This window comes from Callospermophilus lateralis, chromosome 3 (genome assembly GCF_048772815.1).
Source record: "Callospermophilus lateralis isolate mCalLat2 chromosome 3, mCalLat2.hap1, whole genome shotgun sequence".
Taxonomy (NCBI): Eukaryota; Metazoa; Chordata; class Mammalia; order Rodentia; family Sciuridae; genus Callospermophilus; species Callospermophilus lateralis.
Genome location: NC_135307.1, coordinates 79,048,689 through 79,120,777, shown reverse-complemented (window position 1 = coordinate 79,120,777; position 72,089 = coordinate 79,048,689). Strand labels below are relative to the sequence as shown.

The following is a 72,089-nucleotide window of genomic DNA, read 5'->3' as shown; positions in this document are numbered from 1 at the left end:
AACAGAGTGAAGAGACAACTAAAAGAATGTGAGAATCATCTTTGCCAGGGGATTAATACCCAAGATACATAAAACTCAAAAAACTGAACACAAGACAATAAAAATAAAATAAAACAAACAAATAACCTATTAATAAAAGGTAAAATGAACTAAATAGATAATTTACAAAAGAAGAGTGCAAACTGCCAACTATTAAATGAAACTATTTTCAACATCTTTGACTATCAGGGAAATAAATGCAGACCAAAACAAGGCTGAGATTCCATCTCACTCCAGTCAAAATAGCAATCATCAAAATCACAAACAAAATAAATGCTGGCCAAGATGTAGAGAAAAAGAAACAATATATACCATTGGTGGGAATGTAAATTAATACAAACATAAAGAAATCAGTATACAGTATCTTCCAAAGCTAAAAATAAAATTACCATATGATCCAATCATAAAGTTCTTTAGTATTTATCCAACATAATTAAAGTCAGCATGCTTTAGAGATACACACATACCCATGTTTATTGCTGTGTCATTCACAACAGTCAGGTTATAGAATCAATCTAAATGTCCATCAACCAATGAATGGAAAAAATAAAATGTGGCACATATACACAATGGAGTTTTATTCAGCCATAAAGAAAAATAAAATTGTGTCATTTGGGTGGAACAGGAGAGCATCATGTTAAGTGAAATAAGCTAGAGAAAATAGTATTTTGCATTTTCTTTCATATTTGGAAGCTAGAGATAAACAAAACAAAACAAAAAAGGGATGCCATAAAAGTAGAAGGAAGACCATTAGAGTAGAAGAAGGACATCAGGAGGAGGGAGGAGAGAAGGGAAGAAAGGTCTTGGAGAGTAAAGTTGACCAAATTGTTTTAATGCATATATGAACAAACCACAAGGAAATTCACCATTTTGTATAGTTAACATGAACCAATTAAAATACCCAGACAATACCTGTTCTGTAATCCTCAAATCTCATTATTAGTTGTTAAATTTTTACATAAAATATGAAATAAATGAATAATTAAGCTATATTCATATTTAGTCATTAATATGTAATCATATAAAAAAGAATTCTAAGCTTTGTAATTTTCAAGTTAAGATAGTTACAAAAGCAATAATAATATTTATTTTTCAGTTAAATATAATCCAACAGCCCAGTGGTGTGGTCCATGCCTATAATCCCAGCAGCTCTGAAGGTTGAGGCAGGAGGATCATGTGTTCAAAGCCAGCCTCAGCCATGGCGAGGCACTAAGCAACTAAGGGAGATCTTGTCTCTAAATAAAATATAAAAAAGGGCTGGGTTATGTGGTTCAGTGTTTGAGTGCCGGTTTGAAAAAAAAAACAAAAAATAGTCCAACAATATCAGTAAGATAAATATGCTAATAAGAGCATTAATATTCATTCTGTGTAAGGAAAAAAATAGCAGCATACCTAGTATATGGGAGGCTCTCTATGAACTTGCTATTTCTTTTTTTTTAATTAATTTTTATTGTTGGTTGTTCAAAACATTACATAGTTCTTGATATATCATATTTCACACTTTGATTCAAGTGGGATATGAACTCCCATTTTTACCCCGTATACAGATTGCAGAATCACATCAGTTGCACATTCATTGATTTACATATTGCCATACTAGTGTCTGTTGTATTCTGCTGCCTTTCCTATGCTATTTCTTTTTATTCACTAGACTATCAGCTTCTGATAGCCTAGGAACATGTTTTTATATTTGTATCCTTTATGATTAGCCTATGACTAAAATACAATAAATGATCAAATGTAGCTTTAAGAGATAAATGATTAGTTAGAAAAGATGTGATTGGAGCTAATGAATATTTGAAACATCATAGAAGTGTCATAACTTGCAGTTGCAATGTCATAATTAAACTTCAAATCCACACAAGCCTTTCCATTCTTTGTTTCTACCCTTTCTACCCTTCCACAGGACTGTCCATATATTGCATTCTCCTCACTATGATCCACCACAATCATTGCTTTTGTAGTACCTTGTGGCAAATGTGGAATATTAAGAGCCCACATAAGCTGCATCTCATTATTTCACAGTGGAGAATAAAAAAATAAATGGTCCCCAAAATGGTTTGGATTAACCAAAGATGAAAGTAAGACATCAGCTCTAAATCCCTCTCAATCTCCTGGGTGGGGCTAGGTTCATCTGCCATATATGAATTATCATTAATGCTAAAAGACCAGGCAATACTTGGCAGCCCTAAAGTTTTATTCCTTAAAAAAAAATGAATTCCCTTTAGAATCACCAATTAGAGTTCCCAGAGTTTTCTGGCTCTTAATGACCACTACATAACTCAGAAGAGAGACTTTATTAGGAGGTCCACGGGTTGGAGTTTACATGCTTTAAAGATGTATTTTCTTATGGAACTCTGAATTCAGAAGTTTCCTGCCCATGGAGCTATTTCCCCACCAGGATTCATTGTGCTTACTGCATCTGAACTGGTAAGAAGGCATTGTTAGCATATTAAAGCCAATACATTTGGCTGTTAGAACTCACACAAATAACTGCTGTTCACTAAACATGTTGTGAATACACATATAAAGGCAGAGTTTCAGGTTTCAGAAAAAGTTCCAGAGATTCTAAATTTTTTTCCAAAAGAAAACTAAACACAGAGTTACAAAAAGTAAGAGAGATGATTTACGTGAAGTTTCTAGTTTAGAGTTTGAAATACAGGAGAGTTTTAATAAATCATTGAATTTATTATTATTGAGGAAAGAATGAGGAGACTCCATTATATGTGAGGCACTGTGCTAGGTGCTAATATAACAATAATAACAAAAAATTAACAATCTTGGAATGAAAGAATAATGAAAATATATATATATATATATATATATATATCTTTTATATATACAAAATTACAACACAGGTTATAAGAACAGTGCTCCAGGGATATAGAAGAGAGAATCTTCAACTCTGACTATGTTAGGAAAAGTGCCACTGAGAATGTTATCCATTTAGACATTGAGAATAAGTAGCATGAGTTAGAAAAGCAAAGGATAGCTCATTGATTGGTATGTGTGCATTTCTTCTTATGAGGGACTTGCATTTCCTGAAATCTTTTTTTTTTTTTCTAGAGGCTTTATGGAAAGAGCTGGGCTGCTGCTAAATAAGTTCCTAAAATAGCCAACTCTCAAGGACTCTTGCTAATTTGAGATTCTGAGCATTGCTATGTCCTAGGCAGAGTTCTATTTGGAATTTTATTTTGTTATTATTGGTGTTGATTGGCTCCTAACCAGTCACAGGGAGAGAGATTTCTCCAATTAGTGTTGCTGATCGCTGACCTTAGAACTTTTGCTGAGAAGTTGGAAAGAATGAAGAGCTTAGAAAACACAAGTGTGCACTAAACAAGAAGTGCAGACCTGTCCTACATACCTCTTAGAGCCTGAGGAAGCACAGAAGTTAGATCACTAGAATTCAGCTTTACTTTGTGACCCCACCAATAATTCCTCTGATATTTTAACTAATTCATTGCAAAAATTTGCCTCAGAATAGCAGACAATTCAACTTAAATGGCAACATGATTTAAAAAAGAAAAACCCTACTCAGTATAAATGCAATAACAGTGTTATTTATTCAACTATTCAGTATTTTATTTTTTACTAGGAATTTATCTATTAATTCTAATTATCTTATTATAAAAAAATAGCTTTTAAAAACTTGCAGTGAAATGCAAGGCTAGGCTAAAGGTAGCCTCAACTCCAAAGTTATGGATGTTTAACTTTGATATCATGAAGTTCAGAGTTTGAATCCCTGCACTTTACCTTAATGAACTTCAGCAAGTAAACACTAAAAAGAGTGGCAACAGCTAACATTTGCTGTGTGCCATCTATGAGCTCAATTATGGGTTAAGAACTTTGTATACAGTCTTTTGATCTAAATATTCCACCCACCTCTGAGTCACATTCCTTATTGTTAATTTTGTGATGTAACATAGGTACTTAGAAATGCCTAATACGGAAAATACTGATGAGTATATTGTGATGTTACAGAAAACCTTATGCCTTCCCCTTCATTGTCTAACACTAAGTCCTCCACACAACTCAGCCTTCAGTGACAAGCCAGTCACGGAATTCCTGCGATTCCTTTATTCTTTGTTTCTTGACAAGTAACCCTTAAATAGCGATATCACTGAGGTCAGTTACAGATCATGTGAATTTGAATAGAAAAAAGAACATCTCATGAGTATTTTTCAAAGCTGGTAGATTATTTTTTCTCTATTTACAAAGAAATTACATCCCTGAATCTAAATCCTTAAGCCCATTGGCATACTGTATATGTTCATAAGTGCAAGGAAGCACTGTACAGGTGAGCGTTGAATCCTAAGATAAAAATTTGCAGCACATAGCTCTGCATATGTTTTTATGAGTGACTGTTAATTAAATGGCTATACCACAAGTGACACATTCTTTTTATAAATTTATCAAAGTCTTAGTAGTTTAAGATTTAAGGTGGGTTGAAATGTGTTCCACTGTTCAGGGATGGCATGGTAGAAAAAGAAGAATGCTGTCCTAATCTGTATGTAATGTGTAATTTTAAAATTTTTTCATAGATCCTGCTTTTGAAGTTTTGTCTAAAACTATTTGCCTAATCCAAATCCATGCATATTTTCTCTCTTTTATGTTCCTTAGAAAATGTAGGTTTCCATGTTACATTTAGGTTTATGATCCACATTTTAGGTAAATTTTATACACATCAAGAGGTTTAGATTGAGTTTCATTGTATTTTTTATTTTACATATTCACAGATCCAATTTTTCAATCTTGATTTGTTTCAAAGACTTTTTTTTTACACATGCAGAGTTCATTTTTTCATCTCTGGTTGTATACAAAGTATATGCACACCATTTATATCTTCATAAATGTACTTAGGATAATGATATCCATCTCATTCCACCATGTTTTTTACCCCCGTTTCAAAGATTTTGATGCTTTAAACTATGTTTTCTCCTTTCACCTATTTTACACAAATGTGTTATGGTATTTAAAAGTGCATCACCCTAAGGTCATTATTTTTAAAAAATATTTTTAGTGGAAGATGGACACAATATCTTTATTTATTTATTTTTATGCAGTGCTGAGAATCGAACCCAGTGCCTCACACATGCTAGGCAAGTGCTCTACCACTGAGCTACAATCCCAGTCCCCTAAAATCACTCTTAATTCTGTTCGTGCTCTGTCCACCATGTCACCTTTCTTTATGCTCTAAAACTTCTTAAACTCTGTGTCTCACTCAATGTCTGTTTCCTCATCTCACATTGAGTTCATTTCTCAAGTTTTCAATCAATGAAGTTATTTGCTGAAAAATAGAGTATGGATTGATGGTCAAGGCTAAAGGATCACACCATGTGATAACAGAAAGAGCTATTTCTACTGCTCTCTCAGATCCAAACTATACCTAAGAATTATCTTTAATTTTTAAAACAATCTTTAATTTATGAAACATCATGCCTCATTGTCAGTAACTTATATGTTTGAAAATAAAATATAATTGATTTCAGAGAGTAGTATAAGATTTTACAAACCTTTATACTTTTTCTTTCCATTTAAATTAATTTTATTTTTATTTAATAACATAAAATGTACACATTTCAGGGTATCATGTAATGTTTTAATTCATGCATACATAGTTAAATGTTTAAACAAGGACAAATATGTCTATCACCTTGAGCATTTATCATTTCTTTACAGTGAATACATTAAAAAATCTTTCTTATAATTTTTTGAAATATACATTATGTTATCCTGTAGTGTCACCCTCTTATGCGATAGCACATCAAAAATTCTTACTCCTATCTCACTCTAAATTAGTGATCAACCTCTACCAATCTTTCCTTCATTCTAAACTAGTGATCAACCTCTACCAATCTGTCCCTCATCCTCCTTCTCTCCACAAACAGTGGTAACTACAATTCTACTCACAAATTCTATAAAATTAACTTTTTATATTCTACAAATAAGTGAGATCATGTTTGTTCATCTGTGCCTGGCTTATTTTACTTAGTGTTCTTCACTTCTATCCATATTTTTGAAAATGACAGGGCTTTTTTTAGCTGAATGGTGGTAATTCATTGCATATATGTACTGCCTTTTCTTTGTACATTCATCAGTTTATAGATACTTAGATTTTTTTCCAATCTTAAACACTGTGAATAAGGATGTGAATATGAGAGCACAGATGTCTCTTTGACTTATTGATTTCATTTCCTTTGGATAGACACCCAGTACTGGAACAGCTGGATCATGGTATAGTTGTTAATAAATTTTTGAAAAACCTCCATATTGTTTATCATACTGGCTGTACTAACTTACATTCCCACCAACAATGGATGAAGGTTCACTTTTCCTAATATTGTTGAAAGAACATAACAACCTTTGTAGTATAAGTGATCTCTTTTTCTCTCTACAGGTCATCTGTGAACAAGCAATGAGATCAAAACCATGCAACTACTAAATCAGTCTCAAGTATCAGAATTTATTTTGGTGGGACTGACCAGCTTTAAGGATATAGAGTTTCTTCTCTTTGCCCTCTTCTCAATTATCTATTTGGTAACAGTTTTAGGGAACCTTCTCATTATACTTACTGTATTTTTAACCCCAAACCTGAACACCCCCATGTACTTCCTCCTTGGGAATCTCTCCTTTGTGGATATGTCCCTTGCTTCCTTTGCCACCCCTAAAATGATTGTGAATTTGATAAAACACAGGAAGACTATTTCTTTTCTTGGTTGCTTCACTCAGATATTTCTTCTCCACTTACTAGGTGCAACTGAAACTGTACTATTGGTTTCCATGGCCTTTGATAGATATGTGGCCATTTGTAAGCCTCTACACTACATGACCATCATGAACAAGAAACTGTGTATTTTGCTTGTAGTCATGTCATGGTGCTCAGGTCTCCTTCATGTAGGACTTCAATTACCCTTTGCCATAAACTTACCTTTCTGTGGTCCTAATGTGGTGGATAGCATTTTCTGTGATCTCCCTCTGGTTAGCAAACTTGCATGCACAGATACCTATTTTGTACAAGTAGTCATTGTTGCCAACAGTGGCATGATCTCCATGAGTTGTTTCCTCATTTTGCTTATTTCCTACACTTTGATCCTCACAACCATCAGAAGAAGCTCTTCTATTGGGCAGTCTAAAGCCCGTTCCACTCTGACAGCTCACATCACAGTGGTGATTATCTTCTTTGGCCCGTGCATCTTTATCTATGTCTGGCCCTTCAACAACCACTCTGTGGATAAGTTCCTTGCTGTATTCTATACCATTATCACCCCTATCTTGAATCCACTTATCTATACTCTACGAAACAAAGAAATGAAGACAGCCATGAGGAAACTCTGGAGAGCTCTTGTGCATTCTAACGAAGATTCTTAGGTTAGAAGCATGATTACAGAGAAATGGAGTATTGTTCAGACCTCTAAAACTTTCTTTTAAAATAAACTTATCCAAGTAATAGAGAGAGAGACAAATAAAATAGCAAGATTCTAGAAGATAGATATCTGATAATATTTTGAATGTTTAACCAATGTAAAATTAATAAATTTTTATTGATCCTTAAAATGATGTTCAGTGAGTTATAACAATTGTCAAAAATTTCCTTGTCTATCAGAGCAGTTTGATCGATATGTATTTTAACAAGGTACTCATAAGGCTTGCTATGAAAGGCAAATAAAGTCAATCTCCAGAATGTCTGTTATAATTTTCTGTACATAAAGATGGTTTTCTGTCTTCTCTATGATATTAGTGTCTGAGTCATAAATTACATGTGGTACCTTTACAAAGCCAGAAACCTAGTTGCACCATCTACCTTCCTGATCAAAGTCACTCATTTTTCCTTTTGCCACCAAAATGAGATTTTTATATACTCATCTTTATGTTAATAAAATGAAATCTTACTACCATCTTCATGACCTCAATATTTCAATTTCATAGAATTATTCACTGACTCCAAATAGAAGGTTATACATTTTAGAGAAATACTGTGGATTTTGGAAACGATATTATATATTGCTTCCAATATATATGTATGAGGGAAAGAACTCAGGGGCACTTAAACACTTAGCTACATCCTTAGCCCTTCTTAATATTTTATTTAGAAACAGAGTCTTATTGAGTTGCTTAGAGCCTCACTAAATTGCTGAGGCTGGCTTTAAACTCTCGATCTTTCTGCCTCAGCCTCCTGAGCCACTGAAATTATGGTGTGTGTCACTGCACCCGGCTTAAAAGAAATATATTTTTGTTTGTGTTCCATGGCCCAGACGTCTCAGCCAATATAGAAAGAGAATCCATGACTTGAATCCTGAACCACCATATGTAGTCTCTCTGACTCTTTGTTTCAAAAGCACCTGTGCCTCACATACCATTACCAATGGGCAATGGGAGTCCTTGGTTCCAGGTATCACTGTTATCACCTCCTGAGAATGCAGATCTACAGTAGTGCACACCAGCTTGTGCTTTGGCCTCCATTCCAAGGCTTCCTGAGAACACCACCCATCTGATACTTATATCACTATAAGTAGGCCTTGAATCTAGACTCTGTGCCATGAGGGTTTCTCTGTGTCATAACACCCTTAATAGCAGACAAAGAGTCTGGAAAGATGTTAGTAGCCATCACCACTAAAGACCCTGATCACCACCACAGAGTTCCATGGTGTCAATCAATGCTACCTTGCAATCTTCTGCAACATCAACTTCAGCTGAGAGAGAAATGTAGAATCAATACCACTGTACACCTATGGTTGTCACAACAGTTTCAGCCTACCCAACAGTGCCCTATCACCCCCACACAGAAAAGCATTTTTCCCATGGAAAGCAGCATGTGAGGTCTGGGAAAGGTAAGTGCTCTGGTAAATGCAAGGAGTGTACTTACAACAACAGTGTATGAGAAACCAAGAATCATGCCTTCACAAAAGAATTCAGTAATTTATCCAGTATCTGACTCCAAGGAAATGAAGACCTATGATCTACTCGGCCCATAATGCACAATAATTGCTTTAAGGGAACTCAGGAAGCTTCAGTATAAGTATAACTAATTTAACAAAACCATTAGAAAAACAATAATTATCCAAAAGAAATTTTACAGAGAGATTGAAATTAATTTAACCTCCCCCAAATTAGTTAAAAAATTAATAAGACATAAATTGTTTAAATTACAACATCAAAAATATAAAATGTGGGAAGAGGTGGAGTAAAATTGTAATTTTTAAAGAAAATTAAAGTAAAATATTTTTCCACTTAAAGTAGATTATAACTGTAGAGCCTATGCAAAAGGAAAACAAAGAGAGACTGTGGATATACTTCTATCAAAAAAAAAAACTGATTCAAAAACTGTACAAAGTAACTAGAAAGTCATTATATAATGATGAAAAGGTCAATTCAGCATGACAGTGTAACAATTGATACACCCCCAGAATTGAAGAAAAATTTTGAAGTGAGAGATGGAATGCAAGATAAACATAACTGGGGCCTTCAGTACTATAGTTTCAACAATAGACACATCATACAGACAAAAAAATAGGAAGCTTCAGAGTTAAGCTACACTAGAACAAATGGACCTAACAAATATACACAGATTATTCCCTTCAAAAGCAGAAGAATGCATGTTCTTCTGTTCATGTTCTGAACATGAACACATCATGTTCAGGTGTATAAATCACATTCTCCATGATAGATCATGTGTTTGGCCACAAACCAAATCCTATAAAATTTAAGGTATAAATTATATCAGGTATTTATTCTGACCACAGTAGTATACAACTAGAAATCAATAAGTTAAGGAATTTTAGATAACTTAAAAATGTATGGAATAACTGACATTATCCTAAACAAATAATGGGTCAAGGAATAAAAAGAAAGGGGCGGGGCGGGGGGTGATTGGAAATTTATTTATTTATTTGTTTGTTTGTTTGTTTGTTTGTTTATTTATTTAAGGTGTAGATGGACACAACACAATGCCTTTATTTTTCTGTGGTGCTGAGGATCGAACCCGGTTCCCGCCTGTGCTAATTGAGGGCTCTACTGCTGAGCCACAATCCAAGCCTTGGAAAGTAATTTAAAAATATCAAAATGGACATACATTGAACCAAAAAAAAATGAGAGGCAGCAACTGAAGTTATAAGAAGAAAGTTTATAGCTATGAAGGCCAACATCAAAAAAAAAAAAAGAAGATAGGTCTGACAGCCTAATGTGATATGTAAAAGGAACTAAAGCAATAACAATTAAGTTCAAAGACGGCAAAAAAATAATATTAAAGATCAAAGAGGAAATAAAGTACAAGCCTGAAAACAATAAAAAGGTCAACAACGTAAAAGCTGATTTTTTTTTTAAAGAGAAAGGTGAGAGAGAGAGAGAGACTGACAGAGAGAATTTTTAATATTTATTTTCCAGTTTTTGGAGGACACAACATCTTTGTTTGTATGTGGTGCTGAGGATCGAACCCCGGCCGCATGCATGCCAGGCGAGCGTGCTACCGCTTGAGCCACATCCCCAGCCCAAAAGCTGATTTTTTGAAAAGGAAAACAGAACAGAGAAACCTTGAACTACACTAAGAAAAAGTGAGATTCATAAATAAATAAAAAGCAGTCATTATAGTACAGAAATATAAAGGATGATGAAAAGCTATTATGCATAACTATTTAACAAAAAATGAATAACCTAGAAAAAACGGATAATTACTAGAAACCACATACAAAAACTAAATCATGAAGAAATAGAAAATCTGACCAGATCAATAGCAATTAAGGAGATTGAACTAGTAGTGAAATGTATTCCATCATAGAAAACCCTGGACCCACAGGGCTGGGGATGTGGCTCAAGAGGTAGCGCGCTTGCCTGGCATGCGTGCAGCCCAGGTTCGATCCTCAGCACCACATACAAACAAAGATGTTGTGTTCGCCGAAAACTAAAAAATAAATATTAAAAACTTCTCTCTCTCTCTCTCTCTTAAAAAAAAAAAAAAAGAAAAAAGAAAACCCTGGAGCTGTTGTCCACACTGTTGAATTCTTTAAATAGAAAAAATATTGGTATTTCGTAAATTTTATTTTCTCAAAAGAATTGTCAAGATGGAGTATTTTCAAACTAATTTTTATAGGAAAACATTATCCTTCTAGCAAAGCCAGACTAGAACATTGAAAGAAAAAGAAAATTAATGAGTAAATTCAAAACCCGCTATAAATATACATTAATCAAAAAAGCATAATACTGGCATAAAAATAGACCCATAGCTCTATGGGGCAGAATAGTGAACACAAAAGAAATTCCAAGCTGGGTGGGGTGGCACATGCCTATAATCCCACCTGCTCAGGAGGCTGATGCAGGAGAATCACCAGTTCAAAGCCAGCATCAGCAACTTAGAGAGGCCCTAACCAACTCAGTGAGACCCTGTCTCTAAATAAAATATAAAAATGGCTGAGGATGTGGCTTAGTGATTAAGCACCCCAGAGGTTTAATCTCTGGTATGCCACGCCCCGGAAAAATTAAAAGAATTTCAGACACTTTTGGTCAATTTATTTTCAAGGTAGCTATTAACAACACAAAATAGGGAAAGAACAGTCTCTTTTATAAAAAACAAAATTATTAATGAAAGTGTATAACTCCACATAATGCTAACACAAACCAGATAATAACATCTGTAGCTCTTTTAATAATATGAAAAGTATATATCAGAATATTACAAAGGAATATTACTAAAGGCAACAGAAGGTCATCAGGTCATCTCACCCAGAAATAGCACTCAATCAGGATGACCTAACAATTTTCCTAATTGTTATTGGGGACCATGTATGTCCCTAATCATAGAACTGAAATATGGGAATAAAACTGATAAAACTACTAGGAGGAGGAACAGAGAGAAAATTATAATAAAAACATCAAAATCCACACTGTCAATAATTGATTAAAGTTGATAAAAATTCATTGGAGTTGAACCACTTTTATATAATTGATATTTATAAAATACTTTGATAAATTTATTAAATTTCTCTTTTTTTCTGAAGTGGACATACATACATTTGCCAAGTTAGAGAATATTCTGAGACATAAAACAATCTTAGTTAATTTTAAAAGTGTTTAAGTTACCCAGATTTGTACATAGATGTATAAAACAGTTCTATTTGTAATATCCCAAAGTAGAAACAAGACAAATATCCTAATGCAGATGAATGGATGACAATATGCTGGTCTTTAAGTATGACTTAATAGTATTAAGCAACAGAAAAGAATGTTCCATTGATGCAAACACCAAAATGACAAATATCACAATATGTATGATGAAAGAAAGAAGTCAGATTTAATACAAGTTCAGACTACTTAAGTTCACAGACTAGTGGTTTTCTACAGAGGGAGGATTTGTGCATGGAAAGATTGGAAAGAGGTTATCCAGGGACAAGAAAGCTTTTGGAGTTGAGGTCCATATCACTGTTTAGATGATGATGGTCTTTTCATGGCCATATTCAAGAGTCCAAGTGTATTAAGTTGTACATTTTCCTTGGGCATGGTGGCACACACCTGTAATTCTAGCAGTTTTAGAGGCTGAGGCAGGAGGATTGAGAGTTCAAAGCAAGCCTCAGCAATGAGGCATTAAGTAACTCAGTGAGACCCTGAGAGTTCAAAGCAAGCCTCAGCAACCATGAGGTGCTAAGCAACTCAGTGAGATCCTGTCTCTAAATAAAATACAAAAAAAGGGCTGGGTATGTGGCTCAGTGGTAAAGCATCCCTGGGTTCAATCCCTGGTACAAAAAAAATGTACATTTTCAATATAAACAGTTTATTATGTGTGAATGTACTGTGTTCATCATCTCTAGCAATTAGAGAAATGCAAATTAAAACTACTCTAAAATTTCATCTCACTCCAGTCAGAATGGCAATTATCAAGAATACAAGCAACAGTAAATGTTGGCAAGGATGTGGAGAAAAGGTACAATCATACTTAGCTGGTAGGACTGCAAATTGATGCAACCACTATGGAAAGCAATATGGACAGTCCTCAGAAAACTGGGAATGGAACCACCAATTGACCCAGTTATCCCACTCCTTGGTTTGTAAACAAAGGACTTAAAGTCAGCATACTACAGTGATGCAGTCACATCAATGTTTATAGCAGCTCAATTCACAATAGCTAGACCATGGAACCAACCTATATGCCCTTCAAAAGATGAATGATAAAGAAAATGTGGTACATATACATAATGAAAGATTATACCACCTTAAAGAAGAATGAAATCATGGCATTTGCACTTAAGTGGATGGAGCTGGAGAATATCATACTAAATATCATACTAAGTGAAATAAGTCAAGCTCCTAAAACCAAAGCCTCAATGTTTTCTCTGATAGGTGGATCTGATTCATAATAGAGTGCGGGGAATAAAGGGACTTTGAATTATGCAGAGGGAAGTGAGGGAAGGGGAAAGGGTGTGGAGATAGGAAGGCAGTGGAATGAGATGGGCACTATTATCTATATACATGTATGATTACACTCTTGGTGTGACTCTGGACCATGCTCAGCCAGAGAAAAGAGAAATTGTGCTTCATTGTGTACAATGTGTCAAAATGCATTCTATTGTCATATATGACTAATTAGAGCAAATTAAAAATTTAAAAAGCTAAGAAATCAAAATAAAGGTATTTTAAACTCACTTTAATATTCTTTTTTAAAACAAATATATCTTAATAAATTTTACAACCATTTCACAAACTCAGTATCTCATGTAATCATTATTGACATCAGATCAATATTGGTGTCAGATTCACCATTTTAGATCGGGGTCCATTTTATCTAGAGGCTCCCGAGTTTTGATCCTGAGGCATTGCTGCTTAACTTCCTGTAAGAGCATGTGCCTGCTAAATGATTAACCCCACCCCAGCTTATGATGCAACTCCCAAGCAGCTGATGAAAAGCCTCTTGCAGGCTGTAAAGCTGCTCTGAGTGCCTATATGCTAATGCTTTCCTTGGAGGGACAGCCTGTTGGTTTGTCTGGTGTCACTAACAATAAATCTCTTGTGTGAGATTCAGGTGTGAGGTGTGGTCTTTGGACTTTGTGTGGAATCTGAGAGTGTCCACTGGTGCTGTGATTGGGATTAGGCTCTCCCTGCAACCTTGCTCTCCCTTTGGGGATCTGAGCTGCTTTGAGATCCTATACTTTGTCCTAAGCTGCCCTCACTGCAAATTCACCTTCCATTTCACTGAGCGCTTAACTTCTCATCCACCACCCACTGATTTGGGTAAGTTCCCCTGCCTTAAGTCCACTCAAAGGACCTGTGGATCCTGGGAAGTGACCTTGAACATCCAGCACTCCCAGGGTTCCCATTCGGTTAGGGGAACCCCCCATCCACGGCTTTCAGAGATACATTTGGTCCCTACCGTTGGCCGAGTCCATAAGCTCAGATCTCACCCCTGGCAAATGATCTTTCTCTGAATCTTGGCCTGAAAGCCCTGGTGCCAGGCACTGAGAATCCCCACAGGCCTTAGCCCAGCTACTGTCCTGAGGCGGTGAGGACTCCCAAAATGGTTAGCTCTTCCTCATTCGGTATAAGAGAACACAGAGGGACACCTCTGCTTCTCACTACCGACTCTCTTTCTCTCTTGCCATGGGGGTAGCCACCCCTGCCATCCCCTGGGACATCCCCTTGGGGGTTGCCTTTTAGCAAACTTAGACTCACTCTGCCTTACCCCTGACTTAATGGTGCAAAAACTAATTCGTCTCTGCAACCAAATTTGGTCTCTCTATTCCTTAGACATTGATTCTAAATAGCTGCTAACAGCATTCTAGAACCCAACATTTTGAGGGATCTTTTTAACTTCTGTGAGTGCTTGGGAAACATGGAAAGCAATCTCCCGTGTTCAGACCTTCTCTTTACTTAGTTCCAAAGATCCCTCTGCTCTTCCTGTTCTCAGGCCCAAGTTCTCCGGCTCTTAAAACCCTCTCTTCTCTACCTCAGGACCTTCCTGAAACCCTAGACTTCAACCCTGCTGATGAACCCTCTTCCTACTGTTCTCCACTTTCTGCTCCAAATCCTCCGGGACCTCCCTCACCTACTTTCAGTCAACCCATTACTTGCTTTAGCTCCAGCACAAACCCCTCTACCCAGCACACAGCTCTGCTTCCCCTTTGTGAAGTAGCAGAGTCAGAGGGAGTTGTTTGGCTACACATCCCTTTCTCCTTTAGTGACCTCTCCCGGATCAAAAGAAGGCTAGGGGCCTTCACCTCCAATCTTTCAGGGTACATTAAAGAATTTTCAATACCTAACCCAATCATATGATCTAACTCTCCATGACATCCATAAGATCCTATCCAACATCCTCCAACTTGAGGAACACAGGCGAGTTTGGGAGAGGCTAGAAACTATGTTGAGGAGGTCCACCAAACCTCCCCCACTCACCCAATTGGCACTGAGGCAGTCCCTGACCATGACCCCAACTGGAATTCCAGTTTGGTTGGAGGGATCACTAGTAGGAACCAGTTTATTTCCTGCCTCATGGCAGGACTAAGAAAATCGGCACGTAAGGAGGCTATTAACTATAAGAAACTCCAAGAAGAACTTCAGGATAAAAATGAAATCCCCTCAATGTTCTTGGACCACCTTACAAAGGCCCTTTTGCAGTACAGCAATGCAGACCCTGAAACCCCAGATGGGAGACAACTACTAATGACCTACTTATTCTCCCAGAGCTTCCCCAACATTTAGGCTAAACTCAAACACCTAGAGAAGGAATCCCAATCCTCAAGCAGAGGTTTGGCAGTGGCTTTTAAGGTGTATAATGGGAGAGATGAGAAGGCCCATAAACAAAAATACCAGATGCTGGCCAAAGCCTTTCTACCTGCCTCAACCACTGGCACTTGGGTATCCCTGCTCCCTAGGAAGGAGCCAGGGAACCCCAGGCCCCTGCTTCATATGTGGTCAAAGGAGTCATAAGCCACAGCATGCCCAAGTGCCCAGAAACCTCCTGGTGCATGTCCCAAATGCCATCAAGAAGGACACTGGGCCATCAACTGTCCTCACACACCAAGAGTTGCAAGGCCATCTAGCTCTGATACCTTTCAAACAGATCTTCTTGGTCTGGCAACAGATGACTGAGGGGGCCCAGGATCCCCTCACCAGACCACCACCATTACTTCTCCAGAGCCCAGAGTAATCATTGTGGTAGCAGGTGGGCCCATCTCTTTCCTCATGGACACTGGAGCCACATACTCTGTCCTAAAGGAGTTTTGGGGACCTACTTCTCTTTCTTGTTCATCTACTATCCCGTAGAAGGAACACCTTACCAGTCCCTACAAACCCCTTTGCTTCACTGCATATTCCAGGGCATTACCCTTTCCCATTCCTTTCTGGTGATTCCCCACTGCCCAGTTCCTCTCTTAGGCAGGGATCTCCTAGACAAAGTTGGAGCTTCCATTACCTTAGCTCCTGAGTCTCGCCTCAATCTCAGCTCATCACTGGTACCCCCTCCATAGCCGCCCATCACCCTCCCTTGATAATACATCTCAAGGACCCCCACCTATTTCCCTGAACAACCCCAATACCCACTTTCCCTCCAAACCCTCAAGGGTCTCAAATCTTTAATCTTTGATCTGCTCCAAAAAGGCTTCTTATGCCAAATGAACTCCTGTTTTAACACACCATCTTAGCAGTCAAGAAACCAAATGGATCTTACAGAAAAGTACAGAATCTTCACCTCATGAATATGGCCTTAATCCCCATTCCCCCAGTTGTTCCCAACCCCTATATCCTCCTCTCTACTATTTCCTCAGACACCACTCTTTTTCAGTTTTGGATCTAAAAGATGCCTTTCTTTCCATTCCCTTATACCACCAATCCCAGTACATTTTCATCTTCACCTGGACAGACCTAGACACTCATACCTCCACTCCATTAACTTGGACTGTCCTACCCAAGGATTTAGAGATAATCCCCATCTATTTGGCCAAGTCCTTTCTAGGGATTTATCTTCCCTCTCACTCCCCCAATTTAAACTTATTCAATATGTAGATGACCTCTTCCTTTATAGCCCCTCTTTACAGATTAGTCTCATTATATGGCAATCCCAGAGGACCTCTGTCTTTGCACATCTTCAAAACCTTGACTTTCAACCCTCCAAAGCTCTCTGCTACTTTCTAAAGAAGACTCTTGTCAGGCAGAGGAGGTTACTGCAAAGACTACCAGCCCCTGACGCCCAAGACTGAGACCTATGACTCATGGTCAACTCCTCTGACTCCAAAGACTCTTCCCCTACCTAAAACCCTCCCTGATCCCCTTTAAGGGAATGAGATTCTTCTCCCCTAACCAGCAGAAAGAACTACAGAAGAAAGATCATTGTCCTCATCCCCAGTTTCTATAAAACCAAAAGGGAAGAATATTGGCATCAAATCAATATTGGCATCAGATTCACCATATTAGGTCAGGAGCCATTTTATCTAGAGGCTTCAAAGTTTCAATTCTGAGGCAATGCTGCTTAATTTCTCATAAAAACATGTGCCTGCTAAATGACCAACCCCACCCAGCTTATGCTACAACTCCTCAGCAGCTTGTGAAATTCCTCTTGCAGGCTATAAAGCTTCTCTGAGTGCAGTCACACTGCTGCTCTCCTCGGAGGGACAGCCTTGTTGGTTTACCTCATGTTACTGACAATAAATCTCTTGTGTGAGATTCAGGGGTGTGGCGTGGTCTTTGGACTTTGGGCGGACTCTGCGAGTGTCCATTCAATCATAAAATAAACTAAACTATTATATTAGATCAAGATTCTCTGCTATTCAGACAACTTTGACATGCATTAATATGAACTTGATTAATATGGTTCTTGTTCTATTCAGAGCAAAGTTTCAAATAATAAGAAAATAATAGGCAGTGGGGAGTAGGAACGAGACAGTAGAGGTGGACCAGAGGGCAAGCACCAAGACAGTCATTTTAAAATTTTAACATGCCTAGACATGATATAAAACATTTCCTTTTCTCAAAAAGGTGGTATGTTTCCAAATTGACTGAAAAATCAGGGTGGGCCTCTTGGGACCATTGAAATATCAAGAATCAATTTTTTAAAAATCACACAAAATACCAACAATAACAACAACAACAAAACTGATCAACCAAGTGTACAGTCCCAGTAACAGTGAAGAATCCATCAGGAGGAGCTTATCAACTTCTCCTTACATGCCTTTAAAAGAAAGAATGCCCCCAAACTTAAAGGTACTCTTGCTCTTCCCAGGCATGCTAATGCAGGGAGTTCTGAGTCGTTTTCTTTTACTCTCCATTTTAATAAAATCCCTGCTTGCTTGTTTACCTCCTATGGTGTTCATTCCTTGGTTCTGTGGAACACAAACCCAACCTAAATCCTGCCCGTAACAATAGGGCACAGTGACATATCCTAGCCTTTTGTTGTGGTCATATGTAATACTGCTTAGTGTATCACCTCTCTGGCAACAGGAAATAAAATCTGAATTGAATGTAATTATGTAGATAGAGTTACAAAATTAGATTGCAGAAGACATCTCCTTAGTACTTACTGGCCAAATGAATAATTTTACTAATTTTTAGCATTTAGTTGATTTACATGGGGTTTAACTTCTCTCCTTGTTTGATTTCAAGAGTATGCAACAATTGATATCACTCTTAAAAAGAAAACCCCATGAGTTAGATGTCCAGGTAATTATTTCCATGATTCTTGTTCTATTCAGAGCAAAGTTTCAACCAAAGAACATCTTCAGGTGGTGAATATGGTCGTGCTGATGGAGAGCACTTCCACAGATCCACCAAGCAATAGATGTCAGCAAAAGCATGTTTTAGAAGGAGACAGAATCTCCTCTAAGAGAAAAATTCATGTTTACATAGCCATCTCATCTCTCTGACTCTGTCCATTAATTCTTTAAACATTTCTAGGTATCCGTTTTAAGGAGGTCCACTGTTCTGGAGTTGAGAACAGTTCCTTTAGCCGCTGACATTTTTCAGACTTTCTCCTGCTATTGTTACCTGCAGGAATTGGAATGGGATTCTCGTTCCATGGAGTTGAAGAATGAACCCTGAAAATGCCATTGAGGTAAACAAGCAAGAAGGAATTTCATTTAAAAGGAAAGTGATAGAAAGATTCAGAGCTTCTGGCCCAGAGTACCTGGGAAGGGCAAGAGTGCCTTTTAAGTCTTTTAGTGGGGATTGAACCCAGGGACATACATCTTTAGTCCTTCTTTTTTCTTTAATTTTTATTTAGAGATAGGATCTGAGTGGCTTAGGACCTCCCTAAGTTTCAAAGGCTGGCTTTGAACTCGCAATCCTCCTGCATTATCCTTCCAAGGCACTGGGTTTACAGGCATGCACCACTGCACTGGGCTAGTGCTCCTTCTTTAAAGGCACTTAAGGAGAAGTTGATGGACTCCTCTTGATTGGTTTTTGATATTTCAATTGTCCCGTGAGGGACAGGGCATGGATTATAGATTATGCAGTTCCTTTTGGCAAGATGGAAACTCACACCCTTTTGAGAAAGAGGAACTGCCTTATAACAAGAAGGGCAGGTGAAAGTGGCTGTCCTGGTGCTTGCACTCTTGTTGCCTTTACTGTCCCTTTCCTCCTCTCCACTGCCAAACTTTTTCTAGCTCAACACTATGGCAGGGGGTGTTACAGAGGAAAGCTGCTTACCTAGTGACAGCCAGGAATCAGAGAGAGAGAAACAGCGACAGAGAGAGGGGGAGTAAGGGAGAGGGGAAGGGACCAGAGGCAAGATATACCCTTTCAGGTTCATCTCCAAGTGATTTACATCCTCCAACTAGAACTGACCTTCTGAAATTTCCACTTCCTCTCAATCATGCCATGAAATTGTGAACCCAGGAATGCATTTATCCACTGATGGGGTTAGAGCCCTTAATGTCATTTCTGATCACTGCTGCATCAGGGAGCATGACTTCTAACATGTGAGTCTTGGAGAACATTCCAAACACATACTATTACAGATTATACCTAGCATTTCCAGTCACATATCCAAGAAAAATAAAAATATAGGTCCACACACAGACTGTCAATGAATGCACATATACTTTAATCATAAATTCTGAAAAGTAAAAATAGCCCAAATGTTTATTACCCTTTGAATGAATAAACAAAATGTGAATGAAATATATGATGAAATATTCTTTGGCATAAAATCAATCAAATAATGATAAATGCCAAAACGTGTTACCATGTACACTCTGAAAGTGTCAAGCTGGGCAAAAGAAGCCAGTCACAAAAAAAGAGCACATATTGCATGATTTCATTGACACAAAATGTCCAGAATAAGTAAATATTTAGAGACGGAGAACAGAGTAATTAAATAATGGTTTCCTAGGGACCTAGATGTGGTTTTTTGTAACTGGCCTATTTGTTCAGCCTTGTGATTTTAGTATTCACCCACACTGCAGCATGCATCAATATTGGGTGCAAAATAAATTACATTGTTTGTGTGTTCCACATTAGGAATGTCTGAGAAAATTCTTGATTTCTGGGAGGGAGGATATAAAACTTTCTAAAATTAGACAGTCATGCTTTTTCAAAATTGTGTTAATATATTAGACATTATATAATTGTACACATATGTAGGTGAATTTTATGGTATGGTAGTTCTATCTCAACAAAGTTGGTGGAAAACTAAATACAATTCTAGGAGCTCTCCTGTGGGTCCTGTTAATACATGACAGCTACTTTTATCAGTTGCTTCAATGTGTAGATTTTTTCTTTCTTTATCAGGCCTAGGGTACCCCAGTGGTATTTTGGAGGAGTTTGTTTTTTATGGAGAAGAAATCAGGTCAGGGCAAAAGTGTCATCTGTTGCCTGAAGCTTCCTTGAGCAGGGTGAAGTCCCAGGTCTAGTAAGGGACCACTTTGCTGGGGCAAAGTCTTCAGGAACATCATCCAGGTAGACCCACCCCACACTTCAGATTTCTAGGTTTTCCTGCCAGTGTTCTGCTCTGAGCATAACAAACATACCTGACCAAGTGTTTATATATTTATGGACCTGTGTTATTGCATTAGATATTCAGTGTATTGCTGGTAAATAACTATCCCTTCACCATAGGAGGTGTCTCTTTGCAAACTACCAAAAGTTCCTTGGGCCCTTACACTGGCTCTTTAATGACTTGTTTTTTTTTTTTTTTTTACCTTCTATTCACTATTCCTCTACAAGAAGTCAATCCAGCTCCACTGTAGGAATAGTTCTTCCTAATCTTTAACATTTAATCTTTAAACATCTGAATTATTTTCCTGCAGTAATGTTCTTTTCTAAAATAATATTGGTTTTCAGATAACCTCTAGTGAATTTTTTTTTTTTTTTTTTTTTGGTACCAGGGATTGAACTAAGGAATACTCAACCACTGAGCCACATCCCCAGGCATATATTGTGTTTTATTTAAAAACAGGGTCTTCCTGAGTTTCTTAGTGCCTTGTCATTCCTGAGTCTGGCTTTAAATGCACAATGCTCCTGTCTCAGCCTCCTACGAGGTGTTGGGATTATAGGCCTGTGCCACCATGTTCAGCCCACCAGTGAAATTTTTAATAATCAGGCATCCATCTCATTTGGGGGCTGATGTGCCATCTTCTCCATGAGATTGAGCCTATTTGTTTATCATGGTGTTGGGTGCCCCATCCACAAATTTCTACTTACTACCTAGTTTCCCAGGCCACTATCATTACCAGTTGTGTTACCTTGGCTCATTTTAGAAATAGACAGCAAGGTGGAATTAGAGTATACTCACTCAGTGAAATACCCAGCAAGAAAAAGAGAAGTGATCCATGGACAGCTTGGAGACATTTCTAAAATATTATTTATGTTCAGCAGAAGACAATTAAAACATAATAATAGATTCTATAAAATTCATTTAATAGAAATTCAAGAAGACACAAAATTAATATTTAATGATAGAAATGAGAATAGTCATTGTCTCCCATGTTTTTTTTAATTTTTCCTAATTAGTTATACATGATAGCAGAATGCATTTGATTCATTGTACACAAATGAAGCACAACTTTTCATTTCTCTGGTTGTACACGACGTAGAGTTACACCACATGTGAGATTAGGGTAGTGATGTTCGTCTCATTCCACCATCTTTCTCACCTCCATACCCTCTTCCCTTCCCTCCCTCCCCTTTGCCCAAAGTTCCTCGATTCTCCCCATGCCACCCCTCCACTCCGCATTATGGATCTACATCCACTTATCAGACAGAACATTTGGCCTTTGGTTTTTGGGGATTGGCTTACTTAGCTGAACATGATATTCTCCAGCTTCCATCCAATTAAATTCTGTAAATACCAGAATTTTATTCTCTTTTAATTCTGAGTAATATTCTACTGTGTATATGTACCATAGTTTCTTTATACATTCATTGGTTAAAGAACATCTAGGTTGGTTCCACAGATTAGCTATTGTGAATCTTTCATGGTATTGACTGCAAAATGGTCAAAGAAAATATTTAAGATTCAGAGAAATACTTTCTATCTTGTAAATGCAGGGATTTTGCATAGGAAAAAATATACTTGAATTTGTATATTTAAAATGTGTATACCTTGCTACTCATAAATTATTTCTCATATAATAACAGAAATTTAAAAACATACAAATAAAAAGAAAGAATAGAAAACCAGCAAATATAATGGTTTAAAATAGTGTTCAGGACAGTATATTTTCAACAGTCTTGGCAATAAAAGAGAAAATTTTGGCACAGTGTGTAAAGGATGTTAATTATTAAAAAGCAGATCGCTCTTTGTTCTGTCTCCTGGGGGAGTTTCTAGGCAGCTCTACATTCTGATAGCCAAGATCTAATTATATTCTCCCAGGCCAAAGTAGGCCTAGGGGAAAACAAGTCTAGTTTGGCTGGGCTTAATAGATATCTTGTTATTTGTTTTTCTTATTCTACTTTTTGCCTTATATTTCACTTGGTCTTGCCAAGTGTTAAAATTAAATTAGCAATTCTGTATAATACATACCTGCAATGGACAATAATTAATATTGTAATTCTAAAATTAATAGTATTTTCTAATTTGCTATTTTCTTTGCAGGAGAATAATTATGATATATCAATAAATTCTTCCTTATTCTTCCTTTTCCTGGCAATAAATACCATGCTTTATAATTTAGGACATAGATTAATACATTTTTCTTTTAGTGTATATTTGTGTAGATACACTAATTTTCCATTCAAACTGAGAAGTGGACATCAAAGTAACAGATCGCTCTATAACCATACAGAACTGCAAGCATCTTATTTGATTAAGTAACATGTCCAGCTGTTTAGAGAAATAGATTTCTACCACAATTTGATTAAGAATGAATCAAATGAATGGATAACATAAATAATCCCAGAGGTTCTGTTTATCTAAAAATAATCTAATAATTAATTTATACCCAAGTTTACAATTCATGGTCTAATGTGAGATGGTGGTAGATATGGTTGTTTCTTTTAGATTGAGTTATCTCCTATGATGATCTGCCTCCTTCCTCAAAACTAATGTGACTTTTATTTTAAAAACTTTAAGCCAGATTTTTACTCATGATTCTGGCATCTTGAACAGAGTTGTTTTTACTTGGAAATGATAAAAACAATACATTTACTCATAGGATCAAACATTCATCTAAAATAAAAAACATAATAAAGTTAAGAAGGAAAAAAAAGATATACACATACATAAGAATAGTAAGCAGTGGAGCCTATTTTGTAACTTTTGTCTCATTACCGCAATGTCACACCTCCACGTCTAATGGAGCTAGATGCTTACTCATTCTTCCACCCCATTTTGAAATAAATAAGCTCAAAGTCACTAGGAAAGAGACCGTGACCTGATATGAAGCATAGGTGTGGTGTTGCCACACAGCAGTGTTTTCCTAGAATCTTTTATCCTAGACTAAGCAAAACAAACAAATGATAATTGTAAAGTAATAAAGTATGGCTAACTTCAAAATCTCATGTGAATTTAGGAACTAAAATAGAAAGAAAATGCCAGAAATCAGAGAGTTAACCTGAATAACGGAGGACATGGCGGTAGTGGGACTCATAGAAGGTAGGCTCATGGGAGAGACAGGAAGAACAGAATCTTTCAACTAAGACTTTGATGTGCTTTGCTTCTTCCACATCAGCCAGCAAATGCCAAAAGCAGAAAAGTCTTCAAAATTTTTAAGAAACAATCCATAACCTCAGTATTTCATATTTATAAAAATTGCCAGCTATTATCTGGGGATATGTAGTTTCCTTAACTCAGGGTGAATTTAATCCTCAAAGTTGTATGTTCATAGTATTTTGCACTGGGGTTTTGGGAGGTCGTTAGATGAGGTCTTGAGGGTAGGACAGTACAATAATAGGAAGAGAGACCCACATTAGAAAGCTTGTTTTGTGTCACCATGCACAGAGCCCGCAGTATTAAGAAGGACCTCGCCTGATGCAACTGCCTGACCTTGCACATCTCTGGCTTCAGAATTGTGGGTTGAATAACATGTTATTCTGTAAAAGGTACTCAGTCCCTGGTATTCAGTTATAATAGAAGAAAATAGACTAAGATACTGCTACTCAAACTAAAGGATTATAGATAAATTTTGAAAATGGAATAACTCATTGAGTCTTCTTTGTAAGGAACTTCTTGGCGGAAACTAAGAATAAACATTTGTAAGTTAAAAAAAATGTATCATTATCCAAAGTACATGTATGAAGACACAAATTGGTGTGAACATACTTTGTTCATAACCATAGATATGAAAAATTGTGCTTTATATGAGTAATAAGAATTGTAATGCACTGTCATTTATTTCTAAAAAAAAAATCAATTAAAAAAAAAAGAACTGCTCACTTTTCTTTGTAGCTATACTCATCTAAGTGTGGAGTCCATTTCCTGAACTCTTGCTTCTGTGGCTGTTTTTATGACCTAATTTGGACAATGGAATTTGAAAAAATTTCTTTGCAATACACATTTCTCCTTTCCATTTCGAAAGCAGTATGGAGATTCCTTGGAAAGCTGGGAATGGAACTGCCATTTGACCCAAGTATTCCCCTTCTCAGACTATACCCAAAAGACCTAAAAAGAGCATACTACAGGGACACAGCCACATCAATGTTTATAGCAGCACAATTCACAATAGCTAGACTGTGGAACCAATCTAGATGCCCTTCAATCGTTGAATGGATAAAAAAAAAAAAAAAAAAATGTGGCATTTTTACACAATGGAATATTATGCAGCACTAAAAAATAACAAGATCATGGCATTTGCAGGGAAATGGATGGCATTAGAGAAGATCTTTCTTCTTTTCAATGTAACAATGTCATTGCTACATTCAAAAGATTGATTCTGTTTCTCTATCCTCTTATATTTTGAAAGGCTTTGTTCCTGCTTTGTTTAATAGGATATCAGACATGGCGTTCTTCATTTCTCAAGCTTAAGTATTAACAATCATTGAAAATTGCTCTTTATGTTCTCGGGAATGAGAGAATACCAGGGTTCACAGAATCTCATACAAGCCATCCTTAAAATGAGAGCCTATAAAAAGAGAGAAGACCTAAAAAATGAAAGAACTCAGAGAGAGTAAAAGGCCAAGTCATAACACAGCTTGTGTGCAAAGTAGGTGAAGGAGGTCATCTTAGGTAATGAGTGGTCTGGTGATCTGTCCAGCCAAATTCACAGGGAGAAGTGACAGTATATAACAGCTGAAGTGTTGCCCAACTCATGAATCACAAGCAATAATAATAACAAAAGATTATCATTGTTTGTGTTCCTAGGTTATGGGGTGATTTTCATGGAGTTATAAGTAACTGAAACAGGAATAATTCCCCTTATTGTGCTGCTGCTGTAACAAAACCGAAAAATATATAGCAAAGGTTTTGGAACCCAACAACAAAGAAATACTGGAATACAGGTGAGAAAATAATTCATGGTGCTTGAAGAACGATGAGGCTATTATTATATAAAAGTGCAAAGAGAAAAAGGCAATATCACAACAGACACTACAGAAATACAGAAGATAATTAAAAAGTATTTTGAAACCCTATATTCCAATAAAATAGAAGATAATGAAGATATAGATAAATTTCTTAAGTCATATGATCTGCCCAGATTGAGTCAGGAAGATACACACAATTTAAACAGACCAAAAACAAAAGAAGAAATTGAAGAGGCCATCAAAAGACTACCAACTAAGAAAAGCCCAGGACCGGATGGGTATACTGCAGAGTTTTACAAAACCTTCAAAGAAGAATTAATACCAATACTTTTCAAGCTATTTCAAGAAATAGAAAAAGAAGGAGCTTTTCAAAATTCATTCTATGAGGCCAACATAACCCTGATCCCAAAACCAGACAAAGACACTTCAAAGAAAGAAAACTACAGACCAATATCTCTAATGAACTTAGATGCAAAAATTCTCAATAAAATCCTGGTGAATCGAATACAAAAGCATATCAAAAAAATTGTGCACCATGATCAAGTAGGATTCATCCCTGGGATGCAAGGCTAGTTCAATATACGGAAATCAATAAATGTTATTCACCACATCAATAGACTTAAAGATAAGAACCATATGATCATCTCGATAGATGCAGAAAAAGCATTTGACAAAGTACAGCATCCCTTTATGTTCAAAACACTAGAAAAACTAGGGATAACAGGAACTTACCTCAACATTGTAAAAGCCATATATGCTAAGCCTCAGGCTAGCATCATTCTAAATGGAGAAAAACTGAAGGCATTCCCTCTAAAATCTGGAACAAGACAGGGATGCCCTCTCTCACCACTTCTATTCAATTTAGTTCTTGAAATACTAGCCAGAGCAATTAGACAGACAAAAGAAATTAAAGGCATAAAAATAGGAAAAGAAGAACTTAAATTATCGCTATTTGCGGATGACATGATAATATATTTAACAGACCCAAAAGGGTCTACAAAGAAACTGCTAGAGTTAATAAATGAATTCAGCAAAGTGGCAGGATATAAAATCAACACGCAAAAATCAAAGGCATTCCTGTATATCAGCAACAAAACTTCTGAAATGGAAATGAGGAAAACCACTCCATTCACAATATCCTCAAAAAAAATAAAATACCTGGGAATCAACCTAACAAAAGATGTGAAAGATTTATACAATGAAAACTACAGAACCCTAAAGAGAGAGATAGAAGAAGATCTTAGAAGATGAAAAAATGTACCCTGTTCATGGATAGGCAGAACTAACATCATCAAAATGGTGATATTACCCAAAGTTCTCTACAGGTTTAATGCGATGCCAATCAAAATCCCAACGGCATTTCTTGTAGAAATAGATAAAGCAATCATGAAATTCATATGGAATAACAAAAGACCCAGAATAGCAAAAGCAATTCTAAGCAGGAAGTGTGAATCTGGAGGTATAGCGATACCAGAGTTCAAACTGTACTACAAAGCAATAGTAACAAAAACAGCGTGGTACTGGTACCAAAACAGGCAGGTGGATCAATGGTACAGAATAGAGGACACAGAAACCAATCCACAAAATTACAACTTTCTTATATTTGATAAAGGGGATAAAAACATGCAATGGAGGAAGGATAGCATCTTCAACAAATGGTGCTGGGAAAATTGGAAATCCATATGCAACAAAATGAAACTGAATCCCTTTCTCTCGCCATGCACAAAAGTTAACTCAAAATGGATCAAGGAGCTTGATATCAAATCAGAGACCCTGCACCTGATAGAAGAAAAAGTTGGCTCTGATCTACATATTGTGGGGTCAGGCTCCAAATTCCTTAATAGGATGCCCATAGCCCAAGAGTTAATAACAAGAATAAACAAATGGGACTTACTTAAACTAAAAAGTGTTTTCTCAGCAAGAGAAACAATAAGAGAAGTAAATAGGGAGCCTACATCCTGGGAACAAATCTTTACTCCTCACACTTCAGATAGAGCCCTAATTTCCAGAATATACAAAGAACTCAAAAAATTAAACAATAAGATAACAAATAACCCAATCAACAAATGGGCCAAGGACCTGAACAGACACTTCTCAGAAGAGGACATACAGTCAATCAATAAGTACATGAAAAAATGCTCACCATCTCTAGCAGTCAGAGAAATGCAAACCAAAACCACCCTAAGATACCATCTCACCTCAGTAAGATTGGCAGCCATTAGGAAGTCAAACAACAATAAGTGCTGGCGAGGATGTGGGGAAAAGGGTACACTTGTACATTGCTGGTGGGACTGCAAATTGGTGCGGCCAATGTGGAAAGCAGTATGGAGATTCCTGGGAAAGCTGGGAATGGAACCACCATTTGACCCAGCTATTGCCCTCCTTGGACTATTCCCTGAGGACCTTAAAAGAGCATACTATAGGGATACTGCCACATCAATGATCATAGCAGCGCAATTCACAATAGCTAGACTGTGGAACCAACCTAGATGCCCCTCAATAGATGAATGGATAAAAAAAAAATGTGGCATCTATACACAATGGAGTATTATGCAGCACTAAAAAATGACAAAATCATGGAATTTGCAGGGAAATGGATGGCATTAGAACAGATTATGCTAAGTGAAGCTAGCCAATCCTTAAAAAACAAATGCCAAATGTCTTCTTTGATTTGAGGAGAGCAACTAAGAACTGAGCAGGGGGAAAGAGCATGAGGAAAAGATTAATATTAAACTGAGATGAGTGATGGGAGGAAAAGGGAGAGAGAAGGGAAATTGCATGGAAACGGAAGGAAACCTTCATCGTTATATGAAATCACATATATGAGGTTGTGAGGGGAAAGTGGGGGAAGGGAGAGAACTGAACAACAACAGATGAGGTAGAGAGGGAGGATGGGAGGGAAGGGGAAGGGGGATAATAGGGGATAGGAAAGGCAGCAGAATACAACAGTCACTAATATGGCATTATGTAAACATTGTGAATGTGTAACTGATGTGATTCTGCAATTTGTATTTGGGGTAAAAATGGAAGTGCATAACTCAATTGAATCAAATGTATGAAAGATGGAAAAAATAAAATAAAAGGAAAAAAATAAATAAAAGTGCAAAGAAACAGGATCTTTTCTATTATTTTTTTAATATTTATTAATTTTTTTTTAGTTTTTCTGTGGACACAACATCTTTGTATGTGGTGCTGAGGATCGAACTCGGGCCGCACACATGCCAGGCAAGCACGCTACCGCTTGAGCCACATCCCCAGCCCAAGGATCTTTTCTATTATAATGAAATGTCAGGCAGTGTTGTTACCAACATTTATATAGCCTATGAAAATGTGCACATTTCTAGGTAGCCCATGTTATGACAGAAATATTGCATATCTTGACCGTTGCAGTAGATTTATGCATACAAGAAGTCATTTTACTGTACACTTAAGGAATGTTCATTTTATGGTACATAAATTAGAACTTGGTAAAGTACAGATAAAATGTGAAGCACATGCTGTCATCACACTATCATTAACCTTCAACTTAAATTTCTGAACACTTATCCTTCACAGACACATGTAAATATTTAGGCTTACTTATTATAGAATGGATTGGGATCGACAAAAAAAAAAAAAAAAGTTGTATTTTCCTTATTAGGAGACATTGTTCAGAGGATTATACATTCATAAAATGAATAGTAAAAAGACATATAAAGAGTTAAGAAATAGTGTTAACTGAAAAATTTTTAAGACACATTTTAATTACAGAAAGAAACAGAAAAAATATGCAACACCTTTCAAACATGAAGACCTAGACCTTGGGGCTGACTAATAAGCACTGACTGGAGAGAAAACTATAGCAACCAAAGAAGTAGCTCCTGTGCCCCAGTATCTCTAGGAAGGTTCAGATCTGCAAGTTCCAGAGAAGAGAGGAAACTCAATTCTCATTCATTTGAATGGACCTACAGAAGACATTTCCTGAGGTTAACCCCAAGCAGTAAGCAGAGAACTTCATGCATATATAAAAGCACTACACCAGAGAAACGAGCTTACAGAGGAGCAGCGCACAAACACCAGAAACCACCCATGTGCCCAAATACAAGTCCATCAACCTGCAATCTATGCACCCAACAGAGGATATAAGCCCTGCACTCTCCCAAGGGCTTTTTAACCAAACTACAATACCTCTATCTTAAACTGTCATATGCCACACACTCCAAAATATACATGGGGGTACCCACACTGAATTTGACAATCCTGGCTACACGGAGTTTTTCTTCAGGAAGGCCCACAAGACCATACCCCATAAAGGAGAGTATCCTGGCTGCTCTGTCAATGACAATTGAGGGTCATGTCCTCTGGCCCACCAAAAACCTAGTAAGACCTTGGACACACCAAGACCAGAAAGAGACTCCTAGAATTGTGTCCAAAGGGATCAGGTATGATCACTACCTCTACCTTCAGGGAAACTTAGAGGTAAAGCTGTGGAGGAATAGGCATCTTCAAGAGGTCTCAAATCCTGAGGAAATTCAAATGAGAAGGACTCAGAAAGAAATCTCCCCACCTCAGTATGAAATACTATAAATTGCTCTAACGTCAGTTTTGATCTTACAAATATCACTTTTAGTATTGAATTGATAGACTTTCCCCTTATTATTTAGTATTGCAGTTCTCAACTTAATTGATAGTATGTAGAAGCAATAAAATATCAGAGACAGTGTACAGACAAATCTCACTAGGAAAAACAGTCCATTAAATGATAATCAAATCTGAATTAAAAGTAAATTAAAGTGACAGGAAATCATAAATCATCTCTCGGCTGGGAATGTGGCTCAAGTGGTAGCGTGCTTGCCTGGCATGCGCGAGGCACTGAGTTCAATCCTCAACACCACATAAAAGTAAAATACAGATACAATACATAAATAAATAGATAAATAAATAAATGATCCATCTCTCTATAATACCACTAAACTCACTAATCAAAAGACACTTATTGGCAGAATGGAGTGAGAAACAGGACCCAACCATATGTTGTTTACAAGAAACTCACCCTATAGACAAAGACATACAGACTTAGATGTCTGGGTGAAGGTGAAAGGATGTGAAAAGATATATATCATTCAGAAGGAAACTTAAAGCAAGAAGAAGTAGCTGTTCACATATCTGACAAAGTAGACTTCAAGCTAAAATTTGTCTTCCAAGAGACAAAGAAGGCCAATTCATGCTGGTAAGGGAAGTACCTAGTAACATGATATGATGATTTGTGGAGACAGGTTCATGGAGTACTGCCTACGTCGTGCTAGGTGCATGAGCTGCAAACTGCTTGCCCCTAGGCACAGCGCCCAAGCAGGGGACCACGTGTTGTGGCCCCAGCGTTTGCTCCACGGTCCACTCCTCTATTGATTGCCACAAGTACTGCTGGCCAGAAATTGTATTGGTGGCTGGCTATAATCTTCTTAGCTATTGCTTGAGTATATATACATGGTAACTATGCAATAAAATCAGACCTGCTTCCAGCTTGGTCTCCAGAGGTCTTGATTCATGACTCAGCAGCCACACTCTGCCCTGTTCCATGGACCTCCTCGCTGGACAAGAGAGAACCCACACAATGATTGTAAATATTTATGTCCCAAATGTTGATGCACCTACGTACATAAAACAAAATTTACTCGATATAAATAATTAAATAAACCTCAATATAATAATACTGGTTGATTTTCAAATAACTCTCTCACCAATAGACAGACTATCTAAACATAAACTAAGTAGACTCATGAGAACTAAAAAATATTATAAGTCAAATGAAATTATAGAATCTGTAAAATATTTTGTCCAGCAAAATTAGACTCACATTATTCTCAGCTGCCCATGGAAATTTCTCTAAAATAGACTGTATTTAGGAAACAAACCAAGTCTTAGCAAATACAAGAGAGAGAGAGAGAGAGAGAGAGAAAGAAATTCCTTGTATTCTAACAGACCAAAATGGGATGAAATTAGAAATCAATAGCAGAAAACAAAACAAAACATTTTATCATTCAACATAGGGATATTACAAATACACTTTGGAATAAAGTGTGGGTCCAACAAGAAAACAAGGGAGAAATTAAACATGTCCTAGAAACAAATGGGACCAGAGACAAACATCAAGTTACAGCATAGAGGTGGATCTAAGAGAAAATTTTATAGACTACAAAAATAAAGACATACAAAAACAAAAAGCTCATATAATATCAATATCCTCAATAAACTAACATTACACCTTAAAGCCCTAAAAAATACAGAACAAACTAATCCCCAAATCAGCAGAACACAGAACATCAAAGCCAAACTTAGTGAACTGAGAATTTTTTAAAAAGAGATCAAGGAAATAAAATTGGCTTTTTGAAAAGATAAACAAGATTGATAGTCCTTAGCCAAACTATGCAAAAGAATAAAGAGAAGACCCAAGGAAATAAATTCAGAAATAATAAAAAGAGGTGGTTAATTACATTTATTGATTTGCATTTGTTGAAACAACCTTGCATGTCCGCCATGAAACCCACTTGATCATGGTGTACCGTCTTCTTAACGTGTTTTGGAATGTGGTTTTCTAATATTTTATGAAGGATTTTTGTGTCTATGTTCATCAGGGATATTTGAGTGTGGTTTTCTTTCTTTGATATGTCTTCTTCTGGTTTCGGTGTAACAGTGTGAGACTGGCGTCATAGAAAGAATTTGGGAGTGTTTTCTCCCTTTCCAGCTCATGGAATAATTTGAGGAAAATTGGCTTTATTTATTTTTTAAAGGGCTAGAATCCATCTGGGCCTAGACTTTTCTTTGTCAGGTATCTCCTAATTGTGCTTCCATCTCATCTGCTTGTCATATTAGTCAGTTTAGATTTTCTATCTACTCATGGTTCAATTTGGGTATGTTATACATAACTGGAAATTAATATCTTCAAAATTTTCTAATTTCAGGGAGTATAAATTTTTAAAATAATTCCTAATGATCCTCTAGATTTCAGAAGTGTTTGTGTTAGTCTCTTTTTACCCTAAAGAAGAATGAAACTAAAGAGGTTATTGGTAAATGGATGGAACTAGAGAACATCATGCTAAATGGAATAAACTAGGCTCAGGAAATCAAAGGTTGAATTTTTTTCTCTCATATGTAGAAGCTAGACCAAAATAAGGGGGAAAAGTGATAGTGAAAATCCCAGCAAAATAGAATGGAGATCAAATAAAGTAGATGAAGGAGATGGGGAGGTAGGAGAGATGAGAAAAGGGAGGAACTGTGAAATAAAATTGACAAAATTATGCTATGTACACATATAAATATACCACGGTGAATTTCACCTTTACGTATTTGTATAAATCACTAATTTAAAGAAGTATAAATAAAAAAATTGTCAAAGGGGGGAAAAATAAATCACTAGATCACCAATAGATTTGAGCTGGCTGAAGAAAAAAAACCCTGCAAACTTTAATATATATTTCTAGGAATTAATCTCAGCCAATAGAGGAAAAATTGGGAAAAACTTTAAAAGTCTTGGAAAATATGGAATACCATTAAGTGTACTAATACATATGATATGGAATGTAAATTTTGGTTTCTAGATTGATCCGTTAGTCTGATAGTGATATTATTAACTCAAATAGTCAGCACAGGAAAAAATTCCAAGTTTAGGAAGTTAAGCAAATAATTTAGTTCATACATACTAGGCTTAAGATATCCTCAATCTACCTTCAGGAGGGTAAAATGGGAAGTCAAAAATAAAAATGCTTTTATAGTACAGAAATAAGGAGCAACAACAAGAAGATGATGATATTACCAATAATTCAGTAACTTTCAAAAGGAGCTAACATCCCAAGAGATGGGATGAGCAAAGAGGAAGGGACATTACCCAGAGCTTATGGCTGCTGTTGGCATTGTGGTGCCATTGCTGCTATTGGACACTCTATCCTGCCACTAATAATTTCCTCACACACTTAGTGAAGCTTCAGGGAGGCTTCGATCTTGCTCATTCTATTGATCCCCCACCAATATTTCTGGAGTACAAAGTTGGCTTACGGTTGCTACAGATACAGAAGCAATGGACAGCTTATCCCTTTCTCCAAACTTCAATTTCATATGTGTGTCTTTCACTTGTAGAAATTCGCAGGAATAAGTTTGTAAGAGAGTTTAGCAAATAAAATTTTTAGGCTTATAGGCTACAGAACTCATGTGGGGCTAAACATCAACACACATTCAGAACTTTTGGCTAGTGAGAATGCTATTCACACCATTCTACCCTTATTTGAAAATTACAGTATTTTCAACCTAAAGATACATCTATCCTACATTCAAATTGATACTTTTCTCCTCTTTATCCAAGACAAAAAAAAAAAGTTTCAACTGGTTATTATATCTTTTTCTGTTCTAATCCAGTCATAATCCCTCACAAACATTCTTCTTTTTTGGCAGGACTGGGGATTGAACTCCGAGTGCTCTACCCCTGAGCTACATCTTCAAACCTTTTTATTTTTTATTTTGAGACAAGGTCTCACTAAGTTGCTCAGGCTGTACTTGAACTTGTGATGCTTCTGCCCCAGACTCCTGAGTAGCTGAGAATGCAAGCATGCCTAGCCCAGCTCATATATATATATTTTAACTTGTAAATAAGCCACTGTCTCCTTGAGAAGGAAAAATGAAGACAAAAACAAAACAAAACAAACCTGGAACTTGTCAACAAACGTAATGAAGGAAAAAATATTCTTATTTTCTACAAACATTTTGTTACTGGGTCCCCAAAATTAATATTTGTGGTTGCCTAGCTTTACAGCCTATTCCATTCTTCTTTTATCTTTACCTATATTTCTGATTATCGTCTTTCCTTGTTAAGTAGAATGAATCAAATTTTTATTGTTACCCACTTTTGTAATTTTCACTTACTTTTACTACATAATGTGTAAATACAATGAGGTACCATAACAAATTAGTTGGGTTTCACACATGGTATTCTCTACCCTATTCTACAACAACAAACATAGTACACATTAATAACTGGGATCTATCTTTTTAGCTAGTAAGATCTTTTCTATTGAGAAGCAAAAGGAGACTGGAAATATCTTGGTGACCGTTTTTACTTTCAAATTAATGAAAAACTCTTTGTTAGAACTATATATTTTGGAGGAACTATGATCTAAAAGGACTATACAGAAAATAGATACTTATTACTGTTATTAAATATAGATAAGAAAATATTTTTAATTAGGAGGCATACATATTGTAGTTAGGTGTAGGTTGTGATTATGAATATAGTATATAAATTTACTATGATAAGTTCACTAAATTTTCTAATGCTAAGTTCGTTTCTTATTGCCAACATGCAAATCATGTTCTCTCTTTTCATTTTGGTGAAAGTGAGAAAAAATATAAAGTGCCTTGTATATGGTTAGACCTTTAAAAATTCTATTTAAGATATAATTTATCTTATAGAAGAACATAAAACTATATGACAAATGAAATGTTGAAATGGTTTATATTTTGATAGTCAAGCCAGGATGCTTAATGCATATATGCTTATGTAGGGAAAAGTTATCATTCCTCAAATTGTGATTTATATTTTTTATAAAATCATACCTTAATATCTTTGGATGTGCTGTTGCTGCTGTTGCTTTTGATGATTACAATATCCCAGTTAAAAGACTGATCTGGAAATCATATGCTTGGTCTTTATTTTTCTTAATGCATTCTTCATGTCTTTATTTCTGAATGTATAGATGATTGGATTTAAAAGGGGAGTAAAAATTGTATAAAACACAGAGAGAATCTTATCAATGGACACACTGTTGAAAGGCCATACATAGATAAAGATGCAAGGTCCAAAGAATAGCACAACCACTGTAATGTGGGCTGAAAGAGTGGACAAAGCTTTGGAAGGCCCCCTGGAAGAGTGATGCTGAACAGTAATCAGGATGATGCTGTAGGAGAGGAACAGAACGATGAAACAGAACAAAGAGAGTAGTCCACTGTCTGCAATGACTAACAGCTCCAGGATGTAAGTGTCAGTGCAGGCAAGTTTGATGACCCGAGGAAGATCACAAAAAAAACTATCCACAACATTTGGACCACAGAAGGGCAAAGTCACTGTGAAAACCATTTGGCTCATAGTGTGCACAAAACCAGTGGTCCAGGAAAGAAGTATAAGTCCAGTACAAACACGATTGCTCATAATACTTTTGTAATGGAGGGGTTTACATATGGCAATGTATCTATCAATTGCCATGGCTACAAGAACCATCATCTCACTTCCACCTAAAAGGTGAAGGAAAAACATCTGGGTCATGCAGCCTTCATAGGATATGGTATTATATCCACTATTTAAGTTATAGATCATCTTAGGAGTAGCAAAGGAGGCCAGGGACATATCAATGAAGGAGAGGTTAGCCAGTAGGAAGTACATAGGAGAGTGCAGTTGGGGATCCAATTTCACTACAAAGATAACGATGAGGTTACCTAGCACAATGGATACATAGATAATGGAAAAAAACAAGTAAAAGAAAATCTGTAATTCACGAGACTCTGTGAGTCCCAACAAAATAAACTCAGACACCATGGAGTGATTTTGTTTTTCCATTTCTTTGGCTGTTGGTATGTGTTACCTAAAACAAAAACAAAATAGATTATATTCTGTGAGATAAAGTTGAGAGATTAAGGTGGACATCTGGGAGGCTGCGTGTTGGTATCCAGGAGTGGTTTCTTGAAGTTGCGATGTGTAATTGTAGATGAACCATAATTTGTACAGATCTGTAAAAGAGAACGGATGACTGATGAAAAGAACCTGTTGGGGCCTTAAAGTATGTAGCAAAAACAGAATTTAAGGTACCACCCTAGATAGAAGCTGTTGGAAGTGCCTTTCGCACCAGTTCTTTTCAGTCCCCGCCTTTCTCTTTTTGCCTCCGAGCCAGCTTGAACCTTTTCAGCCACCTTAAACAGCGATCCAAAGTACCAGTCAAAATAGAAGCAAATCAATCCCCCCCAAAAGGAGCAACTGCTGGTGCTGAAAGGTCCTGTTTCCCTTGGTTTGATGAGTCAGACAGTCTTGTCTCTCTTGTCAATTAACATTTTAGCTCTGAAGAGTTCAGCTAAGAAATTTTTTCTTCATTGAGAGTAAATGGATTATTGCAGAATGATTATAGAAGTAACATTACTTTATCGACGTTATGAAAGTGATCCCACACAACTGTCAAAAATTGCAGAAAAAGCAACTCAAGACTTTCCTACTTGTCCATCACCAAGATTTATTCCTTGGTTTCCACAGGATAGGTCCATGCTTCCACTCAAACCAAAGAATCACCACCTGTAATATCTGGAGAGGCAGCTGAATATGTGAAAGAGTACTTAACCATTTCAGAACATGACATTAAATCACAGAGTTATGATTGCCCAGTAGATTTTTCAGAGTTTCAACCTAGCTTGAAAAAGCAGCAGTTAATTCAGTCAGGCACATTGAATGAATACACTGATTCAGGAAAGCTGGATAAGAAATCAGAAAAAATAAAACAACATAAAAGGAGGTCTTGAAGTGTTTCACTTGCAAACAATAATTGTACTGAGAACCTTTTTCCTTTGTCTATAATAAAAAATGCAAGATATTTTAGAGGCACTGAATTTGCACTCACTTTATAGAGCAAGGTGGACAATAGAACACAATGTTTCTAATAACCAAAGTCTGGAAGACATTTGAGCAAAATTCAATTGAATTATTAGGCATAATGAACTTCCATCTTGTATTCTACAATTCAGAAACATTTAGGCCAAATATAGGTGTTCTATGATGTTAAATACTGTGAATATGAGCAAGAAATGAATAGGTATTCAGGTGAATTCCTCAACTTATTAATTAGGTTAAGAACTTTCTGTATTATACTTATTAGTAGTTTTCTTTTAAGTAAATTATAATAAAGCATTGTTTATACTGAAAAACAAAACTGAGAGATTAAATATATATTCTCTTAACTCTACTTTTGAAAATCCACAATGTGCAGAAAGAACCAAAAATATCAATGAATTAAAAAATGTTTAATAGATATAGTTTCTCAGCAAAAATCATGAGAAATATTTTCTATAGCCAAAATATTTGAATAAAATTAAAGCCTTTAATATGTAATTCATACATACTCTAATCCTGAGAAAACTAATTGTCTTGAGTTGGTGAGAGAGTATGGAAGTTCCCTGCCATCTGTTTTGTAATTAAGAAACAGATGTATTGGTCCTCCATGGGCAAAGAAGAGAACCATTCTGTCTTGAAATCTATGACTACACTGTGCAATAGCAATGGGAAAGAAAAGAGGAACAAATGGTTTTCTCATTGAGAAGAAGGAAGAAGAAAAATAAAATTAATTAGATGGAGTGTGGAACACTCACATCTAGGTATTGGTTCACTAGTTGCTGCTGAAAATCAGACAGGCAGAGATGATTTAACACAATGAATCTTCGAGGCACATGAATATGTGGTTGCTCAAAGTGCAATGACTTCTTTATCCTTAAGGTGGAACACAAATCTAAATATTTTGTTCTTTCCATGGATGCAGGCTTCACTTTTGAGTCTATGGATTTCATAGATTGGAAGATAAAGTACTCAGAGGTAGTATAATAGAGTTTGCTGCTGGTTTCTGATTTCCCCTCTTTACTTTCTCTAACAAGCAGGCAATTATCAAAACATGTATATTAAACAAGATAGATCATTTATATAGATATAATAAATGTAGAACTCTGGTGAACAAAGAGGGATCTGCAGAGAGCACATTCTTACTTGCATCTTGCTCTAGAAAAATAAAGCAGATCCATGAGGAATGATGCCCATTTAAACAGAATTAATGCTAGCCAGAATTTTTGAAACATGATATCAAGTAAGATATGCCTTATAGCTAAATGGAAAAAATAATATCTTTTTAAAAATAAGGGCTAAAAAACCCTTATAAAATTGTGGAATAATTTTTATCTGACTGAAGACTTTCTTAATAGAAGTAAATAGACACAAAGAAGTTTTGATATATGTTGAAATGTTTTAAGAATTTAGGAAGTGTTATAGTAATGTAATAAAAATTTTAGATTTAAGAAATATATGCATTCTTATCATTTAGGCTGACAATACTTAAAAACACTGGCAAAGGCAATATTCACTCTTCATTTTATAATTTTGTGTGTGGTTTATGAAAAATAAATGGTATTCTGACATAACAATATTTCACAAGTAAAAGTTTTAGTTTTACTGACTTTTATTATAGAAATTATTAAAATTGAAAATTCTACCTTTTGACTGGTGACTGTCATGTAACAGGGATATTTGTCATCTTACACTCCTACTCCACAGCACTGTAGAGTGACAACATTTCAAATATTGAGGACCCAGAGCAGGAGGAATGAAGCAACAAAATAACATTTGCAATTTCATGGAGAAATATTGGCTCATAGTACAAATACTTCAAGCTTTAAAATATAGAGAACTTTTATTAACAAAACCATTTTTACTAAACTAATGAGTAGTTATCCTTCCTTGTTTGGCAGCAGCTATAAACAAACCCAAATTAACAATGACTAAACCACAGCAGAAATATATTTCTCTTCATATAATAGTCTGCAAATAAGTATTCCACAGTGGGTAAAGCAGTTTCAATTGGTCAGGACCCGGGCTCTTTTCATCTCATCCCACTGTCCTAGAGTGAGGCTCTCATGCATGGCACAAAATAGCTTTTTACTGCTTCTATAATCTAGGCACAGAATTGGAATGAGGGAAAGAAAACTTATCCTTCCATTTAAGGATATGATCCTAAAGTTGCACACATCTTTTTAAGTCACATTTCATTAACCAGCCCTTAATGAAATAGCCACATCCAGGTATAAAGGAACCTGGGGAACATTGTCACTGGCCAAAGTGCCAAGAACCCAACTAAAATTTTGTTATCGTGGAAGGAGGAAGAAACCAAGGCTGTGGGGTACCTATCCATGTTGGGCACATCCTTTATAACTTACACAAAAGCACCTCTAAACCATACTTCTCCCTTCTGATGTGGATACCTAGCTCTACTTCCTATTGCCTGAACTTGTCTGTCTTATTTTTGCCAAATCCAGAGCCTTTTGAAAAGTCCTCCTGTTTTGTAAAATAAAGAGATAACGAATAAAAAAATAATTATTATCCAGACTTAGCTACAAATTCATATTTAAATGCAATATACAGTATGGATCAATTTTGAGTTCAGTGAGGAAAATATTTAATAAATGGTAACAGAATAATTAGCCATTGGGGAGGATGATCAGATCCCAAATCATTTCTCATGTAAAAATAAATTTCAGAGGGATAAAATATTTACACCTGTAAAAATAAAACACTGATGTTAGTAAAAGCAAATATAGCTAGATGCTATATTGGAGCTGATAAAACATTCCAGACATAAAATTAGGATCCATGAAGATAAAGATTCACAAGTTTCACTATGAAAGTGAAAAAATTAAAAAGTGCACATATGAAAAGACAGAGTATATTTTCACAAATGAAGAAAAGAGTTGTACTTTATTTGTGAAGAAAATTTAGCATTAATTAAGAAAATGTTTCAGAAATAATTGAAAAGTGAGTAAGCCAGAGCATTGTCAGTTGCCAAAAGTAGTAAAAATATCTTTAACATGGAAGTGCTCAAGTTTATTTATAATCTAAAAACTCAAGTTAAAAAATAAAACACCTACTGTTTTAAAAATATGTTTAACATTAGGATGTTAGAAGGGATAATAAGAATTTTCATTTATTATTTCTTGACATTAGCACAATTTTTGGGTGAAATACAGTACTTTTTTCTGGGTGAAGTGTCACTTATTTAAAAGTTTTGCAACAGTTCAATACAGAATCTCTACTTCTAGGATTTATAGCCTAAGTTTTCAAATAAAATGATCAAAATGCTCATTGTAGCATTATCTTTAATAAACAAATAATAGAAAGCACCCCAGAATTCCATCAATAATCTAATGATTAAAAAAATGAAAATCTCTGTGTGCTGATGTAGAAAAATGTATAAAATATATTATTAATTTTAGTAGCATTTTGATGAAAAATTATGCACATAAATGTTTTAAATATCTAAGGAACCCTAAATTCATTAAGCTTTCAATACTACTATTGGTTCATATGGTTTACCTCAGATTCTATTTTTTTTAAGTTAAAACTGTATAGAATTAGCTTCCACACTGTGCCTCACAAATATGTATAATTACTTTCTGCCAATTAAAAAGACAAAATTTTCTATGAAATTTGATAAGCTTAAAATAGGTTCTAGTTCTGAATAAATCCTTCCCCCTACACTGTATAATTGGAATTTAGCTAGTAAGGACTTCAAATCAAAGAATCACTTGTTTTCTGTGAAGGCATTTTTAGAACAATAAAATAATGGGAGGTCTATGATGGTCATTACCTCTACTGGATCATCATTTACCACCCAACATATTTACAGTTTCAGCAGCACTGAAACCAAGGTAGATGGTTACTGATCAGGCAATTTACTACAGATGGTCTGGACCAGAAATATCTTTTAAGTGTATTCTGACAAAGTCATTTTCCCAGGTACACAGGAGCATGTCTCTAATTCTCTTTTCCCACTAACCCCTTCAATGTATGCTGGGAGAACCGCTAGCAAAATTTAAGTGAAGAGAAACAGACAGATAGATTTGATGTTAAAATATACCATAAACCTAAAGTAATTGTTGTGATCCTTTACATTCACAAGAGAGAATGAGAAGTAGATGTAAGAAACCCAGAGAGTTCAGAACACAAGTATTTAAAATATACTATTGAGGATAATGGTGATTTTCAAATCATTGGAAAATTCTTTGGAGAAAGTGCTGTTTGGCTATTTGAGATTTAAGGAAAAATAAATACAAATGTTTTAAGTAATATTTCAAACAATAAAATGTCTAGATAAATATACAAGTGAGTAAATATGGTTTATTTTATTTTGAAATATTGAATTAATAAAACTTTTTAAAGAATCATGATAAAGGGAGACATTATATGAGAAAAAGATTAGTAAGATTTTCTTTGGTAAAGATGAGCAACCTCCCTGTATCATCTCAAAAAATTAACAAAAATGCAAGAGACAAAAGCTGAGCTGGGGAAATGCAGACATGTATATATGTCCTTATTATAAAATTCCTATAAGTGAGTGAGGAAACTTTTAAAAACTCTGTGTAAAAAAAAACAACATAAGGTACAAAATGTTTAATAAAATAAACAAATTATATTCATACAGTTAGAAAAAGTTTAATTTTAAAATTGAAACATTGTATGAGATGCGCACGAGATAACTCAGTAATTTACCTCAAATGGTAGAATGACAGGTCCCATTAGGCTTTTCTCTATCCCTTGACCTCTGACAAGTATTCTGCAATAAAAGTGCTTTACTTTTGAAATTAGAAAAAAAAATAAACAATATTTTATTTAATCAAGCATAAAAATATCTTCAACTTTTTTTCTCCATACCTCTTTCTTGCTCCTGAAATTGAACTGGAAGTCACAGAGACTGTTATGAGTTTTTTTCATTTGTTCCCACTTTAGTCAATCTTCCTTTTTAATGTTCATATTCTAATAAAAGTCACATTCCTTTTATTTGGAATAACCTGAGAAATATGCCGTATAAGACAACCTGAGAAATATATTTAATGACCCTGGGAAAAACTCTCATTGTGCTAGTGAATTCCCTCAGCAATTAAAAGACCTTGAAGTTGGTAAGTTAGAATCTTTAAAATCTCTAATTAGCATGTTGGTTCTTACCACAAGGAAGAGACAAAAAAATAAGGCACTAACATCCAAACAATCTACTTGTTTCCATGCATAAACATGGACATAAAAGCTGAGTGACTACTTAAAAATAGTGTTTATTTTTTAAAAAATCAATGCTGTTGACTTTTCAAAGGTCTAAAGTAAGAAGAATTTAGGAACGTGATGTAGAGGCAAGATATATTGTATTATAGTTCCCTTTGTTATAGAAAATTTCTTAGAAAACTTTGGTGGTCTTTAGTATCTTTCTTTAATCCTATCTTCTGAATAAAGAGCAGGATTATAAGCTTAAATGGAACGACTATTTCCTAAGAGTCACATCCTTCTGATAACTGACATAACTACCTTCATAATTTTCCTATGTAATTAGTTCCTTTCGGATTTAAGAACTCTGCTAGTACCATGCTCTGCCAGGAGAGTTCGTAGGTAAAGTGAAAGAAACTTGCTATGTTAAATCACTGGTCTCTCCTGTGGCAAACAAAAACTGAGCAATTTCTCGTTTCTCACAGTTGACTTTCTGTGTTTATTATGTCGACAAAAGGCCTATACAACCTTTCACCAAAAAATGTCAAAATTTGCATAAAATTCTGGCCAACAATAATAAAAGTACTTTGCTGTCATAGTTTCTGAGTTGATAACTTCACACATTGATTACTCACATACTTAGATCTTAGACCTTTTTAAGGAAAGAGAACAACTGCTAAAGGGGTTGATGAAACTAAATGATCTTCCATTTCTTTGTTTTGTTTTTCTCCTACAACAGCTGAATACAAATATGTGTTTTCATCTGGCTATTCCTATAGTTTGTGTATTCTTCTCTCCTTATATTGGGAAATAAAAATCAGCACAATTCCCAATGTAAGTTTTGTTAAAAAAAAATTGAAATGATATAAAATGTCCTTCATAAAATACACAGGGTAAAAGATAAATATCAACTTGCATTAGACCATCATTTACATAAAGGAAAAGATTTTCCTTTTCAATTTTTTCTTTTGTTTTCCCTTTTTAAAAATAAACTATTGAGTTTTTATAATTATAATGTTTTCTGTTTTATATTTTATCAGAAGATTTTTAAAGGATTTTTGTGGACTGTGGTATTAATATGGTTATATTGACACTAATAAATTGTTTACTTCTAACACAGCCAGTTGAAACCTGAATCCCTTTCATAGTCCCAAACCAAAATTTCTTCTCCTCTCAGATACTAAGGTTACTTCCAATATATTACCCAAGGTTTTGAATTCTGCTTCACTAGTGTAGATACATTATCAATCATTATATAATTTCAGAAGATTCTTTATCAAATAATGCTGCAGAAAAGATTATGTGCCACTTATTTCCATCTTAACCATTAGTAAGTTTTTAAGAGATCTAGCATATACAAAAAAGCATGCAAAGTAGTTTTGTTCAAAATGTGCAAGGTCCATGTATATAGTTAGATGACATTTTTATGTGTGATTGAAGCCTAAATCCAACCCAGATCCCCCAGATCACCACAGAGAAGCTCTGCTCATTCTCATATTTGAGAAAGTAGAGCCTGGTAAGAGGTATGAGACAATTCATTCTGTAGTTGAAATGGTTCTGTCATCAATGGTTTGCCTGCTCTTGAACAATTTGACTTTAAGTCAAATTAAATAGTATGTATAATTTTATTAATGCTATTTTATTTTATAATAGTATCTGTGAGTTTGATCCATATCATATCAGGAGTTTGTTCTTTTTATATTATATTGCACCAAGTGAGATTCCACATTCTTAAAAAATCTATCCACCTCTTGTTGGACACTTGTGTTGTTTCCAGAGCTGCTTTTAACAGTTGTGCACATTTCTTAAGGATATGATCACTCTTTCCTCTTAAGTCAGTCCCTTGCACATAATTACTGAACCACAGGATAGGCATGAAACAGACAAAAGGTTTCCAGTGTGTGTGCACAACTTCACACCCCCTGTCAGCTTTACACAAGAGTTTCAGGTGCTCCACATTCTTGACAGGCTTTGCTATTCTGAAGAATTTTTAATTTTAGATATTTTACTGGGTTATACAGAAATGATTGTGGATATAAGCATTTCATTGATTTTTAACAATGTGAAACACCTTTTCAAGTGGTTACTATCTGAATATTCTTTATAAAATACTTAAATTGGATTTATTTATTATTGAATATTTATTTGGGGCCAGGGATTGAACTCAGGGCCTTTCATGTAATGCACACTCTACCATTGACCTACACCCCTAGCTCCAAATTTACTTAACAGATACATAAAAAAATGTACATATTAATTTTGATATATGTATATATTTTGTAACAATTAAGTCAGGATTAACATCTCTCTCTGCAAACATTAATCATTTTTTATGGTGAAACTTCAAAATCCTTTCTTGTAGGTGTTTGAAATAGTCTCCTTGCTGAAGTAAATATTTAACTCTTGCCTCAATCTGTTGAATGCTAGACAACTTTGAAATAAGGATGTTTCTTGGGGTTGGGGTTGTGGCTCAGTGGCAGAGCACTTGCCTCGCACATGTGAGGCACTGGGTTCGATCCTCAGCACCACATAAAAATGAATAAACAAAATAAAGATATTGTGTCTGTCTATAACTAAAAAATATTTTTAAAAAAGAAATAAGGATGTTTCTTTAAAAGCTCAATTTATGCTACCAACAAAATGAGAAATGATAACGCGCACATCGAATATTATTAAAGAAATTAAAATCATAATTTAAAATATTCTCTTTAAAACACACACATAAGAGCCAGTTGTCTCACTGAAGAACCTATTTACACTCAATTGAGAATGACACAATGTAGATTCTCTCAGAGAAAAAGGCACACTTCACAAAGAGTTGTACTAGTCCAGAATAAACCTGATATTAAGTTTAACAAGGAAATGAAAAGCTAACAAGACATGAAAATACATAAACATGAAACAAAATGTGATAATGAAAAATTTAACAAACGAGATATACAAATAGAATGACTGAGTTGACAGAATATTTAAAAATCAACCACTGTTATTCATCATATTAACAGAATAAATAATAAATACATATAATCCTCAAACTGATGCGCCCATAAAACTTGAAAAACTTCAATTACCCATTCTAAATTTAAAAATAAAACAGCCGGATGCTTCCACAATGTTTTGAAAAGATGAAGACCCAGGAAAGACTCTCCACTGTTACCAGTCCTATTTCTATTTTAGAGGCAGCCTTAGTCAATATGTAAGCCAAACCAAAACATAAATGGTACATATATTGGAAAAGAAGAAACAGGACAATCTTTTGGCAGACATGACATGATTATATAATAATAAATTCAAAATAATATACCAACATTTGTTAAAATTAGTAAGTGAAACCAGGGAGATATTGAATTCAAGATCAATATATTAAAACCAGTTGTAACAATAAACAAAAAATATGCAAGAGATCTAAACCAATAATTACAAAACATTACTAAGTAAAAGTAAAGAAAACTTAAAAGAAATCCATTATGGATTAGAATTCTGAACATAATTTTAGATCCTGAATCTCCTCTCTCATTCATCCTCTATATTTGTAGTACAATTCTCCTAAAACTTCTAGAAGGCTAGTTTCTGTGAAAATGAAGAAAGGAATTGTATAAATATATATATATATATATATATATATATATATATATATATATATATATATATACACTAATGATTTTAAATAGCAAATCCTCAAGGAGGAGAAGGAAGGGATGGAAAAGGTATGCAGGAAACAGGAAGATTTATACTACCAGATTTCAGTACTTTTTAAAGAATCCATATTACTTAAGACATAGTGGTTTTGGTAAAGAATAGGCAAATAAGAACATTAAAATAGTTATAATTTATAAATTGATTCACATAATTCAACTATTTGACTTATAACAAAATGTTGCTGTGATTCAGTGGAAAGAAAAAAGATATTTTAAACAAATAGTGTTGAAGCTGTTAGATATTTATTGGACATCCTAGGAACAACATTGAGGCAAAATGGAACACAAGCATAATTGTGGGAAATAAAGCAATAGCATATTATAATGTAATGAACATAATAAATAATAACCATATCTTGACTTCTTTACCATGACAAAAATATCACTGTAAAAATAAGAAAAACTAGATGTCTGTTACCAAAAAAAAAAATTATGCTGTGAATGGATAATTATGAATGAAATGCACTCCACTATTGTCATGTATGTAAGAAATTAAAAAAAGAAAAAAAAATTTTAAATAAGAAAAACTAGATGTCACCAAAATTTTTAAAATTATTTACTGAAAGAAACCATTAAGAAAGTGAAAGGTTGTCAGGCATAATGGAGCACACCTGCAGTCACAGTGACTCGGGAGGCTGAGGCAGGAAGACAGCAAGTTCGAAGCCAGCCTCAGCAACTTAAGGAGGCCCTTAGCAACTCAGCAAGACCATATCTCAATATTTAAAAAATATAGGTGGGGAGGGGTTGCTAGGACTGCAGGTCAGTGGTTAAGTGCCCCTGGATTCAATACCTAGCACCCAAAAAAATTCTTAAATAAATAAAAAAATGAAAACTTTCTACTTTAATCATATTAACCATGCTTAAAGGGCTCAAATAAGCACATATCTCCACTGTTACCACTCCTATTTCTATTTTAGAGGCAGCCTTAGCCAATATGTAAGCCAAAACACATATGATAGCTGATGAATTGGACAGGCTAGATCTAAACCATTTCTTGGCCTAGTCAAAACAGTCTCCTTATTTTGGATTTTTTCAGAGTGAGAAATCATTCATAATACATCCCAAAGTTCTAAATATAGTAAAAATCTGGTGGAAGACATTAAGAGAAAATAAATCTACAAAATAGATGAATGCTTTCAAGTGCCAAATATAGCATTTTGCAGGAGTGATGAAATTCATACTCTCAATAATAACTTTAGATATAGTATATTATCTTAAGCCAGTGAAAGAATTGATCCTAAATAGCTGGAAAATTAAATCATTCTTATCTGCATCACGTACTTATGGAATTAAGAGAGGTGATATACAAACTGGCCCAAAAACCTGATGTTAGTGATAGAAATTGGAATACTGACATTGTATTTGCTTTAGAGATACCTAGACCGAGTACTCATGATTATACAACAAAAAAAGACTTTAGGATCATTTAAGAAAAGAAAGGAGGAGCCAAGTGATGACATAGATCTTTCACAACCCCAAATCCACTATCCTGGACTGATCTCAATGTCCCAGAGAAGATATGTCATGTAATGATGATGATAGGCATACCTCTCTCAAGGCAGGCCGCTACCCAGAGCCAGGAAAAGAAGTATATAAGATTCATTGCAGAAGCCCCAGGAGTGTAACAATGAACATTAAAGACTATTGCCACCTATTAGCTCCAGGACTTGCTTTACCTCCATCATAAGCAACCACCAAGCATAAAGTGTGAGGTTTTTTTTATAACATTGGAGAGTCTATCAGTTTGTTTAATGTGGCCGATTTCCTCTGATCAAGAGAAGAACTTCACTGTTACTAATATATAAAATTGAGCAAAGACGCTTGGATTACATGGTTATATCACATTTCTCATCATTCCAGAGCAGGTGTCTTATTGAAAACTAAAGGAGAATTTGAAATAGGAGTGGACAAATACATGGAAATCTAATGAATATTGGGTAAAAGTGTTCTTCAGTTGGGTATAAAAGAGACTAAGGGGGAGACTCCATGGAAAATTTCTTAGAACTACAGGTGGGAATAAGGAAGAAAGGTAAAGCACAATTACCCACCTTTGTCTCTTTATGCCTTTTGTTTTGATGTGTACATTTGTGCTTAAAATATACTAATGTGGGCTGGGGATGTGGCTCAAGCGGTAGAGCGCTGGCCTGGCATGCATGCGCCCCGGGTTCGATCCTCAGCATCACATACAAACAAAGATGTTGTGTCTGCCGAAAACTAAAAAATAAATATTAAAAATTCTCTCTCTCTCTCTCTCTTTAAAAAAAATATACTAATGTACAGTAAACGCTAGTTTTCATGTTTGATGTATTATAATATACTTCAGGTAAATTTTCTTATTAGAACACTTGAGACCAGATAGTGGTTTTCTATTGTTCCTCTTATCTCTTGTCCCTAATAAGTCAAACATGTCCATTTCTGTAATTATGCAATGCCAGAAAGGAATTAATTTTCTTTGTTGTGACTCAGGGAAAACAAAATTTTATCTTTAATAATTCCCATTGCTATTTGATATCAGTTGGGTATTGTTAGGTCTCAAAGTACAGCATGTCTTTATTATCACCCTCTCAGTATTTGCAATCATTTTCAAGAGAAAATAATCATATATGGCATTATTTTAGAAAGGTAATATCATTATTTTTGAAAAGAGAAACTCATTAGGTTTCAATGTGTCCTGGGTCCAGCAATATTCTGAAACACTCTGAAGAACTGGTAAGTGATTGGGAAAAGCTTTAAAGAACATTAAAGCAATATATTTCTTTTCCTGAAAAAGGCTTCTACTCACATTGTCCACAGTTGGCATCCAACATGAAAACCCATTTAGAACCTGAGAAATGTGATAGAATTCTAGAGTTCAGGAGGCATTGCTACTTCATGTATCACATACATATAACATGCTCTCATTTTAAGTGTCCCAATGTGGAATAAATTAAATAATTATCTTAAATACAATTTGATATGCTTTAAATAACTTTATTTTCTACCAGCTAAACAGTCTCCATATGAAACTTCATCATGCCAACATAAACCAATCAAAATGTTGTAACATTTCCAATCTATACCAGAGATTATTCCAGTAGAAGTGAAGGGCTAAATAGAATCTTCACTTTTGTTCCCAAAGAGATATGTGATTTACTCTTGTTGATCAAGTATCTTTCACCCTATTTTTTTAACATCTGTTATATTATTTATTTTTTATATTTATTATATATCTATATATTATGTTATAATATATTTTTATATTTATTTTATTTTATTATTGTTTTTCTAAATCAGACCTAAGCTACAATCTTATTTCATATTTTAATGTATTAATATGACAAGTATATATACCAGGGACTGAACCACTTAGCCACTGAGCCACCTTACCAGGCATTTTGATTTTTATTTTGAGACAGGGTCTTGCTAAGTTGCCTAGATCCTTAATAGGTTGCTGAGTCTGGCTTTGAACCTGTGATCTTCCTGCCTCAGCCTCCTGAGCAAAGGGGATTATAGGCATGTACAACAATGCTCGGCTTAAACATTACATTTTAAAAGGATAAAATATTTGTATGTTCTCAAGTACTTAGGCATCTGTGTAAATTCAGCAACTAAGTGTTTAATTACAATTTTTTCATTGCTTGCATTTTGATGACAATTATTTCTTGTGATTAAATTTCACATTTTAATGCACAATGTTAATATAGAAGTACTTTTCAGGTTACAATAATTAGAAGGGGGTTACACCCTGAAAATTTTCATTAAATTGAAAATATTATGTCACAAATAGATTTAATACACAATCTACTAGCATCCTAGCTTATCAGCATAGTACACTGTAAAATACTTGTTGTTCACCCTTGTAATTGCATAGGCACCTGGGAGCTGGGAGTCACTGCTGCAGCTGCCCAGCATTATAAGAGATATCATAACACATTTTGCTAGCCCAGGAAAAGATCGAAATTCAAATTTGGAATTATAATTTTTACTGAAAATATATTGCTTTCACATAATCTCAATGTTGAAAAAAAAGTAAGTCAAATCATTCTTTTGAAAAGTGTCTATATTTTTTACATATAAGCTCATGCATTATAGTGATTTCAGAATTTATATCATTACCTAATTTTGTCAGATTGGTCTTTGTTTCTTACAATAAAAGGAAAGATAAAAAGTTTTAATTCATTTTAAAATTACTTTTAAACAGAATTTGTATAAGTTATGTTACATCTAAAAATATACTATTTAGGGGATTATCTCATACAACTTATAAAAAATAAAATTCTATGAAGACATTTTAAAAGTTATTAATTTCTGTGTATTTTAATATGTTAAGTGAGAACTCAAGAGAAATAACATATATACAATATGAAAACTATCCCATTAACAAAATCAGTATAAGTATTAACATACACATTCAAAAATTTTAAAAATTTCAAAAATTTTTAGTTTGCAAAAAAGAACAATAATATGAATCCTTAAAATAACAGACTTGGAACTGAAAGGAGCTATAACTTTTCAGGACATACAAATAAATAACTTTAACTGCATATTTGATGTGATTTAGTACTACATATAAATCCAAGTTTTTTAAGGGGGAAATTGGCCAAGTGATATATTTGCATAGTGTAAAATACATGTCTAATTAGATAAATCTTCCCATGGGATTATTCAAAAGAAACAGAATATAAAGCATTATGATCCCATTTCTTTTGTTTCTGATTATTGGGAGAGCAAACTGCAAAAAAAAAATGGTGGGGATAGAAGAATAAGAGTTGTAAAGTCATTCCCAGGCAGCACCTAAGACACGTTCACATCAAAGCATGGCTCTTCTCCCTTGTAAATAATAGTGGGACAAGAAGGTGACTATCCTTCCTATGATAAATGGAATGGGGGAAAAAACCTAAAATTTAACAACTATGAACACTGAGTAATTTCTTTAAAAAATTGAACCAGTAAAACTGATTTTACAATAAGCATGTGCTGATGAGAAACTATGTCATAATGCTAAAGTAACTGTATTTCTTTTACCTACCTAAATCAGTTACCTCAAGCTCGCTTGGTCATTTTGAAGCCTCAACAAATAGCCATGTAAAAGTTAATCAATTATCCTCTATATAATAATAAACAGAAAAGTGAATGAATAAAACAAACTGCAAAAGAAATAAGTTCAGTTATATCTGGCCATATCCTTCCTACTGTACTCTGTCCTCCTTGTCTAAAATCCAGAAAAGGTATCTGATGTGGATAATGTGAAATATATATATATTTATTATATGTATATATAAATAACATATATATATATATTATTTACATAAAAATATGTAATATGTTATATGTGCTAAAATGTTATACACACACATCTCTTGACTATTAAAAAGCTTGTGGTGAAGTCAGGTATAGTGACTCACGCCTATAATCCCAGTGGCTTGGAAGGCTGAGGTAGGAGGATTTCAAGTTCAAAGCCAGCCTCAGAAAAATTGATGCACTAAGCAACTCATTAAGATCCTGTCTCTAAATAGAATACAACACAGATCTGGGGATGTGGTTCAGTAGTTGAGTGTCCCTGAGGTCAATCCCCAGTATCCTCCCCATAAAAGAAAAAAAGAAAAGCTTATGATGATCACTACTAATTTAAGAATTTCTGATGAGAAATGAAGGAGGAAAGAGAAGAAGTACAGGCTCAATTCATATTTCTTTACGTGTGTGTGTGTGTGTGTGTGTGTGTATTTGTATATAGTTTCCAAGTTTAAAAAACAATTTGGTAAATATAAAATTCATCAGGAAAATTGTCATATTCATGGAGATCTTTACACCACAATGAGACATTAAATATCATGTGGTCCAATTCTCTAGTTTAACAGAAAAGGAAACTTAACCCCCAAGAGGAGTCTCTGACCCATGCTGCCCAATAGGTAGCTCAGTTTGGTGCTATATGGATGTCTTCTAATTCTGGTTCTCATTTTATATATTTGCAGTTTCACATACTATTTTTTTTATTTTTGCCTTTCAGAATTCTATTGACTATTTAGTGTACTTCCCTGAGCCATTAAGGAAAACAATGACCAACCAAATTCGACAAAACTAAAGGATAATTTTAGATGCCAACTCTATGACTGAACAGCAAAGTTGAACACCAATAATAACCTCTTCTTCCAGCAAACACAATTTGGCTGCATCTTGTTGTCTTTCATTTTGATCATTATGGTATAACATTGACAATATGGAAAAAGCAAACCAATCAGTGGTGTCTGAATTCATTTTGCTGGGACTTTCCCATTCCCAGAATCTTCAGATTTTATTCTTCTTGGGATTCTCTGTGGTCTATGTGGGGATTATATTAGGAAACAGTCTCATCTTGGTCACTGTTACCTTCGACTCATGCCTTCACACACCAATGTACTTTTTGCTTATCAATCTCTCCTGTGTTGATATGATCCTGGCTTCTTTTGCTACACCTAAGATGATTGTGGATTTCCTCAGAGAACAGAAAACCATCTCCTGGTGGGGATGCTATTCTCAGATGTTCTTCATGCACCTCCTGGGTGGGAGTGAGATGATGTTGCTTGTAGCCATGGCAATAGACAGGTATGTTGCCATATGCAAACCTCTCCATTATATGACCATCATGAACCCACGGGTGCTCACTGGGCTGCTGTTATCCTCCTATGCAGTTGGATTTGTACATTCATCTAGTCAGATGGCTTTCATGTTGACTTTACCTTTTTGTGGTCCCAATGTTGTAGACAGCTTTTTCTGTGACCTTCCCCTTGTGATCAAACTTGCCTGCCAGGACACCTACTTGCTACAACTCCTGGTCATCGCTGACAGTGGTCTCCTGTCCCTGGTCTGTTTCCTTCTCTTACTTGTCTCCTACACAGTCATAATATACTCAGTTAGGCACCGTGCTACCAGTGGATCCTCTAAGGCCTTCTCCACTCTCTCAGCTCACATCACAGTTGTGACTCTCTTCTTTGCTCCATGCGTCTTTATCTACGTATGGCCCTTCCATCGATACTCTATAGATAAAATACTTTCTGTGTTTTACACAATTTTCACACCTCTCTTAAATCCTATTATTTATACATTAAGAAATCAAGAAGTAAAAGCAGCGATTAAGAAAATAAGGACTAAATACAGAAATTTAAAACACACTTTTTAAATAACAAAGTCTCTTCTGAAGAGACTTTGTTTTGTTTGGACACTATTAAGGAATTTATTTTTAATGCATTCCAAGTTCTGTATAAAGAAACAGTAAAGGTAATGCTTAAAAATCAGATCCATCTTTGTGACCTTTAATAGTCAAAAACGATGACATCTTCAGCCTGGCAGGTGTACCTTTATGTCCCACATTTACAACTTTTATTCATGTAAATTTTAAATAAAAAAGCAATCCCCTTTAATTTAGTTTCTTCATCTGTAAACTCTTATTTATGTACTTCTTTTATTATAATTTTACCTTTTTTTGTGCGTGGAGCTAAGGACAGAGCCCATATTCTTGTACATATTAGGCAAGTACTCTACCACTGAACTGTAACACCAGCACAATTTCAGCATTTTTTAACTCTTAAAAAACATTTTATTACTGATATTTGTTTTCTTGTTATTGGTAATCTGTATCTAGAAAATGCACAAAAGGGATAGATAACTATAGTTGTTTTTCCAAGTGCCTGGTTAACTACTGCTCAGTGATAACAAACTCCCTTTTCTGAGTAATCTCTGGCTAATGTTTATTAAATTTTACCCACTCACTTGTGCAGGCAAAGTGATTCAACCATTATTCACATATTACCTGAACTCACTAAATAACAGAAGATACACCTAAGGATTCCAGTCTACTTACACCCAATGGATAGAAAGAATGAACCAAATTTGCAATTATGCTGTGCCCTAAGCAGTGCTGTTATCCAATTCACAAGGGGTTATGGGTGTGCAGAAGACTGGCCTCTAAATTAGGGTAGAGGTGGGAGGGTTTCCAGAAGGAACCATTTACAGCAAGCATCAGCTAGATTGAGAAGACTGGCATTCCAGATGAAGGAAATACCATGTAAGAATGCATGGAAACACTGAACATGACTTGTTTGAGGAACTATGCATAATGTCATGAGTTGACCAACTGGTTTGATGACAAGATTGAGGTAGAGAGGGACAAAGGTAGTCTGAGTATAAATAGAAGACTTAGGTATTCAAAACTATCTGCTAAAATTTAAAAAAGGTTTCAGGAAAGAAAGAAAGTATACATAGGCCATCCCTGCCCAAATTGTACATTGTTCTACTTCTGTTCCAAGTTTTTTGCCTCCTTCTCATTTTCGTCATAGTATTCCTCTGTAGTCTAGGCAACTAGGCCTGTAACTGAATGAAAGGCAAAAGAAATTTATGATAAACTGGCTATGGAAGGAGATACTTGCTTACTTTCAACTTTAGCACATATTCAAAGAGACTTATATGTTCTTTGTTGGAATTGTCATACAGAAGAATTATACCTATTCCAGAGAGAGAAAATAAAACATTGAATACTAAGATACTCACATTTCAACTAATAATTTTCTACAAAATGGGCACCTCACATCAACCCTGGTTGTTTCATACTAAACAAACAATTTTATGGGGAAAACACATCATGCAGAATGAATTGTAACTGGCTGTGGACGTTGCTGAGTATATATCATGAAATTGCTTCGAAAATTTAGAGAAACCTAGAGGGTTTTTTGTTTCTTTGTTTGTTTTGCAAGTATATTACTGATTAGCTGATGTGCTTTAAAAATTGTTAACTAAGTTGTCAAACATATGTGATATAGCTATTGGGTAAATTATGCTATGTACTCTACTGCCACCTCACTAAAATGCCCCTAACTACTATGTTATTCTCTCCAAAGAGTTAGATGGTTTACTGAACATCATTCTTTTTAAGATAATTTCTGAGGTTTGAAGGTAGCTCAGTTGTACAGCACACCATGTACAAGGTTCTGGGTTCAGATCCTAACATCAAAAATAAATAAATAAATCTCTACTGCTAACTTTCTTGTATGATTTTGTAAACTATCATTATTGAAAGGAATTATTTTATCCCTCTTCTAACCTGCTGCCTACCATGGATATATGATACAGAAAGTCTAATTTTGAAGGTATAGGTAGTTACAAACTCTGCCCTCCTTTCATTACTTTTTTGTTCTAACAAGTGCTTGGTATGCTTTACAGATTACTGAAATTTGGGCAAAAGACTGAATATGAGGTCCTCATCATTTTATGTTCTAGCTCTTTCTGAGTATTCTAGAGGCACACAATTCCTAAACCTCAATCAGGGGCTAGAACCTGCCTTTTTGGAGGAAAAGCTTTAGCCCAATATGCACATTTTTGTCTCTGCCTGGGTAAGTGCTGGTTCTTCAAATTTTCCCTGGATGAGTCTCAGGGTTAAAATTAAGGGAAAATCATAAAAAGACTTTTACGGTTGCAAGTCTAATATACTTGCATCATGAAAAACACTAATATTTGTATCTTCCTTTTCCTAATTCTATTTACAAATAGATTCATTACTCACAACAGGGAATAAAATACTGACACTTAAGGAGAATCTACAACCAATTCTGAGTCACAGGGTCACACATTATTCCTTCATTTTTAAAGTGCAGTGTATATATACAAAATACTCTCCTGAGTGTACAGTTCTAAGTTGTGATAAATGGATATAGTCATGAAACCATCATCAGCATGATATAGAAGAGTTGCATCAACCTCAAAATTTCTCTTGTGCTCATGAGATTCAGCCCCATTATGAATGCCTAGTGCTCAACCTCATGAAATGTCATGGTCCCCCAAAGACCTCAAGGATTCAGGGAAAAATTGTTGTTCATGGGCAAGTAACATGGTCTAAAGAAAAAGAAAGAACTATGCTTGGTCCTTCCTCATAGTTCTGTGGGCAACAACTGAGGCAGATTTGCAGGCCCAAACCCATGTTAAGCAACTGTAGGAGAAATTATATCTAACTTCAACAGTGAATACTGGGCAATTACTTCCTTGTGTGAAGATTGCAGACAAAAAAAATGAAATTGTAGTCTTCCAATTTACAAAACTGAAAGGTAAACTTACCAAAAGCTAGAGTAAAGTGGTTTCTCATACTGACTAGGACCCCCATGAATGGGATCTTTGTGAACCACAAAACCAGAAGAAGATGGGGACACGGATGAGCTGATTGACAGTGCCAAGGACCAGATTAGTCATAACTCAAAATATAAAGACAGTCACAGCTGATGGGAGTGTCTGTTAGGGAGCTACTCTTCATGACCAGCAAATGCTTATCTGCAGGAGAGATTATACTACTGCTGAACTGGTAGTACTCAGAAATAAGTTTAGGCAGAAAACAAGGGAAAACATAATATAATCATTTTTGTGACTTTAAGGTCACTGGATCTGAAAGTATACTCCTGTCAGGGAGTGAAGTGAATAAAATTACCTCTGTCATCACCCCGCTACCCTACAGCAACATTTACATCATTTGTTAAGGACAACCATGCCATCTCTTTATTGGCCTGGATGGTGCTTAGTGTAAAAATGCTTGGTGGGATATGGGGGTGTTACCTATGATGCTCCAAGACAGAAATTCATAAAAGAACTACAAAAGCTCCTGAGAGAGGTATGAAGTAGCCCATTTATGAAATGAACTACACTGGTCCTGATCATGAAGTATTCACAGCAGAAATGAAGGAGGCTATTGTTTAAATGGCTCCAATGAAGTTGTATGGAGCTCTGGTATAAATCCTGAGCTCATCAGCAGACCTTCCTGTTCTTTGAGCAGCACAGACTTGCTGGAAGCCATCTGTGAAATGTGCATTAACCAAATGAACATAAAAGCCATTGGGTAGAAATGTCTGATATCTGGGAACTTCCAGCAGCAATCCTTCTGGTTTGAGACTGCCCACTACATGTGACTTCCTACTCAGCTCTGTCAGGTTCAGCACTGCACTGGAGATGATGTGACCCACTGGAACCACACAGTCTCTCAGAGATGGGTGTGGCTTGCCAAGATGACAATCAACCTGTTTGCTACAAGACCCCTATCACACCAAGAAGCAAGACTCCTCCTGTTGAAACCTTATCTCTGCCTTTGAGGTACTCTCCTGTAAATAAAGAACTGAAGCCATATTTTTAGTTGTTCAGTTCCAGTTCTTATGCGGGCTGAAGGATCTATCAGGAGCTCCACTCCCCCTTTGATCTAATTTCTGGTTCTGACTCTTTTACTTTACTAATTATTTTAGACTCTCTTTTTCTCAAGTGGCTTTTATCTTTCTGAGCAGGAAACTACCCTGATGGGCTGCTAGCCACCCCATGATACAGGCTATACTCCGTATAGGAAAATGTGAAAAGATTAGAAAGTGAGAGATATACAGTATACATCAGAAGATTGAAGAAACAGAAGGGAAAGGAATATTCATAACTATATTTATACTTTAACCTGAACACCAAAGATGAACCAAACATATCATTAACACTGCCAATAGTGATATATATTTTTATATGTGAATTTATACATACTTTATATATGCCATTATATAAATGAATGTTCACATATAAATTCATATATATTTTATATTCATTTATATATTCATATCCTATCTTGAAAAAGCCTTAACCATACACCTAATCCCAAAACTACCAATATATGAAACCATATATATATATATATATATATATATATATATATATTCATAGCCTAAACCTAAACCTAGGCTTAAACTTTGTCCTAAATGTAACACTAACTCTAACAATACATACATATATATATATATATATATGTATTTTTATATATAAATTTATATAAATATCCATATACATTTGGAGACATATATTTATATTTTCATATATATTGACATATGTATTAATATATGTTCATATATATATAAATACATTTATATATCCATACCCTACTTTAAATCAAACTGTAATCATATACCTCACCTTAAACCTATTCATATATGAAGGCATATATATTTATATAGATTTTCATATGTATGTTCACATATATGTGTTCATGTATATTGATATATATGTTCATAACCAAACCTAAACCTAACTCTAAACTCTAAACTTACTCCTGAATTCAGAGTAATTATAAATAAAATCATATATTTATATGAATTTTATATGTATTGACAAGGATATTTATATATTCACATATAAATTCATACATATAATAATTTTCATTTATATATTCATAACCTATATACCAAATGGTAACTATGAACCTAATCCTAAAACAATCCAAATATAAAAACATATATTTATACAGATTTTCACATATACATTCATTTATGTATCCATATATGTTATATATATGAGTTAACACTACACAAACCTAATACTTAGTCCTAGAACTAAAAATACAATTATCATAGAACAATTTATATATAAAACCATATATGTTTATATAAATATTCACATATATTTCACATATATTTTATATATTCAAATATATATTCCTATATATTTCTATATATTCATAGACAGTACTTTCATATATAGTCACATATTATTCTCATATATTGATATTTATGTTGACAACCTAATCCTAACACTTCCCATATTCCTATACTTAGTGCTAACACTAACACTACTACTAAACATAAGCCTATTCATACATAAAACAACATATATTTACATGAGCATTCATATGTACTTAGACATATATATTTATATATTCACATATACATTTTCATAGCCTATACATGTGAATATATATAAATTTACATATTCATACCCTTTCTTTAAACTAAATTGTAACTATAATCCTAATCCTAAACCTACCCATATTTGAAGCCATATATACTTAAGTTTTCATATATATATTCATGTATATATTCATATATATTCATAACCTAATATTAAACCTAAAATTAACCTTAAACTTAATCATAAACATAAAATTTTCTCTAAATATAAAACTATTTATATATGAAACCACATATATTTATACGAATACTCATATTTTGAAATGGTGTTTATAAATTCACATATAAATATACATATATATTCAAATATAATAATTTATATATAAGACCAAACTGTAAACATGCATTTAACACTAAACCTATCCAAATATTAAACAATATATATTTATAAAGTTTATATATATATATTTTTTTTTCATACCTATTGATATATATGTTCATGTCTTATTACTAATCATTATCATAACACAGAATGTACTCCAAACCTTGACAACACTTCTAAGAACAAAACAATTTATATATAAAATTATACATATATAAATATTCATGTATATTTTGGGCATATGAATTTTTATATTCATATTTATATCATATATATTTTCACATATATTTATTTATATACTCAAACATATCTCTAAATCCTACTATAAACATACAGTTAATATTAAACCTATCCATATATATTTACATAAGCTTTCATAAATATTTATATATATTAATATGTATTAATATATATATCCATATGTTAAGCCTGACCCTATACATACCCCTTCAATTAGTCCTAACCAATCACTACCTCTAAACTTAAAAGTATATTTATGTATAAAACTATATATACTTACATGAGTTTTATATATATTTTGACATATCTTTGTATAATCACATATATTTATGTATTTTCATATATATTAATTTATATACTCATAATTCAACTTTAAAATAAAATATGGCATTACTTGTAACATGAATATATGCATATGCATGTATGAAACCATGTAAATTTATAAAGCTTTTCATATATATTTTTGTATAGTTATACATATATTCATATATAGTGATATATATATATTCATATCCTAATCACAAACTTAATCCATGCCTAATTTTTTTTTTTGACACTGGGGATTGAACCCAGGGGAACTCGACCACTTAGCCACATCCCCAGCTCTATTTTGTATTTTGTTCAGAAACAGGGTCTCACTGAGTCGCTTAGCACCTCGCTAATGCTGAGGCTGACTTTGAACTCACATCCTCCTTTCTCAGCCTCCCCAGCCACTGGGATTACAGTCATGCACCAACGTACCTGGAATGCATAAATTTTGTCCTAAATCTAACAATTCCCCTAAACCTGAACATTCAGATATATAAACATGATATATATGAATAAATTTATATTAATTTTGAAGTTGGTATATATGTATTTATATGGAAATTTACAATATTCATATATATTCACTTATATATTTATACCAAATCTTTGAAACAAATCATAACCATAGCTTAAATTTAAATTTATTCATGTATGAAACCATATATATATATATATATATATATATATATATATATACTTTTAAATATATATTTTCACATATATATTCATATATATTGATAGATATGTCCACTCCCTAAACTTAACCATAGCCCTACCCCTAAAACTACTACTACCCCTAACATCATCACAAAGCTTAAAAGACCTTAATATATAATCATGAGCATAATATGAAAATAAACAAAATTTTGATCAATATATTTATATACTCATATGTAATAACATTTATATCAATATATTTTCATGTATGAATCTATGGTCCAATTTTAAAACAACCATACAGCTAGATAAAACCTGTTTGTTACAACATGTATATATTTAAGTAGGTTTTTCTACCTAATTATATATATATTTTCAGATATGTCCATATATCTGTTTATTCCCTAACAATATCTCTAAAAGAATTCCTAAAACACCTATCCATAACTAAAACACACAGTGAAAATAACTTGACTCATATAATCATGAACATTTATATGAAAATCATACATATTTTGAGATGTACATTTTTATATTCTCATTTAAATTATATTTAAATGAAAATATAAAATATATTTAAAATACATTTTCATATATGCATCCATGTGCCAGTTTTAAATGTCAGGAATTAGCTAGATGAAACATATCCATTTGTGAAAACATATTTTTACATAGTTTTTCCCAGATATTTTACATATATTTTCAGTTTTTATTCATATTTTATTGAAATATATGTTCATTTCCTAAACCTAAACCAGCCAACCATACCCCCAAACCTACTAATAAACCACAATGAGAAAAAGACCTTACATGAATAATCTTGGTCATTCATAAAAAAATAAGATATTTTGAAAGGCACTTTGGTATAAGAACAATAATATCATATATATAAGTAGGTTTTCATGTATGAACACATATCCCAATTTAATCCAAAATATCCGCACACAACTACTTAAAAATTATCCGATGTGAAAACATAGCAGCAGATATTTTTTAGTATATACATAAAAATTAAAACTATATAGTTTTATGTTTTCCTACAGAATTTCACATATTTTTTATTCTTATTTATTAATATATATGTTCAAACCTAACCCTATACCTAACCCTACCCCTAAATGTCTATATTTTCTATAATTGGATTTTTTTCTGAGTAGATCTGTCCTGTTCCTTGGTATAAAACTGGGCCATGAAGGAATCATGACAACATACCGAGGTGTATGATATTATATGTGAGTTTATAAATGTACCTGTACAAACATTTAAGATTTTTATAACAGAGCCTAAGAAGATATGTGAAAGGGCCTTGCACCTCATGGTAGTGTGAGGGTTAAGAGTCCACTAAGGAGTGCAGCTAGGGTTAGGGTTAGGGAATGAGCATACATATCAATACAAATAAATTTTAAAAAATGAAAATGCAAGTAGATTTATGTTGGGAAACCTGCATAAATATGTATGTTTTCTCAAATTGGATCTATTCAGGTTAGGTGTGTGCTACTCTTTAGAATTAAAATTGGGCCATGTAGTCATTGTGACAATATATTCATATATATGGTATTATGTGTGAGTGTATAAATATACCTGTTCAAACATCTATGATTTTCATATCAGAGCCCAAGTTTATACATGCAAGTGTTTTTGTGCTTCATGGTATTGTTAGGGGTAAGAGTTTATTGAAGATGGTGATAAATAGGTTTAGGGAATAAGCATATCTATCAAATAAATTAAATAAATACAAATAAATTAAAAATGAAACTGCATGTAAAATTATGATGCAAAACCTACATAAATATGTACATGTTCCCAAATTGGATGGGTTTCTGGATAGCTGTGTGTTGCTTTTGGGATTAAAACTGGGCCATGCAATCATTATGACAATATATTTTATATATATGATATTAAGTGAGTATATAAATCTACTTATCAAATAATCTATGATTTTATTACCAAAGCCCAATTTTTGTGTGCAAGGACATTAAGGCTTTCTGGTAGTGTGAGGGATAGGATTCCATTGAAGGGTGAAACTAGGTGAGACTATATATATACATGAATTTAAAAATGAGTTAAAAAATGAAATCTCCATGAAAAATTATGTCTGAAAACCTACATAAATATTTATCTTTCTCAAGTTTGCTCAGTTTTTTTCTTAGCTGTGTTGCCATTTAGGATTAAAACTGGTTCATGTAGTCATTATAACAATAAATTAACATATATGATATTATAGGTGGGTACATAAATGTACATGTCCAAAGATCTACGATTTTCATATCAGAGCCCAAGTTTATACATGGAAGAGCTTTTGTCATTCGCTGTAGCGTTAGGGATAGGGTTCCATTGAGGGGTGGGGCTAGGGTTATGATTAGGGAATGAGCATATACATTAATACAAATGAATAAAAATTGAACATACACATAAAATTTTGTCACAAAATCTACATAAAAATGTATGTTTTCGCAATCTGGATTGGTTTCTTCTAAACTGTGTTGCCCTTTGAAGTTTGAACTTGGCCATATAGTCATCATAGCAATAAATTCATATATATTGTATTATATGTCAGTATATAAATGTACTTCTCCAAACATCTATGGTTTTTATATTAGAGCCCGATATTATACATGCAAGGTCTTTGATCTTTGTTTTATTGTTATGGGTAGAAGTCCTTTGAGTTATGGGCCTAGGATTAGGGTTAGGGAATGATCATCCATACCAATACAAGTTAATAAGAAAATGAAAATACACCTAAGATTATGTTGAAAAACCTACATAAATATGCATGTATTTTCAAATCGGATTGGTTTCTGAGTAGCTATGTGTTGTATTTTGTGATTGAAACTGGGCAATGGAGTCATCATTACAATATATGAATATATTGTGGTATTATTTGTAAGTGTATGAAAATACGTATCAAAACATCTATGACTTGGGGGCTGGGATTGTAGCTCAGTGGTAGAGCACTTGCTTAGAACAGGTGGGACCCGGTTGGATTCTCAGCACCATTGTGTTGTGTCCATCTACAAAAAAAAAAAAAGATTCATTCTCTCTCTCCTCTCTCTTTCTCTCTCTCTCCTTTAAAAAAAATCTATGACTTTTATGTCAGAATCCAAGATTACACATGCAGGTGTTTTTGCATGTTGTGCTAGTGTTAGGGGTAAGAGCTCATTGAGGGGTGAAGCTAGGGTTAGAGTTAGGGAATGAGCACATATATCACTACAAATCAATAAAAAATAAAAATTCACATAAATTTATGTCAGGAAACCCTCATAAAATTATGTATGTTTTCTCAAATTGGATCAATTTCTGAGTACTTGTGTTGCTTTTGGGTATTAATATTGAGCCATTCAGTCATCATGACAATATATTTATAATATATGATATTACATATGAGTATATATATATATCGGTCAAAACATACATAATTTTCAAGTCAGAGCCAAAGATTATACACTCAAGGTCTTTTTTGCTTCATGGTAAGGTTAGGGTTAATAGTCTATTCAGGGGTGGAGCTAAGATTATGGTTAGGGGGTGCTGGGGATGTGGCTCAAGCGGTAGCGCGCTCGCCTGGCATGCGTGCGGCCTGGGTTCCATCCTCAGCACCACATACCAAGATGTTGTGTCCGCCGAGAACTAAAAATTAAATATTAAAAAATTCTCTCTCTCTCTCTCTCTCTCTCTCTCTCTCTCTCTCTCTCTCTCTCTCTCTCTCTCCCCCACTCTCTCTTTAAAAAAAATATTATGGTTAGGGAATGAGCATGTATATCAATAAAAATAAATAACAATAAAAATGTACATAAAATTATGTTAGAACACCTACTAAATATGTATGTTTTCTCGAATTGAATAAGTTTCTTCTTATTTGTGTGCTGCTCTTTGGGATCAAAACTTGGCCATGCAGTCATCATGAAACCATATTAACATATATGACATTATTTGTGAGTATATAAATATTAATTTGAAAATACCTAGGACTTTCATATTAGATATCAAGATTATATGTTCAGGGTCTATGCACTTCATGGTAGTGTTTTGAGTAGGAACTCACTGAGGGTTGGGGCTAGGATTAGGGTTAGGGAATGAGCATACTAATATAAATGTTTTTAAAAGTGAAAATATATATACAATTACGCTGAGAAGTCTACATAAATATGTATGTTTTCTCAAATTGATTAGTTCCTGAGTAGTTCTGTACTGCACTTTGGGATTAAAGTTGGGGCATGCAGTCACAATGAGAATATATATACATATGTGTATATGATATTTTATGTGAGTATATAAATCTTCCTGTTCTAACATCTATAATTTTCATGACATAGTCCATGTTTATATGTGGGAGGACCTTGCATTGCATAGTAGTGTTGGGGTGGGAGTCCCTTGAGGGGTGGGACTAGGGTTAGGTTTACAGTTAATCCTCACATATAATATTGCATATGTCAATATATATTCGTGATAACTACAGAGTCTGTTTTAATTCCAAATATCAACTCACAGATACCAAGAAACCAACTGAATTAAAAAACATATATTTATTTAGGTTTTCCAACATATTTTTACATATGTTTTCAGTTTCTAACCCATTATATTATATCACATATATTATTATTATTTTTGGTACTGGGGATTGAACTCAGGAACGCTCAAGCCCTGAGCCACATCCTCAGCCCTATTTTGTATTTTATTTAGAGACAGGGTCTCTCTGAGTTGCTAAGCACTGTTGCTGAGACTGACTTTGAACTAGTGATTCTCCTGCCTCTGCCCCCCGGGCTGCTGGGATTATAGGCCTCTACCACCATACCAACTTGTTGTTTGTATTCTTGATAATTGTCATTCTGACTGGAGTGAAATGAAATTTAATAGGGGTCTTGACTTACATTTCTCTAATTACTAGAGGTGTTGAACATTTTTTTCATATATTTGTTGATGGATTACATTTATATAGATATATATATGTTTATTCCCTAACCTAAACCCAAGAAACACTCCTCAGTGGACTCATACCCCTAATACTATCACAAAGTACAAAAGACCTTGCACATATTGTCAAGGGCACTGATATGAAAATCATAGATATTTTGACAGATGGAGTTATATACTCACATATAATATCATATATATTAATATATTTTCATGATAACTGCATGTATTTTTATAAATTCCAAATGCCTAAGCACAGATACTCAGAAACTGACCCAATTGAAAAAACATACATATTGATGTAGGTTTTCTGCTATAGGTTTACATATATTTTCATGTTTTTATTCATTTATGTTGATATATATGTTCATTCCCTAACTCTAATTCTAGAATCACCTCTCAATGGACTCATACTGCTAAGACTACCAAAAAGTCCAAACCCCCTGGTATGCACAATCATGGACATTTATATGAAAATCATAAATGTTTGCACAGATACCAACACACAGCTACCCAGAAACCAATCTGATTGGAAAATATATATATATAAATATATTTATATAAGTATTCTGACATAATTTTACATGAATTTTAACATTTATTTATTCATTTGCATTGATATATACGTTCATTCCCGAACACTAACATCAGCCCCATTCTTCCATGGACTCCACAGTTAACACTACCACGAAGCACAAAAGTCCTTGCAAGTGTAATCTTGGGCTCTGATATGAAAATCATTGATGTTTGACATCTACATTTATATACTCACATATAGTATCATATATTAATATATTGTGATGACTGCATGACCCTGTTTTAATCCCAAAGGGCAGCACATCTAAGAAGAAACTGATGTAATTTGAAAATAAATACATACTTTTGTAGGTTTTCTGAAATAATTTTATGTGCATTTTTATATTTTTATTATATGTATTGATATATTTGCATGTTCCCTAAGGCCTACCCTATCCCCTCCATTCCAAGGCTCCTACCCCTAACAATATCAAAAAGCCCAATCCCTTCCTGGTGTACACTCTGGCTCTGATGTAAAAATAATTGATTTTTTTCACCGGTACATTTATATACATATATATCACATATATTATTATGTTCTCATGATCATTTCAAGGCCCAATTTTAAAACCAAAGGGCAGAACATCGACTAAAGAAACTGGTATGATATGAAAAAATCATACATATTAATGTAAACTATCATGAAGCCAAAAGCCCTTGCATGTATAATCATGGATATATGTGAAAATCATAGATATTTGACAGGTACATTTTTATACTCAACTGGAATATCATATATAAATATATATTTATAAATGAATGCATGGCCTGATTTTAATCCCAAATTTTGGAATCCAGCTACTCAGAGCTCTATCAAATTGTGAAAAATTTATATTTATATATAAATTTATATTTATATCGGTTTTGCCACATAATATTAGATACTTTTTATTCATTTTTTAAATTTTTACATGACAGTGGAATGCAGTACAAATCTTATTACACATATAGAGCACAGTTTTTTATATCTCTGGTTGTATACAAAGTATATTCACACCAATCTGTGTCTCATACATGTACTTTGGATAATAATGTCCATCACATCCCACCATCATTTCTAACCCCATGCCTCCTCTCTTCCCCTCCCATCCCTCTGCCCTATCTAGAGATCCTCTATTCCTCCCATGCTCCCTCTCCCTATTCCACAATGAATCAGCCTCCTTATATTAGAGAAAACATTTGGCATTTGGGTTTTGGGGATTGACTGTCTTCACTTAGCATTATCTTTTCTAACTCCATTCTTTTACCTGCAAATGCCATAATTTTGCTCTGTTTTATTGCTGAGTAATATTCTATTGTGTATATATGCCATGTTTTTCAATCCATTTATATATTGAAGGGCATCTTGGTTAGTTCCACAGCTTAGCAATTATGAATTGTGCTGCTATAAACATTAATGTGGCTGTGTCCCTGTAGTATGCTATTTTTAAGTCCTTTGGGTACAGACCAAGGAGAGGGATAGCTGAGTCAAATGGTGACTTGATTCCTAATTTTCCAAGAAACGTCCATACTGCTTTCCATATTGGCTGCACCAATTTGCCATCCCACCAGCAATATTTGAGTGTGTCTTTTTTCCCACATCCTTGCCAACACTTATTGTTGTTTGTATCTTGATAGCTGCCATTCTGACTGGAGCAAGATGAAATTTTAGAGTACTTTTGGTTTGCATTTCTCTAATTGCTAGTGATGATGAACATTTTTTTATGTATTTGTTGGTTGATTGTATTCATCTTCTGAGAAGTGTCTGTTAAGGTCTTTGGCCCATATTATTGATTGGGTTATTTGTTTGTTTGTTTGTTTGTTTGTTTGTTTTTGGTGCTTAGCTTTTTGAGTTCTTTATATACCCTAGAGATTAGTGCTCTAACTGATGTGTGAGGGGTAAAGATTTACCTCCAAGATGTAGGCTTTCTATTCACCTCACAGATTGTTTCTTTGGCTGAGAAGAAACAGTTTAGTTGATTCTTGATTTTAATTTTTGCACCAAAAAAGTCTTATTAAGGAAGTTGGGGCCTAATCTCACATAATGAAGATTAGGGCCTACTTTTTCTTCTATTAGGCACAGGGTCTCGGGTTTTATTCCTAAATTCTTGATCCATTTTGAGTTAAGTTTTGTGCATGGTGAGAGATAGAGGTTCAATTTCATTTTGTTGCATATGGATTTCCAGTTTTGCCAGCTCCATTTGATGAAGAGGCTATCTTTTCTCAACTGTATGTTTTTTGGCACATTTGTCTAATATAAGATAATTGTAATTTTATGGATTAGTCTCTGTATCCCTCATTCTGTACCGTTGGTCTACACATTTGTTTTGTTGTCAGTACCATGCTGTTTTTGTTAATATTGCTCTGTAGTATAGTTTAAAGTCTGGTATAGAGATAGCACCTACTTCACTCTTCTTAATAAGAGTTGCTTTAGCTATTCTGGGTCTCTTATTTTTCCAGATGAATTTCATGATTTCTTTTTCTATTTCTATGAGGAATGTCATTGGGTTTTTGATCAGAAGCAGGGGTTTCCATCCTCATCAAATAAAGTAGACTTCAAACTAAAGTCAATCAAAAAGGGCAAAGAATGACACTACATACTGCTCAAGGGAACCATACACCAACAAGACTTAACAATAATAAATATCTATGCCCCAAACAATTGAGCATCTACATTCATCAAACAAAATCTTCTCAAGTTCAAGAATCAAATAGACCACAACACAATAATTTTGGGTGACTTTAACACACCTCTTCTGTCCCTGGATAGACCTTCCAAACAAAAGCTGAACAAAGAAATTATGAACTCAATAATACCAAATAATACCAAAAACTTAGACTTAACTGACATATATAGAATATTTCACCCTTCAATGAGAGAATATACTTTTGTCTCAGAAGCACATGAAATTTTCTCTAAAATAGACCGTATACAATGCCACAAAGCAACTCTTAGCAAATATAAAAATGTAGAGATACTACCCTGTATTCTATCAGACCATAATGGAATGAAATTAGAAATCAATGATAAAATAAGAAATAAAAGCCACTCCAACACATGAAAACTAAACAATATGCTACTGAATGAAAAATGGATTGCAGAAGACATCAAGGAGAAGATAAAAAACTTTAGAGGTGAATAAGAACACAGATACAATATATTAAAATATCTAGGACACTATGGAAGCAGTTCTAAGAGGAATGTTTATTGCATGGAGTTCATTCCTTAAAATAAGAAAAATTCAACAAATAAATGACTTAACATTACATTTCAAAGCCCTAGAAAAAGAAGAACAAATCAACCCCCAAAGCAGTAGAAGACAGGAAATAATTAAAATTAGAGCTGAAATTAATGAAGTTGAAACAGAAGAAACAATTGAAAAAATTTACAGAACAAAAAGTTGGTTCTTTAAAAAATTAAATGAAATTGACAGACTCTTAACCATGCTAACGAAGAGAAGAGGAGAGAAAACACCAATTACTAACTCACATGATGAAAAAAGAAATATCACAACAGACATTACAGAAATACAGAAGATAATTAAAAATTATTTTGAAAACTTGTACTCCAATAAAAGAAAATATCGAAGGTGTCAACAAATTTCTAGTCATATAATTTGCCCAAATTGAATCAGGATGCTATACACAAGTTAAACAGATAAATTCAAATGATGAAATAGAAGACACCATCAAAGTCTACCAACCAAGAAAATTACAGGACTGGATGGATACACAGTTGAGTTTTACAAGACCACTAAAGAAGAACTAATACCAATACTCTTCAATTTATTTCATGAAATAGAAAAAGAATGAACACTTCCAAACTCAATCTATGAGGCCAATATCACCTGATTCAAAAACCAGGCAAAGACACATCAAAAAAAAAGAAAACTTCAGACCAATATCTCTAATGAACATAGATGCAAAAATCCTCAGTAAATTCTGGCAAATTGAATACAAAAACATATTAACATGATAATACACCACGATCAAGTGGGTTTCATCCCAAGGATGCAAGGTTGGTTCAACATACAAATATAAATAAATGTAATGCATCATATCAATAGACTTAAAGATAAGAACCATGTGATCATCTCAATATATGCAGAAAAAGCATTTGAGAAAATACAGCACCCCTTTATGTTCAAAATACTAGAAAAACTAGGGATAACAGGAACACACCTCAACATCTTAAAGGCTATCTATGCTAAGCCCAAGGCCCACATCATACTACATGGAGAAAAATTGAAAGGCATTCCCTCTAAAAACTGGAACAAGACAGGATGCCCTCTTTCACCACTTCTATTTAACATAGTTCTTGAAACACTGGACAGAGCAATTAGACAGACTAAAGAAATTAAAGGGATACACATTGGAAAAGAAGAACTCAAATTGGCACTATTTTCTGATGATATGATTCTATACCTAGAATACCCTAAAATCTCCACCAGAAAACTTCTAGAACTAGTAAATAAATTCACCAAAGTAGTAGGATATAAAATCAACACCCACAAATCAAAGGAATTTCTGTATATCAGTGATAATCTTTAGAAAGGAAAATGAGGAAAACTACACCATTTAGCCTCAAAAAAAAAGTAAAAAAAAAGAAAAGAAAAAGAAAAATACTTGGGAATCAACTAAACTAAAGAGGTGAAAGATCTATATAATGAAAATTACAGAACCCTAAAGAAAAAAGTCAAAGAAGAACTTAGAATATGGAAAGATCTTACCATGCTCTTAAGCAGAATTAATATTATCAATTTTACATATATCTTTATTTTCTTGTTCATTTATATTGATATATGTGTTCATTCCCTAATCATAATTCTGGACCTACCCCTTAATGTACTCCTACCCCTAACACTACCACAAAACACTAAAGCCCTTGCACATATAATCAAGGGCATTTACATGAAAATCATAGGTATTTTGTCAGTCACATTTCTATAATCACCTATAATATCATATATGTAAATATTTTCATGTATAAATGCATGGCCTAGTTTTAACCACAAATGTCAGCACCCAGGTACTAAGAAGCCTATTGGATTGTGAAAACTTATGTATTTATATGTTTTCTGACATAATTTTACATATATTTTTATTTTTCATTCATTTATATTGATATATATGCTCATTGCCTGACCCTAAGCATAGCCCTGCCCCTCAAAGTACTCCTAATCCTAACACTGCCTCAAAGCCCATAAACCCTTGAATATACAATCATGAGCATTTATATGAAAAGCATAAATATTTTGACAGGTATATTTATATACTCATGTATAATATCATATACAAATATATTTTATAAATAAAAATGCCCCCATTTGTATTCCAAATTTCAGTCTCCAGCTACTCAAAAACTTATCTTATTTTGAAAATATATGTATTTATATAGGATTTGTCATATAATTTTACATTTTCTTATTTTTTTATTCATTTGTATTTATTTTTATGTTCATTATCCATCCTAACACTTGCCCTACTCATCAGTGTACTCTTATTCCTAATACATCACAAAGAACTAAAGTCTTTGCACCTATAATCCTGGGCATTTTTATGAAAATCATAGGTATCTTGAGAGGTATATTTATATACTCACATGTAATACCAAATATATAAACATATTTTCATGTATGAATACATAGCAGCATTTTAATCCCAAATATATGTATCCTGTTACTCAGAAACCTATACAATTGTGAAAAGCTATGCATGTATACGTTTTCAAAAATAGTTACATGCATGTAGATCTTCCTACATAACTTCACATATATTTTTGTATTAGGGTTCTCTAGAGGAATAGAATCAATAGGAAGTATAATTATAAAAAAGGGATTTATTAGGTTGGCTTATGTGACCAGAAGCTTGATAGTCCACAATTTCTGTCTGCAGGCTAGAAAGCTGGAGCAGTCAAAGATAAAGTACCTGAACAGTCAAAGATAAAGCTCCATAACAAGAGGGATCAACAGTGTTACCCTAGTTAAAGACCAAAGGCTTATGAAGAATCACTGGTA

The 72,089-nt window shown here is 34.3% G+C and overlaps 3 protein-coding genes and 1 pseudogene across 3 annotated transcripts; 3 read left to right on the top strand and 1 right to left on the bottom strand.

Annotated features, from left to right (window-relative positions):
- The first annotated feature begins 6,429 nt into the window (after positions 1-6,429).
- Positions 6,430-7,407, top strand: LOC143393912 (olfactory receptor 4K17-like). The gene has a single exon (XM_076848413.2). The coding sequence runs from the start codon at positions 6,469-6,471 to the stop codon at positions 7,405-7,407; it is 939 nt and encodes a 312-aa protein (XP_076704528.2). The 5' UTR covers positions 6,430-6,468.
- Positions 7,408-35,539: 28,132 nt separating this feature from the next.
- Positions 35,540-36,478, bottom strand: LOC143393911 (olfactory receptor 4K13-like). The gene has a single exon (XM_076848412.2). It carries the CDS (start codon positions 36,476-36,478, stop codon positions 35,540-35,542), a length of 939 nt encoding a protein of 312 aa, XP_076704527.2.
- A 537-nt stretch (positions 36,479-37,015) lies between these two features.
- Positions 37,016-52,383, top strand: LOC143394690 (shieldin complex subunit 3-like; annotated as a pseudogene).
- Positions 52,384-52,579: 196 nt separating this feature from the next.
- On the top strand, positions 52,580-53,521 carry Or4k13 (olfactory receptor family 4 subfamily K member 13). Its single transcript, XM_076849350.2, has one exon. It carries the CDS (start codon positions 52,583-52,585, stop codon positions 53,519-53,521), a length of 939 nt encoding a protein of 312 aa, XP_076705465.2. The 5' UTR covers positions 52,580-52,582.
- Positions 53,522-72,089: the final 18,568 nt, after the last annotated feature.

What these genes read in the sequence shown, in the direction of transcription:
- LOC143393911 (XM_076848412.2), bottom strand. Translation starts at nt 36,478, where the DNA reads ATGGAAAAACAAAATCACTCCATGGTGTCTGAGTTTATTTTGTTGGGA.
- LOC143393912 (XM_076848413.2), top strand. Translation starts at nt 6,469, where the DNA reads ATGCAACTACTAAATCAGTCTCAAGTATCAGAATTTATTTTGGTGGGA.
- Or4k13 (XM_076849350.2), top strand. Translation starts at nt 52,583, where the DNA reads ATGGAAAAAGCAAACCAATCAGTGGTGTCTGAATTCATTTTGCTGGGA.